The following is a 71749-nucleotide window of genomic DNA, read 5'->3' as shown; positions in this document are numbered from 1 at the left end:
ATATTGACACGTACATTTAGCATTTCTTATATTGTTATTAGTGTATTTTAATAGAAAAATGTTAATAAGAGATAGTATATTACAATTGGTGTAATATTGTGTCTTGTGCATTTTGATTTATTAAATAATACACAACTATTAACCGTGCTCACAACGTGTTATATCGATATAATATTTTACATTTTAAAGTATAATAACAATACTCGAAAATTAGGTCTCATACATTTTGTTTATTTTGATTTAATAAAAATAAAAAAAATTATTAACTAATTATAAAATATAAGTGTATGCATTGTTCCTTTTTAGCTATTAAAGGAAATTTCAAATTGACATTATTATGTCCATATATGTCTTTTCTTGTATTTTAACAACTCTTATAAATTAATAAGCTTCAATTCCTTATCTCCTCCACTAGAAAATTTATTCACTTTGGATTTCTCAAAAGTTTCTAGCTAAAGGATCGCATTCTGTGTGAGCCCTTTTGTCATATAATATCTATATCTATACATAAATATATACTTAGTTTGGCAATTTTATGAGGCTTTTCATTTTATAGTGCATCATTCTACAATTTTGTCATCATAAATTTTTTTCTCAACACAATTTTATCTTTCTTTTTCCACACATAGCAAAGTCTTAAAATGAATGAGATGTTAAGAAGAGCTGCTGAAATGGGAGATATTGAGATGTTATACAGATCAATCCATAACGATCCTTGTATACTTGAAAGAATTGATCAGCAACAGTTTGTTGAAACTCCTCTTCATGTTGCTGTTTCTCATGACCAAATCCTTTTCGCCATGGAAATAATGATGTTGAAACCATCATTTGCCAAGAAGCTAAACTTAGATGGCTTCACCCCTTTGCATCTAGCTCTCCAAAATAGGCCACAAACTACCGAAATGGTTAATCGGCTTGTTCGGGTCGATAGCAATCTCGTTCGAGTTCGAGGTAGAGAGGGTAAAACTCCTCTGCATTGTGTGGCTGAAGAAGGGAACCTTGAATTTTTGAAGATGTTCTTATCACTTTGTCCACTGTCTATTCAAGATGTAACGGTTAACAATGAAACCGCTTTGTTTGTTGCTGTGAGCCATGGCAGACCTGAAGCTTTTGAAATTCTGGTAAAAGGACTTTGCAGTGCACGTCGAAGAGGCTATAAAATCCCATCTAAAATTTTGATGAAATGCAATGATGATGAAACAAACAACGTGCTTCACATTGCTGCCCTCACTAACCAACCACAGGTATATATATGTTTTATCAATACTTTAATACTTTGATTTTCTAATTAACTAGGGAAAAAAGAAGAAAAAACTAATATTTAAGCAATTTTAAGTTGTGTTCACGTATTAATAGATATATAATTTGTTTGGTTTGATGATATATAGGATTAGAAGGATAAGGAGAGAGATTTGAAGTTAGGTTGCAATATTTGGTTGGAGGTAATAAAATAGATTGGAATAGAAATGAATTGATTTTGATTTTATTGGTTTGTTTGGTTGCCACATTTACTATATTTTTTTTTTTTGAAAGAGAACATCATTTCATTAGACCTAACCAAACAACATAGAATTGACATGGGCAATCTTTCCCTTAAACAACACAAGTCCATTACATTTCCAGTTCTAGCACGAGACGCTAGATCATTCACTCCCGTGATAAGATCACGTTTATTATATACTAATCAGAATTGAAATAAATGGAGAAATGTAACAGAATAAATGAGAAAGAATGGAAATTAATATTTGTAATATGTTGTTTATTGAAATTGTTTGGAAATGAAATTATAATCATTTATCTTGTTTACTTTTTTAAAAAATGTAATCAGAATGTTTAAATTGATTAAATTACAAATTTTGGTTAAAATATAATATTTGATAGATATTTTATAAAATATATTTGAAAGGACAAAATTATTGAATATAATTTTAAAAAATAAAATATAAATAAATAAAAATCATTATGGCATTCCTTTGACAAATAATAGGAGAAATATTCTCTTTCTTTTATCTTTTATTTAATTAAAAGTTCTCCTATTCCTAAATTGTTAATTTTGATAAATTAAAGTAAATAAATGTAAATAAAGGACTACTTTATCATTATTTTCTATCATTTTTTTTTTTTGAAAAATGAATGTATTATTAAACGACACTAGGCAAATCTGCTATTAAAGAAGCAGCAGCACAGTTTGGTAACAACTTAGTCCACATCTCGGACTTTTGAGTCAAACGACTCCGCTTAGCTAAGCTATTTGCAACTTTTTTACAATTTCTATGATAAAAAAAGAATTGCAGATTTTGAAACTGGTTTCTCATCTTATTAATCTCTTGCACCTGTTGCCCCCACTCCGTTGGGTTAGTAGCAGCAGAGTGTATAGCTTGGATGATGGATTGACTATCTGATCCCACTTGAGCCTGTTTAATTGACCAACGGATGGCTAGCTTGATGCCTAACTTGATTGCAATAGCTTCAGCTAACATAACCGAAAGACAACCAGTAAGAAACGTAGTTTCTGCCACCACTAGAGCACCATTGTGATCTCTGATAACAGCACTGAGACCACACCCTGCCTGTCCAAGGATTAAGGAAGCATCAGTATTTATAAGAAAAACATTCGGAGGGGGAGATTTCCAGGTATATATTTGATGTTCGGCATTGGTTTTCTTTGTTTGTTGGTGCTGTTCCAAGTGCTGAAAAACCAGATCAAGCGCCCAATTTGTCCAGATTCTATCATCAATGATTTTGTGTTGGAAGACAAAATTATTTCTTCTTTGCCAAACCAACCAAGTGAGGCCCATGAACTTGATAAAATTCTCTTTGGGGAGATGATCCTTGAGCCACCAAAGTACATCAGCGGCTTGTTGAATGTGTGTGGGAATGATTTTATGAAAATCAAAGTATTTCCAGATGTTTTTCACTTTCGGGCAGTGCCATAAAGCATGGCATATGTTTTCATCTTGAAAAGTACAAAGGTTACATTTAGTATCAAGCGCCATACCTCGTTTTGCCAGCTCCATTTTTGTGGGGATCCAATGGTTGAAAACCCGCCAAATGAAGTTCTTCATTTTTGGAGTAAGATGAGATCCCCACAAAAATTTCCACCAAGCTTTAATTCTGGATTTATTGGAGCATTCTGCTATTATTGGGTTTCTGAATCTAAGTTTGTATCCACTTGCCACCGAATACATACCATTGGGAGTCAAACTCCAAGTAAGCCAATCCGAGCGATTCATGGAAGGTTGAATACCAAGAACCCAGGGAACATCCTCAGAATGGAACCAACTTCTAACTTCATTTTCTTTCCAAGAACCATTTGGTTGCAATAGGGAGTTTACAGTAGCCTCAGCCGGGAGTTGGACCTTGCTGCGAAGGGTAAAGGGAATGCTTCGAGGAATCCAATGGTCTTCGTTTATTCGAATCCGACTCCCATCTCCGATACACCACCGAGTACCCTGTATTAAAAGTTCTCTACCCCACAGTATGCTACTCCAAACCGTAGAGCCATAGTGACCTTTTTTAGCTTCAAAGAAGCTCTCAAAAGGGAAGTAAATTGCTTTGAGAATTTTTGCCAGCTGACAGTCCGGTTGGTGAATTAGTTTCCAGCCTTGTTTCGCCAAAAGGGATTGATTAAAATCCTCTAAATCACGAAACCCCATTCCCCCATTTTCTTTTAAATTGCATAGTTTTTTCCAATTACCCCAATGCAACTTATGTTTGTTCTTAGATGATCCCCACCAAAACTGAGCTATCAACCCTTCAATTTCATGGAGAATACCTTTCGTAATTCGAAAGCAGCTCATAACATAGCAAGGTAATGCTTGGATAACGGCTTTAATCAAAATCTCTTTCCCGGCTTGAGAAAAAAGACCCATCTTCCACCCTTGGAGCTTTGCTTCAACTTTTTCTCTTAATTTTCCGAAGACTTGCTGCTTGTTTTTTCCCACAAAGGTGGGCATACCTAAGTACTTGGTATGTTGAGTGACAAGGGTAACGCCCATGTTGGAGGCTAGATTGGTTGCCATAGTATCATCAACTTTGCATCCCACACACATCTCGGTTTTCTCGAAGTTTATACATTGTCCGGACAGCTTCTCATAAGTTCCAAGCACTTCTTTAAGAGCATTGCTGTCCTCAAAGTTTGCATCCAAGAAGACTAAGCTGTCATCTGCAAATAAAAGGTGAGACAATCGTTGTTCCATGTTTCCAAATCTCAGCCCGTGTATACGACCAGCCCTTTCAGCTTCGAATATTAAACAAGAAAGACCTTCAGAACATAAGAGAAAGAGGAATGGAGATAGGGGGTCACCTTGTCTCAAACCACGTTCGGGTCGGAAGAAACCTTTTATACAGCCATTGATTAGAATGGAAAATGACACTGTTGTTACACAATTCATAATCTTTTTAATCCATTGTTCATCGTACCCCAAGTGAACCATCATTGCTTCTAAGAAATTCCATTCAACCCTGTCGTAAGCTTTAGACATATCTAATTTGACGGCCATTTTCTTTCCATTTCCAAATCGACCTTTCTTCAAACAATGGAGGCTTTCAAATCCTATGATCGCATTGTCTTGGATGATTCTACCCCCAATGAAAGCACTTTGGTTGTCGGAGATTACATAGTTTAAGCTTTGTTTCATTCTATTAGCTAAGCATTTAGACACCACCTTGTATATCACGTTGCAAAGACTAATAGGGCGAAATTCTGACATCTTTGTTGGCTGTTTCACCTTCGGAATTAGGCAGATTAGTGTTTCATTTATGTATTGGCAGTCAGCGTTGTTATTCAGGACTTCGAGGCAGGCTTGAGTCACTTCCGTGCATACTATCTCCCAATTTTTTTGGTAAAACAGACCCGGTAAGCCGTCTTTTCCAGGGGCTTTTAAAGGATGAATTTGGAACATTGCCGTCTTTACTTCTTCGCTAGTAAAAGGCTCTAATAAGAGTGCATTTTCGGCTGTAGTCAATCTATAAGGGACACATCTTCTGAGGGTATCATTAATATCAACATCAAAATTTCTCTTAGTGAAAAGTTCCTGGAAGTAGTTAAGAGCAATAGTCTCAATTTCTGATTCTTTAGTTCTCCATTGCTGGTTTTCATCAAAAAGTCCTTCTATAGTATTTTTCTTTCGTCTTGAGGAGGCTTTGAAATGGAAATACTTTGTATTTTTGTCTCCATGTTTTAACCAAAGGGCCCGGCTTCTTTGCTTCCAATAGAGCTCTCGTTTTTCCTCCACACAATTAAGATCATTTTTAAGTCTATTTTTAGTGAGCCAATCTTCCATTAGTACAGAGTTTGCTAGGCTTCCAATTTGCTCTTTTAACTTCTTAGATCGCTCCATTAATTCTGTTTTCTGGACTTGGTTCCATTTTTTAAGCTTTTGTCCACATTCATCCAGCAGCCTTTTGAGTTTAATTACTGGCCGATTTTTATCTTGCTGTCCCCAGATATCCTTGATAATCTTTTGGCACGCTTCATTGTCCGCCCACGCCTGCTCAAAATGAAATCGATTCCCCCATTTTTTTGTGAAAGTTCCTCCTGTATCAGTATGTTGTGCGTGAAGAAGAAGAGGCCTATGGTCTGAATTCCACCAGTTTAGAAGAGACACTTTATTTTTCTTGAAATGTTTGTTCCAGCCCGAATTGCATAGAATTCTGTCAAGTTTTTCGAAAATTAAGTTTGCTGTCCTTCCATTACACCATGTAAAGCCATCACTATCCGCATGAATTTCTTTTAGAAGGCAGTGAGAAATGGCTGAACGGAAGTTACGCATCAAATAAGCCGGTTTAGTTCCCCCTCCTCTCTTTTCATTTTGATTGACAATCTCATTGAAATCTCCTCCACAGACCCACGCACCAGAAAACATATTTTTGAGACGTTTCAGCAATTTCCAACTTTCCATTCTTCCTCCCGGATCCGGACTACCATAAAAGCCAGTAAATCTCCAAGTAAACCCCAAATTATTTTCGACGAGAGCATCGATATGAGAAGTCGTATAAGACTTTATCTGAACTATGTAATCCTTAGACCAAAGAAGAGCCAAACCTCCACTCTTGCCTTTAGCATCCACTGTAAAACAACCTTCAAAGCCTAAATGAATTCGCACATATTCCATTCGGGCATTATTAGAACGAGTTTCGGATAAGAATATCATCCCGGGATGATAATCCTTTACATGGGATTTCAAAGTGTTTAGAGTCCAAGGGTTCCCAAGCCCTTGGACGTTCCAAAATAAGGCCATCATTGCTCTCGGCGACCCAGCCCTGCTGAGTTCGCCGCTTCCAAGTTCATCGTAAAGGTCAAATCAGAGATAGCTGAAATATCCTTTGCATCTTCTTTCATTCTTTCCACAGTTGAATTCATTGCTGTTGTCTCCGTCTCCTTATTCCCCTTCTTTGTCTTGCTGCGTTTAGGGACAATTCTCCTCCTCTTTGATGGTCCTTCAATCTTTTTTACAGATTCGCAACCTGTATCATAAGTAATAGGGACCTCCGAAAGATTTTCAGGATCAAAAAGAGGAGAAAAATTCAAAGATTCCTTTTGAACAATATTGTGTTGGCTGGTACATAAATAATTATTGTCATTTGTATTAGTCAGCTCCTTATCACTCCAAGAACAACTTCTTTTAGCAGCTGTCTTTTTCCCACTTATTCCTGCCATTTCTGATCTATTGTCCATGATGAGTTGCTTCTTATGAACTAGCTGAGCCGATAGAGAAGATTCAGGGCCATCCACACTGCAAGTAGTCTTTCCCTTATCCAAGTTTTTTATTTCTTGAATTGTAGGATTGACTATTATGTTTTTCTCGTTCTGCGAGTGTAAATTGGCCTTTGACATAATAGCAGGTCCTGATGTTGAGAAGTGTTCTCGATCTCCAACCCCAAAATTAACCGAGACAGTATCCTTCTTGGCAAATCCAGGAGGAATAGATGGTGTTCCCCGCCCAATAACCCCTTGAAATGGCCCAGTAGACGAACTTTTCCTCTCTTCCACTTTTAACCAAGCACCATAACCTGGCCTTTGATTCCCCAATCCGTCTTCAATTAGAGTAATTGGTTCTGCACAAATCCGAGTATCATGTCCCATAAAACCACATTTAAAACACATATATGGGAGTCGATCATACCTGTATGGGAGCCAAAGTCTTTGGCCTTCACCTAGAAAGAGGAAGCCTGGGAAGATTGGGGTAGCAATGTTACACCAAACCTTGAGGGTGAAATAGCCTTTAGTCACGATTTTGTGATATCAGCCTTCTGAACTTCAATAATTTCCCCTGCGAATCCTGCCAATCGGTTCAGATTTCCTTGTGTGATTGATCGGGTTGGAAGCTGTAATACTCTTCCACTGAGAGGGAATTTAGTAAGAACTTCTTCCCAATTGCTAGGAATTCCAGCCATTCTTTCCACAATTAGGAGACCATTATTAAGAAACCAAGGATTTTTGGTCAAAATTCTATCTAAATCTTGTGAAGATTTGAAAGAAAATACCAAGAAACTTGCCTCTTTAATGGTATGTTTGATCTCCACTCCCCAGTCTTTCTCATCGATGCCCCAAACCCGTCCTAAAATCGTTCTCAATAGAGAACGATTGATCGGACGATTTGCGCAGAACCTCCCCATCGCACAGAATGAGGCAGCTTCTTTTCCTCCGGCCGTGTTGATTTCCCACCCATCCTCGTCTAGAACCGTTAGGTTATTAGTCTTGGCCAGTAGGTCTTCCATTATAGCATCAGGTGTTTCCATAGTGTCAGGCTTGTTAAGCATTTCAGTGGAAGGCTCTTCTTCGACAGAGAGCATAGAATTCTTGGAGCATTTCAGTGGAAGGCATTTACTGATTAGCTAGTAAACAATAAAGTATTGAATGTCATTCTAATAAAATTACTCTTTTATTATTTTGGTGAGTGACTATTATTTTATTTTAAAATAGAAAGAAATGCCATTTTAATACAAGATGAAAAAAAAAATATTTTTTCTTATTAATTTTTTTGCATTATAAATTTTATTTCATTCTTATTTTATTCTTATTCCTATTAACCTAACACAACCTATAAAGTTTTACATTAACTGAAAGTATAAAGTTTTTATTATAGTTTATAGCTTTTTTATAAGTTATATACAATTTGGAATTTTCGATATATTTTTATAGTAGTTAGCCTTCAAATTCTTGTGGCTATAATTATCCATATAATTTTTGAGTATTGTTGGGTCTAAAGACTCTAAACTAAATCCTTTAGTACAAGGAATTAATTTATCCATATAATTTTCTATATTGCTAGAAAATTTTAGACTAATAAAGTTTTTTTTAGAAATATATCTCATGTTCTATAATAATATTATTCGCATGTTTAGGATATTTTAAAGTATTCAAAACAAATAAGGATTTTTTTGTTTACAAATGTGTAAAAAATTTTACATACATTAAAAATTATAGAAATGTGTAATAATAAATATAACATTGATCAATTTTGTGATTTTTCTGCAGGTACTTAAAATAGTATTTTCCTATTTCTACGGAATAAAGATAAATGCTAAGAACAGAAACGGATTAACAGCATTAGATATTGCAAATGGCCAAATTCATGTAAACAACAGACAAGTCAAGAATTTACTTCAAAACCGATGGAAAGTATTTCCAAGAATTTTGAATGGCTTTAGTGATTACTTTAGAGCTTGTTACTTAACAGAAGAAAGAAGAAATTTACTGCTAGTTGTGGCTGTACTAATTGTAACGGTCACCTATCAGGCTGCCCTAAGTCCTCCAGGGGGTGTTTGGCAAGGTGACATGAATTTCAACATGTCCAAAATCACTGATAATAATTCTGCTCAGATTCCAGGCAAAACAGTTATGAGCAATATGAAGTTCGTGACGTTTTACTGGGTTAATACCTTGATCTTGTTCTTAACTATAATTTGTATTTGTCTTATACTCCCTGGTTATGACTTATTTCTTAACACATATATGTATGTGTTACTTTTTTCTGTTGTTATGTGTTATGTACATGCATTACAGTTTATAGCTCCACCGGATATTGAGAATGCAGTGTACTTAGGTCATGTCTATCTTATTTTCCTATTGGGTTTTCTGTTTAAAATTAAACAGTTGAGAGGAATCTATTAGAGACTTTAACTCTTTGTAACAATTTAACTTCCTATTTTAATTTAGAGTTAAGTTATTACTTACTCCCATTAATATGTCTTATTAATATTGTATATATTAAATCTCATTTGTATGTACAAAACAATATCAATACAAAACAAAGTTTTTTTTCTTTTTTTTCAGTGATTTGGGTTATGATCATGCTCAAGTGCAGCAGAAATAAACTTATTCAGTAACTAAATATATCGTTAATTCATAAATATATCGCAAAATATCGCTAACACATAGGTACAGTGAAGTTTCATTCCAAACTCAAAATTAACAAACAATGTGTAGCATATCTGTAGATTTATTCAATACTAATTAATCCAATAACAATTAGTAAAAAAATTACATATCCATTTTTTTTTTGCAAGAAATGTGTTGCGACATTGGGTGTTTGAGGTAGTCTAATGTACTTGTTGTGGACTACGGTGGTCCAGCTAACTCCGACGATGGATGTTTCGACTGGGCTGACTCGAATGTGTGTGGGTGTAACTTTCTTAGAGAAAGAGAGACGAGAAAGAGTGAAAGGGGGAAATTTAAATGAATAAATATGTTGGATTTTATTATTTGAGGGATAAAATTAGAACTAAATCAATACACTAGTATAGTTATCTTATATTTTAAGGGGACTTTATATTATGAATCAATGCTTCACATTTAAGCATATAACTCAAATTTTGACAATTACACCATCTATCCAATGTAATTGGTAATTGACATTATATTGTAAATTATATTTATAACAAGCTAAAAGAAACAAGTTAATGGAGACTTTAGTGGAATTTGAAGTCTCATTGAATTCTTGATTCTTGATTTTTTTGTTAGTCCTTCACAATTTTGCGTGACATGTCATTTTTTTTTTACAGTAATTAATAATATTCCACTTCTTTACGACATGTAGTTTTCATCATACGACAGGTTTTGCTTTTAACAATTGGTCGTTTTGAGGAAGGCAAAATATTAGTAGCTAATAATTATATTCCCCATGAGAAAAACGACGCGTCGTTTCACGAAAGCATGAAATACATTTCTGCGATTTATCTTCTTCGTTGCTCCATCTAATTCTTTCCCACACAAGTCAAAGGACTGCTAGCTATGGAAGTGGCCACCACAGCTTCGCGTTTCGCGCTCCACACGCGCATGTTAGCACCACCCACCCCTTCCCGAACCTTAACTCCTCTACGTGCTCAGACGACGTCGTCTTCTTCTTCTTCTTCTTCTTCATCCTCTCTTCGAGCTTCTCTCTCTTCTAATTTCCTCTCTCCCCTTGCCGGCGGCAGCCTCTCCGCAGATTTTTCCGGCCAGAAACTTCGCCCCTCAGCTCTCAATCCGGCTTTGTTTCGTAACTCCACCGCTAAACGAGGCGTGGTCACTATGGTATGTTCTTCATTTTCGCTTACAATGTTCATCAATTTTGCCTTTTTAGGGTTTAGTTTCTAGATAATGCGTGTGGATGATAATTATTTTGTTCTTATCTGTTCTTAGAGATTATGAATTGGTAGTGTATTGTGGGAAAATATGCTCATGTTAGTACATCCCATAGGATAAGATGGGTAAATTTTTTGGAGGGACATAGGAATTGGTTCCTGTATTATTCTGTTGTTTTGAAATGTAAGAATTGGTGATAGTTTGACAATGCTTTAGGTGTGCTAATGTAAGGAGTTTCTGAATGGGTTTTAATGTAGTGTTTCATTTGTAGTGTATGGTTTGACTAGTGTGAAGCATCGACCTAGATACCTAATTTTTGGTCAGGTGATAATGTTCTACTGGGACTGCATTGCCATTTTGAAAACAAGCTTGTGGAGTTTCCAACCATACTACCATAAAGTTAGTAGAATCTTATAGTGGTAAAAAAAAGTTGAGTCAAGACACAAGAATGCCCAAAACTTTTATTTGAGATTTATTAGGCTCATTGGCCAATTTCTTTCATTTCTTTTTAAGGAATATGAGGGTGAGCATCAATACCACCACTATATTTTGACATGTTTATTGTATCTGGAGGAGATGATATGCTATTTTTAATTTAAGTAGATTTGTGGTTTGTATCAGAGCAGATTTGACTTCTTCCATTGCGCTTTAAAAAGATTATTTTTTATATATTTGTTTGTTTCTAACAGTGATGCATCTTTCATTATTTCCCTCTTTTTGTACTAAGCTCTACTTAGCTTCACTATCACATGCTGACTGTCTATGGCTAAGATAATCGTTATGTGTCATTGTAGTTTAGACTATGCCACAGCTAAATGCAGTTTTAAGATTTTCTGTGTACGAATCCATTAAAATTTCTGATTCTATCTGATTTTTTTGAGACTAGGAGCAGGTTTGCTCCAGTTCCCATTTTGTTCCCAACCTTCTTTAGCATAAAATTTGCCAAAATTTATTTATGTACTCTGCAGGTTATTCCATTTTCCAGGGGAAGTGCATGGGAGCAACCCCCACCCGACTTGGCATCATACTTGTACAAAAATCGGATTGTGTACTTGGGCATGTCTCTTGTCCCTTCTGTTACAGAGCTGATACTAGCAGAGTTTCTGTACCTTCAGTATGAAGATGCTGACAAGCCTATTTATCTTTACATAAATTCTACTGGAACAACCAAGGTTAGCAGTGTTGTTTACTCTCTTCAAGTAGTTTCTTGACCTTTGTTTACATAGTATTTTGTTTGCTTTATATGTTTTTCACTCTATCATCTGTGAGAGTTTTGAATTATTTAGAAATTTTGTGCCATTGAAAAAATTGCCTGATTGCTTTATGACTTTATCTTTTAAATTCTATTCAGAATAAAATATTCTGCTTTATGTTGGTCTGATGGAATACCATATTAGATTGCGACTTTGGAATTTTGACAAATGGTGAACTTTTGTCCAACCTCAACTCTTTCTTAGCCCTGGCTGGGCAGGCTGAAAGAAACCAACTGCTAGATGATATGGTTGGAAATTACCAGCTTGTATGCATGTCAGCGTGCTTTATAAATGTGCTTGATTTGTAATGCCTTGTTCTAGTTGACTTACAGTGACACTTTTTTCTCTTTCTTTTGTATTAACTAGTCAATTAGCTCCTATAAAAAAGAAAAAAACTAGTTAATTAGCTAAATTTTTAAAACATTTTTCTTGGATTGTTGATTAATATTTTACTTATTTATTATTATTTCATTTTATTTTATTTTCAGGGTGGTGAAAAGTTGGGTTATGAGACTGAAGCTTTTGCTATATATGATGTAATGGGGTGAGTAATCATTATGGTCTTGTTTATAGATCACGTTGTTAGCGATCTTAAATTGATTCTCCTCTCCCTCAGGTATGTGAAGCCCCCAATATTTACACTATGTGTTGGTAATGCGTGGGGAGAAGCAGCCTTACTTTTGGCTGCTGGTGCAAAGGGAAACCGTTCTGCATTGCCCTCATCTACAATTATGATGAAACAGGTTTTTTTTTTTTTTTTCATGACTTCTGTTTTGGCACAAATGTATGTATTTGATAAAATTATGTGTCAGTGCATATTACAATTGAACTTGAAAATTTCACCTTCTTACTTATGCAGCCCATTGCAAGGTTTCAAGGTCAAGCAACAGATGTTGAGCTTGCCAGAAAGGAAGTAAATAATGTGAAGACGGAGTTGGTAAGATTAGCAACGATTAGACTTCCAGCTATGCATTTTATGCTCATTCAAAACGCATCAAAAACTTAGAACTTTAACCTTTTCATAGTCTTCATAATATCTTAAAGCTAAAAGAATTTAGCTAAAGACTTATGTTACTCATACATCTTTAACTTAGCTATAATAGATTTGCACTTCAACAAAATACTTCTCTAAGAGTGAGCTAAAAGTTTTCTTTTGTTATTAATTTTATAGCTAACTTCTTTAATTTTATATAATATATAGTATAATATTTTATTAATTTATATATTATAAATATATTAAAAGTATATTATCTTAATGATGTAGATAAAATATAGAGAAACTGGTGTAAGTGTAATGTAAAAGTGTGAGGAAAAATAGAGAATATGAGGTTTTGAAGAGGGTTTTTTTTGAAGAATAGAGACTTTGATGAGAGTGCTACTTTCTCCCAATTTTATTAGGGAGCCTCACTTGTGGTGTAGAAAAACTGTGGTTACAAGCTAGATAAAATAATGTAAAGCTCAATAATTACGCTCAATACAATCCCTATACAATTAGAAGTTTGTGTGGCTAACAGACAATAGTAATTTGTCAGGCCTATGTCTGTGTATTTTGGCTCTATTATTACAAAGTACCACTCTAGCAAATGGAACCATCTAATTTTTAAATTGTCTGTAGAACTTAATTCATCAAACCATGAAAAGAACTCAATAACGTGTCAAAGTGACAATTGGAAGAAAAATGAAAATGGAAATACATAAGCTTCTGAAAAGATGTTTTGCTAATGATGCTTAGAATACTGCACATATATTTAATTTTATTTAAGGTGATACGTCAATTTACATTTTTTCGTTTTGTCAAGGTTAACCTCTTTGCAAAGCATATTGGCAAATCATCTGAGCAAATTGAAGCTGACATCAGGCGTCCAAAGTATTTTAGTCCCAGTGAGGCAGTTGAATATGGTATCATAGACAAGGTATTCTTATTAGCAGTGAAGTTGTCTTCAAATATAAAGTTTGATATTATGGTTACCTAAATTACCATGTTTTCTAACTTTCTCTAGGTAATCTACAATGAGAGAAGTACTGAAGATAAGGGTGTTGTTTCTGATCTGAAAAGGGCACAGCTTATATGATGAAGAAAGAGTGGAAATCATTAATTTGAGAGGTAAAGAGCAGCCACAACTTATTATCTATTTGTGGTTATGATGTTAATTGCTTCTCTACTTTTGAAAGTTTTACAATGTATATTTATTATTTGTATAAAACATTCTATCTTCAAGGTCAAGCTTCCTTTTCAGATGCCGTTATTATTTACATCTATGATTGTGCATGTATTGCTGCTAGTTATAATTTTTCTTTTTCTTTTTGTACTAGGCTCCCTTTGTTATCCTACAATATCAAATGCTACTTATTATTTTAACTAAGTCAACACCTAATTGTGTTGATTTATCTTTTTCTCCACTTGCCAATGAACTGTAGAGGCTTCCAACTTTCAGCTTTTTGCCTATCTTCTTGTAGATGTTGTTGAGTTTAAACTTGATCTAGTATTGTATGTTTGTAGCCAAAAATGCCACCTTTGCTATTACCATTTAAGTGCTCAAGGGTAGGGTTGGTGGAACAAATAGGTAGTTGTTTTTCATTTTAGGTTTGTTCTCTTTACCATTATTGCTTCCTTTGTCTCCTAGAAGATTCAACAGGGAGACATCTGGAAGCTTAAGGTGTCCGCTTATTATGTGGTTAACTCACTTTGCACCTTATTTTTCTTTTCAGTTCTGTTATGAATGCCCATTTTGGAATTTGATAGTGACTGAATAGGCATTGTTGGTGGTTGGTGATGTCCTTTTTAGGTGAGTAGATATGGCTTCATCCTCATGGCATGACCTTTTGCATACAAGTGTCGAACAGGGATACGAAGAACTAATAGAATTTATGTAGGGGACCATAATACTTTTACTCCATTTTCTATAGTGTCTTCCATTATTTGCTCTCAAGTGCTGTGACATTTATGGAGAGTGATGCCATTGTTTATACCTTTTTATAGTGAAAGTCACTTTCTTTGAGCTGGAACTCTCTCCCAAAATCATCTTATAATCAGAGTGATGGGATAACTGACGAGTTTAAAGATCTTAAATGGTTTTGTTATCTTATGCAGGGTTGATATAAGTCCTTTTCTTTTTCGTTAGAGCTAGTTGAACTAAACCATGGATGATTTAGAAGTTTAGGTTACAATATCAGAACCTTATTACTGAAAACAAATCAAAAAACTCACATACGTTTGCCACATAGTGTTAATATGATGTAGTTGGTATGCAATGGCATGATTCAAAGTTTGTTATTTACTGTTCAGAATAATTTTGTCCTAGATTAATTATTCATTAGCCATTTTGACCTCTCACTGTCTATACCCTGTCCACACAATCTAACTATTTATTTTATTCCAACTTTATCAGATTGAAGTTTATGCAATGATTAGCTTGTAGAATAGCTATGCAATAGTTGTTGCCCCATGCAAGGAAAAAGCTCAAATTCATTGAGACCAATTTGCAGCAATGGAGGATGTTCGCAATACATGCAATTTTGGAGCCCATAAACCACTGGGAATTGGGGTTCAAAACCTGTATCAATGATTCTTTAACTTCAATTTCTTTTTTTATGGCCAGCTTTGTTGGTGTGAATGAAGTTCAGCTCCTTTGACTTGATAATATAGATTAAGCATTAGCTCCTTTGACTTGATTCTATAGATTAAGCATAATTATGATTTAGTGACTCACTGAACCAACTATAACATGGATTAAAAATTAAAAAAAAATCAATAAGGCATACAGAATCAAAGGTTAACATTTGGATTTGTTGTGAGTTGCTGTTGTTTAGCAAGTGATCCTTGGTGATAGTGATTTTAGTCCATGAAATGTGTAGAGTAACAATAAAACTTCACCTAATATGGCTCATTCATTAAAGCTCTTATTAGTGCTCAAGTGCAACCAAATGTAGGACAGGTATCAAGAGTCACCTACTCCCAGTCCCTATTGTGATTCTTTTCTTTTTAATGTTGGAATCTGATTGAACATTGGCTTTCTTTATTGCATCTACTTTTCCATGTCATATAATTCAACACTTGTACTAACATTAACATATGCCGTCACTACCTATGTCGAAAAGAAAATACCCTTTTCATTTTATATAAATAAATTTATTTAAAAGGGTTTGGTTGCAACTTGTTAACCACACTCGTAAAGAAGTTCAAATTGAACTTTTAATGGAATAAACATATGAGTGCTCAAACCCCTAACTCTAATTCGGAATTTGACACGAAAGACCTATATTTACACACGAAATAACCTATAGACATCTCTTGAGTGCGTTACAGCCAAACATGATAATGGGTCTTGGTAGGTGTTAAGTATATCCATTTTTTTAAATGACCAAACCTTTGAGTTTCGAGGTTTTGACTAAACAAACCAATGAGATTTTCTCTGGGTTTTACAGTATACATGTTTATCCTAAAACATAGAGGCGGGTTAATTAGATAACATGTATTTTTATTGGAGATTCACAATCGAAATAGACCAGTACCCATTGATCACAAACAAGTTGGGCGTACATGGTTTTAAATAGTATTATCCAAATTGCAGCCAAAGCCATATAAGGTTTTTCTTTCTTTCTATTTTGGTCAAACAGATTTTGAGATGGTATTCAAAATCAAATCCACACGCCCTAGTTCATAGAATTGAACTGCAAAGTGTTACACTGGCTGGTTTTCACTGTAATATATACAAGATTTAATACGACATTTGCAGTTCCTAGTAAAGAGGAAAATGGAATATGTTGTCTTCAATCAAAATTCAATATTAAATAATTTCAGGGAAAATGTAAGGGTTTTTTTTTTGAGAAAAAAAAATTGCATAAGTACCATGATAATTTTGGCAATAATATATATAAAGTTTCCGTGTTTTTTGAAATCATGATACATCAACATCTCAAATTCATGTATAGTGATTAGTGAATAGTGATTATTGAATATAATACATATATATTTTATTTTGTGTAGAAATAATATATTTTTTTTTATTTGGGATGATCTAAAAAGTACCCATTCTTATCTATTTAGGGTGAAAATCAACATGAAGTCAAGGCTGAGATTTGGGATTGTGCCAAATTTGGGTTAAAAACTGAGGGAGATTTGAGGAGAGCATAAAATAGTGAGAAAAGAGATTGATTATAAATAGTCGTTAGAGAAAGAATAAAAAATTAAAAAAAAAAAAAAGAAAAGTGATGGGGAAGGAAAAGTGATGATAGTAAAAAATATGTGAAAGAAATGTGATGATAATAATAAAAATGATGAGAGAAATATATTGTGATATTAGATAAATGATTTTATATTGATATGACTAAATTATAAGAAGAAATTACATTATATATCTCTTTTAATTTAATATTTTTAATTTTTATTTTTTTTTAAAAAAATTTATTATGTTTACTTCTTATTTCAATTATTCTATCAATTTTATCCTTATTTCACGATAGTTTTTATTTTTCTCTAATTAAAATTTTGTTCAAACTTTCTCACAAACTTACACATCTATCTAAAGAATACAAATCTATTATATTTGAAATTTGTTTTAATTATGTGAGTGTGAGGATATTTTAGATACAATACTAATAAAAAAAAGTATATTTAAATTAAATTTTATTTAGAAGTAAATTTGGTTAATAAATAAAAAAAATATTCTATAACTTTTTCTTATAATGCTGAAAGTAAGGAAAAAAAAATGATGTGACAGAAGCTACCAAGAAATAATAAAATAACTTAAAAGTAAAACAAAAATTGGTCTTTGTAATCTATTTACTTATATTTTTTTTGAGCAATGACATGACAAATTATCATGAATTAACATCTTGAGTAATGTAGTAACATATTTATCAAAAAATAATCCCAAAAAAAGTAAAACATTAATTAATAAAATAAAAAAATTATGACATACCATATGCATTCATGATAAATTTTCATTTTTATGATATATAGCATTTTTCATATCTTTTAGAGTATATATACCAAATATGTATGTGTTCCCGAAAAAAAAAATATGTATGTTAGAAACTTTCATGATATAATAAATAAAAGTAAATATACAAGGGAAATTTGAATTTCTATGCATGCATTAGGGGATAATTTTTTCCCTAAACTAATACTTTTCTACATTGAAAATGTATGATCACTTTTCCAAAACTCCAAAAATACCCCTCTCAAAAACTCAAACCCTTTCTCTCTCCTTCCCTCAAACTCTCTTTGCCTCTTCGCCCGAAACCCCATCGCAGGAAACCGCCCCTAACCCTCAACCATCATCACCCACCCACCCACCGACCGCCCCAACCCTCCACGCAACCCCAACCGACTTACCGACCGACCGCCCCAACCATCTCCTCCTCGTCGAACCACCCACGCACGGCGAGCACCACCCACGCCGAAAGCCAACCCACGCCCATCCATACCCATCTCAACCGAACCACCATCGGCGATCCACCACGCACGCACGCCGGTCGAACACCACCGGAGATCAAAGGCAAACCCAGTCCGATGGATCTGGGTTGAAGGCGGTGGTGAATCTGTGATTTTTGGGTTGAAAATTGCATTTTCTGGGCAGGCCCGATGCATGTCCGATGCAGGCCCGATGCATCATGATGAAAAAATTGAATCTGGGTTAAAGAAAAAGACTTGATATAGGACCCGATGGGGCCCGATGGTCAGTCAATTGTTTTGGAAAAAGAGGAAGAGAGAGGGACGGTTGGGAAAAATGGGAGGGGTTTTTTGGGGTTTAGGAAAAGGTTATCCTATTTTACAAATTATACATAATATTAGTTTAAAAGACCAATTTATGAGTTTATTAAGCATGAAAATTCAAATTTCCCATATACAAATGAGTATGTAAGTAAAAAGGTGACAGAAAATTAGGATGATAAAAAAATCATGAAGTACATATATAATACACTGTTATTGTTAATTTATAAATTTTCTTTGGAAAGATTAAAAATGTAAGAGTATAAGTCTTAACTTTTATCTTCCAAAATATTGTCTAATTGTTTACCAACTATCCCAGTGGTATTTATTTATGATTTAATTATGTTCATGAACCCTCAAAACAAACCTTAACGAACAAATACATGAATGTATATATAATATATCCCTGTACCAAATCAAGTAGATTATTATAAATTAATATTTTGTGGATAATAAACAAATGAAATTTCTAGGTACTCTAGACTTGTAGTCCAAATAAGTAAACTATGGAAGGAATAAAAGGAGAAAATTAGTCCGAACTGTAATGATTAAAAGAGAGAATTCTCTAAACATAGCTAGAGGTAGAAAAAGACCCAACAAAAAGTGAAGGAATATATGAGGCAAAAAAGTTAGGCTGCCACGTATCCAAATATAAATTCTTCTCTAACTAATCCAAAAAATATCTTATGAATATTATATTTAAGATTTGAGGAAAGCTAACAATAAGGTATCAAGTATTATAAAAAATGATAAATTGTTATTGATATAATTTAATATTCGGTCTCATACTTATAATTTAATAAATAATACAAACTATATTATTACTCATAACGTGTCACTCACATCAATATGAAATTGAACATGAAATTTCCAACACCATACTATAATATGTGCACATTATTAGTTACATGACATTGATTTTTAAGACAGTCCTAATAATACTAAATTATTAGATCTAGTAATTATCTAACAATAATTTTCAGTCATCATTTTACTCATTTTAAAATAGTGATCAGTTCTTATTTATTTGATAAGTATGATTGGGTTAAAAATATTGTCATATGACCATATTTCTATTTCACACCTTAGGCTTAGGGTGTTCCAATATTAGATCCACATATTATATTATAATTGGTTAGTAATTCTTTCTATTATTTATCAAATCAATATATATAAAATTCGATATTAAAATACACTAATAACAATATATGACTTGTAACAAAAGTGTCCCTCCTAATATTTATTGTAGTATAATTAAATGTAATTTGTGCTTGCATATATTAAAGGAGCATTGATATTGGATACAAGTACTGTCCAACACTTTTTAGTGACACACCCTATAATTATATGAGATCCAATATTTAATTGTACCAATAACGATATAACAACTAAGAGAGTGCCAATACTATCTTTTAACTTTTATCATATTTAAGGAGAGAGTATGAATAAGAGAATCGCTAAAAAACACTATTAGTGCTTATAACACCCTCCTCAGTGTCATATCACTATTAGTGTAATTAAATATCGGGTTTCATATATATATAACTTAAGAAAATAACTTTTAAAAATACCACTAACCGATCGTAGAACGACATCTATAAAATGTATTGGGCATGGTGCCCAATAGGAAAATGGTCTACGAATAAGTACGTGTACAAGTGGACGTACACATCACCACTCTAATCTAATGTTGAGCCGTCTCTGATCAGCTCTTTTAATTAGTTATGAACTTCTTCTGTATAGCAGCCACCTCACACCATCCCACCAAAGCCTATTATTAATTACTATCTCTTTCTCTCTTTCTACTATAAATACATGTTAATTCTATCTTTTTCTATATCAACAAACTCCAAATTCATAAACTCTTCTACCTATATATATGCTTATTAATCTTTGTGCTACCATTTATCTTATCATCTTCAATTTGTTTTGTATACAAAAACATCACATATATATAAGAAAATAAATGGGGTTGTTTACACTATGCAGTACTACCTTGGTTGGTTTTATTATGGTGGTTTTGTTACCAGCATTTTGTACCTCTCAGTTTACTGACTCTAGAGCTACCTATTATGGTAGCCCTGACTGCTATGGCACTCCAAGTATAGTGTTTTTTTTCCCACTGTTTTTGTCATTTTAATAAAGTATATACTCAACAGAAATGAGCTTATTTTATTAATTATATTAATTTGTGGTGCATTATATTATATTATTAGGGGGAGCTTGTGGGTTTGGTGAATATGGAAGAACTGTTAATGATGGTTACGTCTCCGGAGTTTCTTATAAGCTCTTTATGAATGGATCCGGCTGTGGTGCATGTTATCAGGTACTTATTATTATTACTATGCACAAATTTTTAGCACATGCGCAATGTTAACACCACAATTATTAGGTGTCATATATATAAATATATATATATTTTAAGTATAATTTAATACTGAATTCCATAAATATTTTAATTTATATTAGTAGTGATATTTTTTTTATAGATGGCACTCTATAATAATTAGTTAGAGATATATTTGTTAAAAGCTATTTTAACAATTCTCTTTATATTACTCGTGACAGTGTTAGCACCTTAAAGTATCTCATAAGGATATATATAGTACTCTATATAATATTGTGTCGCTTTCAATATTTTATAATGAAAAAGAGAGAAATGTTACCGCGTGAGACACACAAGTTATTAATTGTCTCCTCTAAACTAAGTTTTTTACCACCGAATTAATAAGTAGTAATAATAGTATTGTTATTATTATTTGATGTAAGCCCAACGTCATGAGACGTGAGTCTAACCCAAATTCTAAAGGTGACATTAATAACTTTTATATTTAATTAATTAATTTATTTAGAAAGCGACACAAGTTTTATTTGTTTAGATTAATTTCACTACACAATAATCATGGGTATGGGGGCGCGTCCAATCCACTAATTGCAATTTAATAATAAAGATCACTAGCTTAACGAATTTCCTTAATTGATTATTAATATTCAGGTTAGGTGCAAAAATCCTCAGTATTGTAACTCAGATGGAGTAAACGTAGTGGTGACTGACCATGGTGAAGGAGACAGAACTGATTTCATCATGAGCCCAAGAGCCTACTCAAAATTGGCAATTGTTCCAAGTGCAGCAAAAGAGTTGTTTGCATGTGGTGTGGTTGAAGTTGAATACAGAAGAATCTCTTGCCAATACTCTGGTTACAATGTTATGTACAAAGTCCATGAGCACAGCAACTACCCTCACTACTTGGCTTTGGTTGTTATCTATGTAGCTGGCCAAAACGATGTTACAGCCCTCGAGATATGGCGGGTCAGTCAATTACTTATTAATTTAATTTCACATTAACATAAATGAAAACATACTTATAATTTTGATTATATATATGTAGGAGGATTGCAAGGAATGGATACCTATGAGGAGAGCTTTTGGGGGAGTTTGGGACATGGCAAATCCACCAAGTGGGTCAGTGACATTAAGGTTCCAAGCAACAGGCAGTGGTGGCTACACTTATTGGGTTCAATCAACTAATGCCATTCCTCAGGATTGGAAAGCTGGGGCTGTTTATGACTCAACCGTTCAGCTCAATTAAATGTTATTATAACTAATTAATTATATACTCTCAATTCACTTCTATAAATATATATGTTACTTTTAAAGTTGTGATGTTGTTGTTTGCTTAGAATGTATTATACTATTATTATTATTGTATGCCTCTCGGTTGGCTATGTAGGTGTTGTTTGTCTTAATTATTAGTGCTTTGTTATTAATAAATAATGGGAATTTTAATACTTTAATTTGGAATATTAATTGGTAAGATATTTACGTTAATAGATCTTGACATAGAGTACTCTATATATCCTCTGATTTGTTAGTAGATATGTTTCATGATATGATATATGTCATATGTGAGTGAGAGAATAATTAAACTATAAATATGACATAAAACATTATATGTACCTTTCCGAGTCAGCAACAACTAAACTAGTTGGTAATTTAAATATAAGTTTGTGTTATATATATTCCACATCTATTTCAAACAACATAAATATAGATATAGGCTATATAAACTATATATATAATGTATGTATGTGACATTATTGGATCGTGTATCCATCCACCTTTTTCTTATATTACAGGATTCATGTATATTGATAGAAAAGTTATAGGATCAAGTATATATCACCAATGTGAAATTCTAATAATTAATGTATATCCATGTTAAAATTTTATTAAAAGATTTCATTAATATTAATGGTAGTACTAAACTCTTCAAAAGATTTTAACATATTCCTTCTTCTTTTCGTAGTATACTTCACTTGGATCTGTGGCATAGTAAAATGCTAATGGAGCAATTATCTTGCAAACTAATTCAACTATTTAATTTGTTTAGATTTAATTTAATTTTGATTTAGAATTAAATATTTATTATTACATATAAATATATATAATTTTTTTTTTGGTAAATCAAACTAGATATTACTCCAAATAACAAATTTACAACTTAATAGTATCTTTAATTTGAAAACCTAAAAATATCGCCATCTATGCATTCACTATCAAAGTAATCTCTCATGATTGTGTTTTTTTTTTGACCAAATACAACTACGTACCTCTTCCTTTAACATCCTCTTTAACCTTACACTACACAACCAAGTATTCCTTACTCACAGTCGAGTTCCATAGAATATCATTTCTGGCACATGCCAGATTTGATAAACTTGAGATGTGATTGTAGCAGATAATACTTGTTTTCTGAACCTCCTAGTCTTAGCCCTTTCCATCCACCTAATGAGCCTACATAATAAACTTGATTCAGCTCCCCAAAGAAGCCAACATTTCACCTGTTAAAGAAAGACTAGATAAAAAGAGCAATTGAAGAACAAATGCTCCATTGTTTCTAGTTTGTAACATGCGCAGAAAAGGTAATGATCCTCATCAATAATGTTGTGTTTCTGTAGCTTCTCCTTTGTTTGTAACCTGCCTTGAATAGCTATCCACAAAGCAAAGCTATGTCTTGAAATATTGAGTCTACCCCACACTTTTTGACTTCTAGTGAAAAGCTAATTGTAACATTTAGAAATCTGATATCTATCACGAGTAAATTGTTGCACTTCAATAAGCTGGCTTTCAAGTTAATTTTTGACAGAAACTAATCTTCTCCAATACCAACTCCCTTGTGCAGGAGCTTGATACCCCCACCAATGTTCTCCTTTGATGTAGACACAATGAACTCACCTAACCCACAAATTGTCTTCTTTGTTTACAGTTGCCCAAACATACTTAATAATAGTTGCAGTATTCCAGTCTACAACTCTCTTAAAATCAATTCTTCCTGCTGCCTTAGATTAACAAACAATTTCTCATGCTATAGGACTTGATCCTTGGAACATATGTTGGCCCTTCCAGAGATAAGCTTGACAAATAGCTTCTATACCCTTAAGTACTTTCTTTAGTAAAATCATGTCTTAGTTCCATTACAAATGAATGGACAACAACACTGAATTGGTTAACACAACCTGCAAATGATAAGTTTTGAGAACTCTGAGCTTTTATTCTAGCTCTCATTTTGTCAGCTAGAATAGTACACTCTTTGCTTGAAATCCACTTGACACAAATAGGAATGCCTAAGTATTTGAATGGCACATCTTTCCTACAAAAACTTGAAATATTGACAATACATTGAAACGTCACTATCCTTTATTCCACAACTATAAGTTGCTAACTTCAAAGGTTTAGGTTGCAATCCAAAAGAGCAAGAAAATAATTTTAGGCCTTGCAAGATATAATGGATACTTTTGAAATCACCATGACCAAATTAAATTACATCATCTACAAAGCTCAGATGATTTAGTTTCAACTCCTCACATCTATGATGGAATTTAAAAATTTGTAAAGTATCATAAGGTGGCTGGAGCATTCTTAGATGCACTACCGGGTTGGCGCGATAGTGTCCATGAGTATTTCAACTCATGGAGACATATGAGTCCCCTCATAGTCCTCATATGTCTGCCCTACTAGTCACACTGACTAGTAGTAGGCTAGTAGCTCACTTAGCACTAAAGTGCCAGGTGTGGTGGAGAGCTAACACTAGGTACTCCCCCTAAAAGAGCATTCTAAGCTTTTAGTCTTCTACTAGGAACATATATGATTTTTATTTGGTAGACATATGGTCATCACCATATACCAAATCACAGAGTTTCTCAAATACAATTGCACTATTGTATTCATAGACCCAAATAAATAGCAAATACCAAGTGCCATCCTCATCTGGACAATAGTAAAAATATTTACGAAAATTCCACTGTCGCACAAACTAAGCATCACCATGTCACCAACATGTCCCACCAGCTCACCACTTGACCACCACTTGCCCACCTTATGGGCATTACCTTGTAACGTGCTATCTTGGCTCGCACTTTACACCAAGCAGTGTATGTTAGTTTCTATATATATCACTCATAAAATATGCAACAACAAAATTCAATTCTATAGATAAACATATTACATATAATTATAAGTGTATAACTATAGATCTAAAGAATACCTTTGTTGATTCAAAGAGAAGAATTCAAATGGCGGAAGCGTACCTTAATTCATAGATAGTGATGATCTTAATCCATCTTGTAGAGATAATCTTTGTGGTGATTTTGGGTAATGATCTTCCAAGAAAACAAGACTTAGGTTTTCTAATTTTCTCTCTTGATGGGGGAAGATGAGAATAGAAATTGGCTCTTGTTTCTTGGGGACCACTACCAATTTATAACCTCATAGCTAGGTTATTAATTTTAAGTATTTCTAATTTAGCCCATCAATAAATTAGAAATATCGCTTAGGGTATCTACACATTTAGCCCATGACACTTTAATACCAAAAGACCCACAATTACTAAAATGATCACTTTATTTTGGGCCAAGCTTCAAATAGCAATACACTAATATACATATGAGCCCATATTGAGGATTTTAATCCAACAATCTCCCACTTGGGCTACATATGTTTTCTGATAGTGTGTAACCTTATAAGCGCTTAACTTTTACTATCATAATTATAGGTATTTCAAAACAATCTCGTCCATTAATTATACTAACATAGGATCAAAGCGGCCTTAGCAACATTTATCGTAGCTAAACCCATCAATGGTCACGTATATCAATATAACCAAATGACATAGATCAATCATGGATGCGTAGCATGGAAATTACATGCAAATGTGATCTTAGCATGTCTATTTCCAACTGGTCCTCCTTAATTGAGATCAATTCTTTATTAATTCTTTCTAACCTTATACTTAAACCTCAATAGAAAGAATACATTCAGAGTACTCAAAACTTAAATCCATACTTTATCTGCAGAATCAAACCATAAATATGTATCAGCTTGATAGAACATCTCAAATACAAACTCCCACTAAACCAGCACAATCTTAAATAATACCACATCCATATATGAGCAATACGCTCCTGAAAAGCCTTAAGTGGTATATTCTTAATGATCCAGATCACACAAAATATGGAGTTTGTCCTTATTATGTTCTATAGACACCTTATTACTCTGAACTTTATTTTAATAACAATTAGCTCAAAGTCAATGTGCCTTTGACCTCATAGAGTTCATGTTGTTATTAAAATGCAACCTGATTGATTTATTGTCACAAAATATATCTTTAATAGCTTTCAATACCATTCTTAATTTTTTTTTGCAGCCATATGTGACAAAAATCTCACAACTAAAAGCTTTATAAGATCAGAATTAGAAATCTTAATGATCTCCAACATTTTCTGTTTTCTAATTTCTGATAAGTGAACATATAGTATTTTGTTCTCCTTAAATTCCTTATAGCTTATTTGGCTGCATACCGAAAGTTCCTTATATGGTTACTTAAATATCTATCCAACATTCTTAATATGTATAAGTACAAATACATACATGCTTGAGCATATATTAGATTCCAATGTAAATTAAAAATCTTCTATATTTCTTGAATTCTAAGGTTGCTTTTAGGGCAATAATTTAGACACCTTATTTTCTTTAGCTACAAGCTTATCACCTGGTATAGTATCTTTCATGCCAAAAATTTTGAATACTTTATTGATATATCTCTTTTGTTATAATTCAAGAATATTTCAAGAACATTCTCAACATATATTGAATTCCTAATACAAAATGAGTATATCATTAATGGCAAGCAATTGTTCACCAATATAATACCAGGATCATATTCTTACTCCCACTGAACCTGTGATATATACACAATCATCAAAAGCTTTTATCTCAAAAACCAAATGAGAATACTTAATGAAAATTGTGTAATTATTCACGAGAAGCTTACTTGAGTATACACATGGATTTTCCTAATTTGCAAACCATATTCTTTGGATCTTTGGACACAAAGTTTTCTCGTTGCACACATAACTTTTGTCATCAATATCATTATTGATAAATGACACATTAGTAATCCATTTGATATAACTCAAGACCATAATGAGCAGTCAGTGTCATGCTTGTCTTGAAATAGTCTTTCAATTAAACCAAAGAAAGTCTATTCAAAAGAATAAATATATGCTTTATAAGTAATTCCTTACATGCAAGACATAATGTGCATCTCTCCACATTGCAATTTGCATCCCTCTTGATTATAAATATTTATTTATAACCAATTAGTTTTACACCTTATAGCAATAGGAAAAATACCAAAAAATTTATTGTCTCACATCAATTTGTACTCTTTATTTATGATATCAGTCCAGTTTCGAGAGTTAGAACCTTCATGGCATGATAAAAGTTGATTGGATCATCGTCTATCATTCCATTATTTCCTTATGTCCTTTCTCTCTTGGATTTCTTTAATGACACTGACCTTTGAGGTTGTTGAGTTTGATTATCTGAAACATTTACCATATCTTGAATGAGAAGTTGTTTGATATTGTCTTATCAAGGTTCTGGATTCACTTATTGATCAATGAAAGTCATGAAAAACTAAACATTGTCAAAAGTGATAGTTGGAATTGAGGTTAACGTTAATTCCTTCTCAAGAACAATATCTATAATAATCTTATTTCTCCCCCAAACTCAACATCCTTAAAATTATTAAAGTTTCTCGTCTCAAAATTGAACCATAATGTGGGATCACAAAAATTGTAGCTTTTTTAATTACTAGAGTATACAGTAAAGTATAGTTCCTTACTATTTTGGAGTCCGTATTGCTTTTATGAGGCTTATAAGACCTCATCTTAATCGAACATCCACAAATAGAATATATCTATATGTTAGACTATGAGTCTAACCACAACCTTAGTTTATAAAGAGTTTTAACTTATATTTTACTTGATACACAGTTCAGAATTTATGTTGCATTCTTAAGTGTTTCTCCCCAAAAACGAGTTTCATGACGAAGAATGAATTATCACACTTCTAGTCATGTCCTTAGATAAATGTTAATTACATCTCTCAAATACCCTTCATGTTAGGTTTCCCTAACATTTTGTATTGGAAGATGAAATTACATTTCTTTAGTATTTGTGCAAAATAATCTTAGACGTTATTCACTTGATTCGTCATACGTCCCATGGTAGTGTTAACCATCATAGTTAGTTTCAACGATTTTAATTTTCTTACCTAGTTGATTTGTCAACTATGGTTTAAAAAATTTAAAAGAAACGTCTAAAGATTAATGTCTTATGAACAAAACAAGTTTCATTAGTCTGAAGACTAGATACTATTATTGATCATTCCATAAAACCATGAGGAAAGATCTACCAAAATATAGCATAAATTCTTAGATAATGAAACTTTTATTTTGTCGCTTGATTTCTTTATGTTTGTTTGTTACCCCTTTATAAAATCTAAAATTTATTAAATCAAGGGATCAAGAATTCTATTAAAAATAAGTCCTTCTATTCTCCTTTTGGGAGATATAATCTTAATACTTATACCAAAGTATAATAGAATTCTCATTATTCAATTTATATTTTGTACCATAAGAGAAATTATAAGGTTTCTTTATATGAGGTAAATTTCAATAAATTCATAAATTAAAGAGCTAGTAGAACCAATATTGGAAAAGACTTTTAAATTCTAAATGAACAATAATGTCCTAACTTATTCAAAATAGAATTCAAAACCAAAACTCATCTAGGTGATGATACTGTATAAGTCTTTTTCAAATCCAAAAAATAACTAGTCTTTAACCATAGTTTGAATATCCTTATAGCCTCATATGTAGATGTTTCACTTTTGCCCCTAAAGATGAATTTTTCATCATCACTTGGCTTTTAGTTTCATAGATAACCTTCCATAGTATACTTACATAAGAAATTTCATAAAAAATTACTTATTAAGTATAGTTAGGTACAATAAATTAAATCATTTACAAAACAAACCATAGTGAGAAACTTATTTTCATTAGATATGTCTAATGACATACTTGGAACACTTTAACCTTATTTTAATTCCTTTTGTAAAAGTCATAGATAATTCCATATCTAAAATCTTTTGCACTTTCTTTAACAGTGTTCCATATGCAACATACTGAATTTTATCTTTGTCCTTATCCTTTCTTTAAACAAGGTAGCTAAAGAAGCATATTTGCATCTTTCCTTTACTTAAAAATTTATCTCATTGGCATGAGAATTAACTTTATGTTGGTAGATATAACTAAAACATGAGCAAAAAAATAGAACAAAATAACCAAGGGTTCACAAAAGAATCAACATAACAAAATAAGTTCAAATAATGGCAAATCCCATCTCAAGATACCAAACACACCATTAATATCAAGTCTTTGGACAATAATATTAACTGTAAGCGGTACTCTTGTTGTAGCAATCAAATATTGACAATAAATCCTGTCAAACAATTTGTCAATCTTTAATTTGTACATATTGTTCACATGGAAACCTTATAATTGTCACATATTTATCACCACAAGTATGTGTGCCCTCAAAATAAGTATAACCTTCCTTTGGGCCGATCAATACTTACATGAGAAACACACACACAAACATCTAACATTCCTCATGAGCAATCTACACAAGAGAGGTTGCTTTGGCGACATCATGTTTCAATCAACTCATTTAGAATGAGAGACAAACTTTAAAATTTTAGTATGCCAAATTTGAACAAAATTGATTCAAATGAGTTTTGACTTTATCTCAATATATAATAACACATCAATCCCAAATAAAAAATAATAAATACAATAAATATATACTAAATAACATTTTACCAAATCCTTAATTTCCATATATATATATATTTAAATAATGAATACAATAAATACATACCAAATAATATCTTACCAAATCCTTAATTCACATATATATATTTACATAATGAATACAATAAATATATACCACATAATATCTTACCAAATCCTTAATTCCCATATATATATATATATTTACATAATGAATACAATAAATATATACCAAATAATATCTTACCAAATCCTTAATTCCCATATATGTATATCCAAAAGCTTAATCCCCTTAATGAAAAAAAAAAAAATACTACGAAATTGATATTAGGATAAAAGATATAACATGTATTTTGAATTTATTGGTAATTGTAGTAATAATTTGGAATGAGTATTGTTGTAATCTCGAGGGTGTGCTACTGTAATTCATAACTTATCTTAAACCATTGATTCAATGGCAATCAAACATCAAGTTATATTTATACGGTAGTCATAAAAAATCAATACATCAATACATCAGAGGAGAACGATATATTATGAAACCAAAACAAATAAATAAAATTTAAACCCAAAAAATAGCATTACTTAATCATCATGATATAAACATATATAAATTTATATCTCAAGCCAAAAAGTGGAAAGACCATAACCCTAATTTTTAAATTTCCCAAATTTCTTTAACATAAACCTTAAATTCTCAAAGAATCAATCAAAAGTGGCTCTTGATACCACTTGTTAGTTTCTATATCACTCATAAAATATGCAACAACAAAATTCAATTCTATAGATAAACATATTACATATAATTATAAGTGTATAACTATAGATCTAAAGAATACCTTTGTTGATTCAAAGAGAAGAATTCAAATGGCGGAAGCGTACCTTAATTCATAGATAGTGATGATCTTAATCCATCTTGTAGAGATAATCTTTGTGGTGATTTTGGGTAATGATCTTCCAAGAAAACAAGACTTAGGTTTTCTAATTTTCTCTCTTGATGGGGGAAGATGAGAATAGAAATTGGCTCTTGTTTCTTGGGGACCACTACCAATTTATAACCTCATAGCTAGGTTATTAATTTTAAGTATTTCTAATTTAGCCCATCAATAAATTAGAAATATCGCTTAGGGTATCTACACATTTAGCCCATGACACTTTAATACCAAATGACCCACAATTACTAAAATGATCACTTTATTTTGGGCCAAGCTTCAAATAGCAATACACTAATATACATATGAGCCCATATTGAGGATTTTAATCCAACAGTGTAGGATTACACAACTTACTGGATATTTCTCCTTATGGATTAGGAACTACTGACTGTCACCCTTCCTTACGAGATCTGACGTCCTCGTCAACCACACTTCCGGTTGGGTCAAAGTTTTGATACCATATTGTAATGCTCCCGCTTGAAGCCTTTATTGGGACTTCCCCCACAAATATATGGATCTTATACATGGGTACATTACTCTGGCTGCTGAATTGAAGACTGACCCTACAGACCAACACGAGTATTTTCAGTGTGCTTTGTCCTCACTCACACACTTCTTAGGAAAACTTCGTAAGAGGTCACCCATCGTGAAAGTACCTTAGGTCAAGCACAATTAACTGTGGAGTTCTTTGGGCTACCAGATGACAAGGTGTATCTTGTTTTCTAAGTAACCCATCACGAAAGAACTCCACAGTTAAGTGTGCTTCACTTGAGGTAATTTCAAGATGGGTGACCTCTAGAAAGTTTTTTCAAAAAGCGTGCGAGTGAAGACAAAGCACGCTGAAAATATTCGTATTGATTTGTAAGGCCAGTCGTCAGTCCAGGTTGCTGCCAGAGTGACGTACTCGTGTATAAGAACCATAAATTCGTGGGGGAAGGCCTGATAGAGGCTTGAAGCGGGAACGTTACAAATAATCTGTTCAAGTACCTTTGTTTTCTTGAGTTCTAAGGAGACAAGAAACCAAACTTGGTGGATGAATCATGACCGTTCGATTAGTGTGTGATTAACGACCAGATCATTTTTCAGATTATCACGACTGTGGAGGATCGTTCTCAGCTAGTCCTCTAGTTGGGGTGGTCAGTCGATTGTTTGACAGGTTTCTTTAAAAATAAATTGTTAAATCACATTTTCATCTAAATTGCTAGTTTATTATCATAAACTAGTCACTACAAGAAATGTCACTTTTGCTTGCACAATTTTGTGCTGGCAAAAGTTGGTACTGCGCTGGTAAAATAAAATTTACTTGTGATGTGTTGGCAAAAGGGGGTTGGCAAATCAATGTTGGTATTAGTACTCTTGTCAGCATAAAATGAAAAGCGCTGGCAAAAATAATTTTTCCCAAAACGTAAATGCACTGGTAAAAGTTAGCTAGATTTTAACCACTGCAAAGTACGCTGGTAAAATTTTGACCTCTTTGCCAGCGCAGTTTGCGAAATGTGCTGGTAAAAGTTACTTTTATCAGCGCAGTAGCGAACTGTGCTGGTAAAAGTGATATTTCTTGTAGTGAGTTTAGAAAAACACACCTGTGGCATCCATAAAGGTTAGAGAATTACAAGGTGAATGTGCCTTTTGACATGCATTTCTCTAAAAACTACGAACAATTAATTAATATGATGTAAAAACATTATTTAGAAGATGACACATCTCATTCAATTAGAAAGATGGTGAGCTAGAAAATTTCCTAAGCAAATCTCGCATACGTGGATTTCATCCTAAACCAAACCATCATCTCTACTAGCCCTTACGTACCATTGTAACACTATAAATACATGACATACCTTCTTTCATTGCTACCAAACAAACTTCTTTTTTCTGATTCTTCTGTTTATATATATATATATATATATATATATATATATATTAGCTCAATAATCTTTTTCTTTATACTGTCTTTCCTTATATTATATCATATATGTTGAAAACTAACTACTTAATTTAATTCTTTAATTCGTGAACAAAAAAATGGAGAAACAATTATGTGCTATGCTAATTAATATTATTCTTGTGCTTTTTCCAGCGTTTTGTAGTAGTGCCTCTAATAATGCTACGTTTACAGCTTCAAGAGCCACCTATTTTAGCAGTCCAGATGGCTATGGGAGTCGAAGTATGTAATATATATTAATATTCCTATATATAATTTGCATAAAACATATATACCTATTTAATTTTTTACTATATATATGTATATAATTTAGGTGGAGCTTGTGGATTTGGCGATTATGGAAGGGCCATCAATAATGGCTATGTCTCAGGAGTTTCTAGGGCACTCTACAAGGACGGAGCTGGCTGTGGTGCATGTTATAAGGTATAAATAATATATATATACAATTGAAGAGTCTTAGGTGTAAAAAGTGTTCAAACATACATCACAAGATTAATTATATATATTCACCACAGAAGTATACATTTGAATTTAGAATGTTTACTTCTCTTGATCCAATTCAAAGTTGCAACTAATTAAATCAAAATGACTAGTACCAATACCCAATCACCTAAGGCACTTTTGCACAATTTTTTTCACTGTACCAGTGTTTAAAAACAAATGTATTGGGATTAACAAACAATCTCAGCTAGCATGAAAATACAATTAACAGACCAAAAATCAAAATGGATAGAATTGAATTGAAACCAAAATTAACAGAAATGAAAGAACGCACACAAAATTATAGAGGTTCGAACTTCCTTCACAATAGTGAAGAGCCTAATCCCCATTAAATATTCCTCTTTCATTATGAAAATAGCAAGAATTAATTTTGATATTATACCCTTGGAATCACCCTGAGATAGATCTACTTCTTTCCTTGGCTTTTCGATTTTGTTCTTCAAAGCTCTCAGATTTTCCTTCTCTCAACAAGTGCTCTCACCTCACCATACAATGAACTCCCTTCTCTATCTATCTATGTTTCTGTTTGTTACAAAATATAATGAAAACTAAGATCTATATACATATATATATATAAGATAAACCACAACTGGTTAAGCCTTTACAATAACATAAAAAAGGAACTAATAACATAACTAACTTAACTTATTCTTGGGTAAGGTCTTGATGATGTAGCATGATCCAACTTGTTATGTCATTAAACTGAGTTGATTTTATTTAACAAACAACAAAAATTGATGAGTCTTTGAATTCCAGTTACAAAACGGGCACTATTATCACTTATAAATCTATATTAACTAGCCTTTCTCTGATTTTGTAATTTTTCTCACATAATAATCCAATTCATAAATTTGTATTTATAGGATTGCTCGGTCTGGACCAAATAATTGAATTCTACTTTCTAGTTTGATCTCTCGTCCAAAGCTTTGAACATAGTGCCTTAATACTGAATTGTATTTTCTGAAATTTCTGCAGCCCTATTTTACTCATGCTTATATTCTTTACCTACACTACTTGACTCCAACACCAATTGCACCCCATGTGGAGCTTCATAAGACTAGTCTGTTAAGACAGTTAGAGTTTGTTACAATATTAGTTACTGTTGGTTAGTTGTTAGTTGGGTTTAACAGCTTTCCATTCTTTGTAATGACTTGTATATATACATTGTCTCTCTCTCATAATAAACACAAGGCCTTTCTTTTTTTCTGTCTTGATCTTTCTCTCTCTTTCTTCTTCTTCTTCTTTCTTTCTCTCTATCTTTCACCATGGCTAGATACAGCATAAGATCAAACATGGTACTAGAGCATTTCCCTTCATTAGTGGCGAATCTAGTTGTTAATGGTGCTGGCACTTCCTCCTCCAATCCTCAAGCAGCTCAAACAATTCACAATCCTTCAGCGACTCCATGGAATAGAACTCGTGAAATAGAGCATACTCTCTCAGTGAAGCTCAATGATCACAATTTTCTTCTCTAGAAGCAACAAGTTCTGGCTGCTATTCGAGGACATCAACTCCAGAAGTTTATCCAAGATGTTCCTCCTTAATCTCAGTTTCTTTCAGATGCGAATCATGCAACTCAAAAATATAATCCAGAATTCTTGAACTAGCTAGGAGATTCAAGATCAATTACTCATGACATGGCTTCTGTCGTCCATGAATGAGAGTATTCTCATTTGAATAGTTGGGTGTAATACTGCTAGGCAGATCTGGAAAGCCTTGGAAAAACACTATACTCTTCAAGTTTCATCTAAGATCCTTGAATTTTGAACTAAGCTTTAGAATGTCAAAAAGGCACCCTGTCTTTGGACAAGTACTTACTCAAAGTGAAGCAACATGTTGATTTACTAGCCTTTGTTGGTGAATCTCTGTCAGCTCGAGATCACATCACATCAATCTTTAAGAGATTACCAAGCAAGTATGACACCTTCATTATCTCCTCCAACACATGAATATTAGAGTATTCTGTAGCAAAAATTGAAGCTCTACTTTTAGCTTTGGAGTCAAGGGTTGAGAAGTTTGACAAAGAGGTTGATCAGAGTGTAAATCTTGCTATTGCTGATTCAGTGCCAAGATCTAAATTTCTGCTGCAACTTGAAGCAAATCTTGCTCAATTTAACAGAAATTTCAAACATCATGGTGCACAGAGAGGTCAGTACTACCCTTCCTATCAAAATTTTCCTCCTCCTAACTCCACTAATTTTCATTCTAAATCGAATCTCTTATCCTGGAATTTTCTCTCGAGGAGCATCTTCATCTTACAATCTTGGGAGAGGTTCAAATACTAGAACCAGAGTAGGAAAATTACCTCAACATCATAATAGACCTCAATGCTAGCTTTGCCACAAGCTTGGTCACACTGTCATCGATTGCTTTTATCAATTTGACAAAAGTTTCACATGAGCTATTCCACTTGTAAATTCTCCCTCAATGTAGGCTAATTTGGCTCAAAACACTCCTATTGATAATGGCAGTTGGTATCCTGATTCTGGTGCCACAAATCATTTTACACCAGATTCACAAAACTTGATGACTACTGTTTATTACAATGGTTGAGATCAGATATATTTTGGGAATGGTACAGGTCTATCAATCAAACACTATGGTCAAACTTTTTTTGCTTTAAATGACCCTGCTAAACCTATAATTCTCAATAACCTACTACATGTTCCTGAGATCACAGAAAATCTATTAAGTGTCTCCAAATTCGCTCTTGACAATAATGTCTTCTTTGAATTTCATGCTAATGTTTGTTATGTCAAGGACCAGGTTACCAGGGACACTCTTCTGACTGGGACTCTCCACAATGGCATGTATACTTTTGATCTAGGTCAGTTCAAGATGTTTCCCCTTTCTCAATCTTCTCTCAGAAAAGATGTTCAATCCTCAAGCTTAAAGTCTGTCTTTACTGTCACCAATTATTCAGATGCTTTAAAGTCCAACTCAATTTCATGTCCTCACTGTTCTAAGTCTCCTATTTTAGACTTTGAATTGTGGCATAACAGACTTGTTCACTCTCTCTTCCTAAATCCTTTATTCCCAACTGAACTACCTGCTCTTGTTGTTTCTTGTATGAGCATTCCTGGTTTGCCTATTGGTGAGTGTTCCACTAATACTCAAAATGCTCCCATCCCATCACTGTCTTTTATGATTCCCCTTGACAATCTGTCACAAACTGGTATATATGCCTTAACCTGATCAATCCATTCATGCTAATCTTCATAATCTTGATCAACTTCACATTCCCATGTCATCCCCACCCACATATTTTGCAAACCAGTCAGGTCCCAATTCAACAAATTCTCAGACTGTTGTTCTATCCCTGCCATTTAACACTATTGCACTCTAATATCTCATATTTGCTTATGAGGGAGATCATGTTCCTAATCAATAACTATATCGATCTATTGTTGGAACACACTAATATCTCAATATTACACGCCATGAAATTTCTTACAGCGTGAATAAAGTGTGCCAGTGACCCTGATGATAAACAGTCTACATAAACTTTAGTGATGCTCATTGGGCCAGTATCACATGGATTTTTAAACCACTCCTAGAATTCAAAGTCACTACCTTTAGTGATGCTCATTGGGCCAGTGACCCTGATGATAAACAGTCTACATCTAACATTTTCTTATTTTTTGGCTCCAATTTGATTGCCTGATAGTGTAAGAAACAACACAAAGTCTCACGATCGAGTATTGAAGCTAAATATCACAGTGTTGCTCAAGTAGTGTCAGAACTTACATGGCTCCATCCTCTGCTTTTAGAATTGCAAATTTGACTTGCTAGACCTCCAGTTCTATGGTATGACAACCTTAGTACTATTTTATTAACAGCTAACCTAGTGCTACATGCTAGAACAAAGCATATTGAGTTGAATCTGTACTTTGTTTGAGAAAAGATCTATCAGCAGTTGGTTCTTGTTCATCATGTCCCTGCTTCTGACCAGGTTGTCTATGGCTTGACCAAGACTCTCTCTAGTTCTCGTTTTGATGTGTTTTTTTAAAAAAACTTGGAGTTGATGTATGCACCAATTCCATACATTAACTCCAAGTTTGGGGGAAGTGAGAATGAGACTAGTCTGTTAAGACAGTTAGAGTTTGTTACAATGTTAGTTACTGTTGGTTAGTTGTTAGTTGAGTTTTACAGCTATCCATTCTTTGTAACAACTTGTATATATACATTGTCTTTCTCTCGTAATAAACATGAGGTTTTTCTTTCTGTTTTGATCTTTCTCTCTCTTTCTTCCTCTTCTTCTTTCTTTCTCTTTGTCTTTCACCATGGCTAGATACCACACAAGATCAAACACATATATACAAATTAATACATGGATTAGATGAGTAGCATGACCACCTCTTTCTACATATAATATAATATAGAAGCGTTGCTTAAAACTACTGCAAGGTGGCATTTCATGTGGGATCTAATGTATGCACCAATAGTAATATGACATCATCTGTAATGCTAATCTTTTAGCATTGTCATAATATAAGGTTACTGTCAAATATAATATAACACGTGGCTTGTATTTTATAGTGAATTCAAGTATTGTATATATTTTTTTTTACGTATAACCTAGTTAATAATTAATTTAATCAAAAATGTATATTTCAGGTTAGGTGCAAAAACCCTCAACTTTGCAACTATGATGGGGTCAATATAGTAGTGAGTGATTATGGAGAAGGAGATAGAACTGACTTCATTATGAGCCCACGAGCTTTTTCAAAGTTAGCTATTCCAAAGTCAGAGAAGAAGTTGACGAGCTATGGTGTTGTTGAAGTTGAATACAAAAGGATCTCTTGCAAGTACCAAGGCCGCATTATTAATAATAATATTAGTGTCATAACCTACAAGATAAATGAACACAGCAATTATCCTTACTACTTAGCTTTAACTCTTTTATATGTTACTGGCCAAAACGACATCGCAAGAGTTGAATTGTGGCATAAGGACACCAAAAAATGGAAGGCCATGCGTAGAGCATTTGGAGCAGTTTGGGATATGGCAAATCCACCAAGTGGGCCCATTACATTGAGGTTTCAAGCTACAACCAATTTAGGCTATACTTATTGGATTCATTCTACCAATGCTATACCAAAGCTTTGGAAGGCTGGGGCTGCTTATCACGCCAATGTTAAGCTCATCATCACTAATTAATAAAATTAAAATCACATTAGATTAATGCATATTAAAGTCATATAAAAAAATGCATATATATTAAATTGTGTTTAATTATTTATTGTGTGTTGTTAGCTCCTTCCATTTTATCGCTTAAAAATGAATATCGGTTGGCCTGGCTTTTATTTTTGTACAATAAAGATACATCATCAATAAATATTTATTCCTTTTATTTATTGTTGTATTTTTCATAAGAATTTAATACAATATAAACTGTACATTACATAAGAAATGGTTGTTAGGATTTATGTCCTAAAAAGATTGTAAAAACATTATTAATTATAAATATTAGTTGAGCAATTGGATATATGCTTGAATGTTATTAATATTTTAAGTTGAATAATTTATATATAAATATAAGAAAATTTCTTATTCATATATGAGATTGTAACTTGTATTGTATGGAGAATTAAGATCACTTAGTCATGAATAAAATAGCTACCAACATATAGAAATTATAGAATCCTTAATCAATGATTGTTAGTACGGTTCACTGATGCTCGTTATTCGGTGCAAGCAATCTTAATTTGAATTATTGATGTAGTATGACATCGTTATTCGGTGAAGGTGCTATATATAATAGATATTATATAGGACATGGACCAATATCAAACATGTCGTTTACTATAAAGACCTAATTCATATCACAGTGATGATCAATAGTAGATCGGTCTGAATCTTAAGTAATCATGATTTCTTGTTCATGCTATTAGTTTCTTTGATTCATTCATTAAAGTTTCTCAGAGAAGATAATTCTTACGTACAACTTCTATTTATGGGAAGTTAATAATGTGGATGGCTGGGAACTTGATTTACAATTATGGAATCTTGACTTCCCTAATGGGTCGAATATTGGTTCCCTTTAAGTGTAAATTCTGAAACTATAAAAGTTATGCACAAATTTAGAATGGATATAAATTATACTTTCACTAGTGAGTTAACAACACTAAAGGATAAAGAAATAATTAGAAGGGTAAAACGTAATTTGACCAGAATTAATTACAAATTGACACAATGAGGGCTAATCACTGGAACTGATTATATCAATGGACACTACAATTAAACTCAATAAGTATAATTCTATAATTACTTAGAGTTCAATTCTACTGAGAAAAATGTTAGAAGGCTTAACCCTCGTTCTAGCTATTATTTTTTAGGATACATAGAATTCAAGTCAAAGAAGTCATGTGGGATTTGGTGCTTCAAGTTCTCAAAAACCAAAGGAATCTATCTTTGTCTCAGATAGAATTTTTCCTTCTCATGTTCATGTGTCATTTTCCCTCAAGTTTGTTGCCTCTTGTGGTCGTTCTGTTTCAACAGATAAGTTACAAGAAGTAGGTAAATCCAAGGGTAAGCTTGAAAAATTCATTTTGATTTTTCATATTTGTGGAAGAAAATATCATATTTGACATAGATTTTTACTCTAATGATTTTAACTAAAAATGAATATGTTGAGAGATTCAATTATTTTGATAATTCAAAAAGAGTGAAAAAAAAATGACAAAATTCAAGCAAAGAAAATACAGGTCAAAAAGAATAAATATTTTGATGGTTTTAGTAGTGAATATGATAGACCAGGCTCTTCATATTTTTGGTATTTTGATAGTGGGTGTTCATATCAAGACATATGACAGGTGATGGGTCAATACTCACAGACATAATTAACCAATGCATTGTGGATTTGTAACTTTTGGAAATAAAATTGAAGGTAATGTTCTTGGAATGCGTACTCTTAACTTAATTTAAAGGGTTACCTAAAATCAAATAAAGAGTGTTACTCGTGGAAGGACTTAAAGCTAACGTGCTTAGCATAAGTCTAATCTGTGATCAAGGTTATAATGTTAACTTTGATAAAAATAATTATCTTGTTTTGAACAAGAATGGTGAGAATGTTCTTGAAGGATTTAGATCAAATGATAATTTTTATACTCTTTCACCTTCAATTATTTGTCAATATGTTGTGAGTAACAATACTGATATATGGCATGCTAAACTTTGTCATGTTAATTTCAAAACTTTGATAAAATTATCACATTCAGGATTGTTCGTGGTTTACCTATAGGTAAGAATCTAATGGTAAGTGCAAATCTTGTCAGCTAGGTAAGCAATTAAAATTCACACATAAATTTTTTTCTAATATAAACACTTCGAAAGTTTTAGAATTGCTTCATATGGATATTATAGGTCTAATTCAAATTGAGAGTATAAATTAATGGAAAAAGGTACATTTTTATTTGTGTGGATGATTTTTCAAGATTTACTAAGGTAGATTTCTTGAGAGAAAAATTAGATACGTTTAATGCATTTAAAACTCTTTGTTTGAAATAGAAAGTTGACAATGATTCTAATATTGGAAAAATTGTTCACATTAGAAGTGATTATGGTAAAGAATTTGAGAATTCCATGATGATTTTTGGAAGTCTATAGGTATCTCTCATGAGTTTTCATCCCCCAAACTCCTCCACGGAATGGAGTAGTTGAAAGGAAAAATCGTACCCTTCAAGAAATGGCTAGGGTGATGGTAATTAGCAAAACACTAACCAAACGGTTATGAGTTGAAGCAATTAATACTGCTTGTTATATCATAAACCGTGTTTTCTCCGTCTAGGTACATCAAAAACATCTTATAAAATTTGAAAAGGTAAAAAACCAAGTGTGATTTATTTTCATTTTTTTTTATGTGTTTGTTACATTTTAAGAGATAGAGGATATCTTTGTAAGTTTTATGCTAAAAGTGATGAAGGTAATTTTATTGGATACTCCACTAACAGTAGGGCTTATCGTGTGTATAACATGAGAACCCAAACTATAATGGAGTTTTCTAATGTTGTTATTGATGATATCAGGTTCTGAGTTTTCTACTGAGGAAGAAATTGATAGGTTTATTGATGAACCTACTAAAATTCAAGAAAATATCATTGTCAATGATTATCCTATTGCAACAACTAATTCATATATGCCAACGGATCATGAATCTGATGAGACAGATACTGGGCAAAAAATTTCGAATATCATTTCAAATGAAGTCCAGAATGAGCCTTGTAGCAAAGTTAAATTGATTCATCTGGCAGATTCAATTCTTGGAAATCCAAACGATGGCATGGCTACAAGAAGAAGGTTTTATAATGTTGTCCACTTTGTTTGTTTCTTATCTATATTTGAACTTAAAAATGTGAAAGAAGCTTTAACTAATGAAAATTGGATTAAAGCTATGTAGGAAGAGTTAGAAATTTTTTTTAGAAACAAAATGTGGATCCTTGTGCCTAGACCATTCTACATCAATATTATTGGTACAAAATAGATTTTCAAGAATAAAACTAATGAGGTTGGCACAATTGTGCGAAATAAAGCAAGATTAGCAGCACAAGACTTGAATCAATTAGATTATTATTTTCTATTGCTTGTTTAATTGGTTTCAGGTTGTTCAAATGGATGTTAAATTTGCTTTTCTCAATGGGATCTTGAATGAAGAGGTATATGTTGAGCAACCCAAAGAGTTTGAATGAAGAGGTATATGTTTGATTAGGGTTTATGCCCTAAAAAGCCTATAAAGATATTTCTGTTTATAAATAAGAGTTGAATATTTTCATATATGCTTGAATGTTAAAATTATAAATGTTTAATATTGAATAATTTATACATAAATATCAAAAAAATTTGTATTCATATATGAGGTTGTGACTTGTATTGTACGAAGAATTAATATCACTTAACCACGAATAAGACAAATAGTAACACATTAAATTTATGGAATCTTTAATCAACGATTGCTAGTAGAGTTTAATAATGCCCGTTATTCGGAGCAAGCAATCTCGATTCAGATTGCTGATGTAGTATGGCATTGTTAGGCTATTTTTAGCCTATGTTTTGGATCTAATTTATGTGCGTTTTTAGCTGTGTTGGGACGGAATTACGCTTGTTTTCTATGTTTTCAGGTTCTTTGGAATAAAAGAGGTCTCGGGTGCAGAAATTCGTTAAAAGATGTGCTGAGCCGAAGAAAACACAATTTCTGAGTAATTGTGCACATCTGGCCGCGGCTAAACACAACCTGGCCGCGGCTAGGTTTCGAAAGTCTAGAGGCTTCAGTCGCCGCGGCGATGAAGAGGCTCGCCGCGGCCATTTAAAAGATACAGAGAGACCCTTTTTTTTTCAATTATCTCGCCGCGGCGAGAGGAAGCTTAGCCGCGGCGAGATCCCGTACGGACCAGGGGCATTTTCGTCCATCGAACCCTAAATTTTAGTTATAAATAGAAAACTGCGATTGGAAGTCTGGGAGAGCGATCAGAAACCCTAAAATACAGCTGAGAGCGGCAGGAAGAGCACAGAGATTGAAGTGAAGATCCAGAATTCATCCACCAACAGTTCTTTTCTTTATTCCTCTTTAATTTATTTATGTTGAATATTGCTATAGGAATGGTTATGGATTTGTTTCTGAACTAAATTTCCCATTTAGGGAGGATGATGATTGTTGTTTAATGTTTTGCCTAGTTAATGTTTAATTACCATTCCTCAATTCTTGTGTGTGAAATTATCTTAATTTGTTCTTAATTTCATGTTTAAGATTGATCACCTTGTGCATGCTCTATGATCTCAATTCGAAATCTGAAAAGTGAGAATTGAGAATGCTAAAATTAAGATAATCAATGTTCTATGTGAAACGAAAGTATTTGCATGACTTATGTGACGAGTAGATTATTACTTAATGCTGATTTCATGTTAGTTTAATTAAGGAATTAATTAGATAACATGTGATTTAGAATCTAGAAGATCTGAAAGGAGCTAGGTTATTTCATAATCTGTCATTCACTCCAAGAATAGGATAGTAATTAAGCATTAACGATTTGGGTAAACAACAACAGGATTCTCCTCCCTATTGTCTCATCTTGCTCAACTTTCAATTGTGTTATTAAGTTTTCTGAATTTCTTTCATATTTTACTGTTTTTAAATCATAATTGCTTTCGATTTGCCGAATAGAATCATAAGTATAATTTAGTGGTACTTAATCCAATTCCCTGTGGGATCGACCTCACCTGTGTGAGATTTACTACTTGATTGCGTATACTTGCGTAGCGTTTATAAATATAGCAACAAGTTTTTGGCGCCGCTGCCGGGGAATTGTTAAAGATTAATATTACATAAAATTATACTAACTTCTACTTTGGTATATTTTCTCTTGCTGATTTTTCTAACCTTTTTCTTGCAATAATTTCTTGATATATTTCAGGAATCCTAAGTGCATGCGCCGTCAAGGACAAACAGTCATATTACCAGTTGATCCTGAAATCGAGAAAACTTGCAGGAGGAATCGAAAGAACAAGAGGCAAGAAAGAGTTTCAAAGAATCGCCGAAACATCAGAGATCATGGCTGCCAATGTGAACAATAATGCTGGAAACAATGGGGGTAATAACGGTAATAATGGAGGTGCCGTGGAAGATCAAGCTAATGGCCGTAGCTTGAGAGATTACATTCTCCTTACTCTGACGGGAGTGCAGTCATGTATCAGGCCACCGGCAGTGGATGCAAACAACTTCGAGATTAAGCCTGCCATTCTTCAAATGGTGCAGTCTTCAGTTCAGTTTGGTGGCCTCCCTTCTGAAGATCCTAATCTGCATCTCTCTAACTTCATGGAACTTTGTGAAACTTTTAAGGTTAATGGAGTTAGCGATGATGCCATTCGACTGAGATTGTTTCCATTCTCGCTCAGAGAACGAGCCAAGAGTTGGTTGAATTCCTTGCCACCTAATTCTATTGCCACATGGAATGATCTGGCAACAAAATTCTTGTCAAAGTTCTTTCCTCCAGCCAAGTCTGCAAAGCTGAGAGGAGAAATCAATAATTTCTGCCAACAAGATAATGAATCTCTCCATGAGGCTTGGGAGAGGTTTAAAGATCTGATCAGGAGGTGTCCTCATCATGGTATAGAGAAGTGGATGCTGGTTCACAACTTCTACAACGGGCTGGTTGGTAATACTAGAACTTTAATAGATGCAGCAGCGGGCGGAGCTTTTATGAGAAAGAGTGCTAATGAGGCGTATGATCTATTGGAGGAGATGGCTCTAAACAATCAGCAGTGGCCAACTGAAAGGAGTCAATCTAAGAAGGTAGCTGGTGTGTTAGAAGTTGATGCCATCACAAAGTTAACAGCTCAGGTTGAGGCATTGACTAAAATAATTGCAGGGCAAGCTAAACAAGCCCAAATTGTTTGTGAGTTATGTGGAGGAAGTCATCACTTTTCGGAGTGTCAAGCAGATGTGGATGATTTGCCAATGGATGAAGCTAAAGCCATTGGGAATTTTTCACAGAACAACAACAACAACAATTATGGGTTCAACCAGGGTAACAACCGAAGAAATAGTGGGTTCTATCAGCAAAGAAATCAGAACCAACAGTTTAATCAGCAACAAGCCTCTGGTGGAAGTTCTAGTTTGCAGACAGATTTACTGCTCCAATTTATGACTGAAACTAGATCTTCAATTAAAGACCTGCAGACTCAGATGGGCCAGCTAGCAACTCAGGTAGCAACCCGCCCTCAAGGAAATTTTCCTAGCACAACTGAAGTCAATCCCAAAGAAAATTGCAAGGCAATTACCCTGAGGAGCGGTAAGAAGTATGATGGGCCCGAGTTACCACAACCAGTTGAGGTAGACGAAGAAATAAATGCTCAACCAGTGCAAACACCAACACCAACAGCAGAGAAGGCTACTGACAGCCCAGCACCACCACCACAGTCTCCACCGATTAGTATTGATCATCATGTAAAAATACCCTATCCTCAGAGGCTCAGAAAGTCAAGCTTAGACAAGCAGTTCACCAAGTTTCTAGAAGTCTTCAAAAGACTTCACATTAACATTCCTTTTGCTGAAGCTCTAGAGCAGATGCCAAGTTATGTGAAGTTTATGAAGGAAATTTTGTCAAAGAAGAGGAAGATGGAAGACTATGAGACAGTGGCTCTAACTGAAGACTGTAGCGCTATTCTACAGAAGAAACTCCCTCCAAAACTCAGAGATCCAGGGAGCTTCACTATTCCTTGTACTATTGGTAAAATTGAAGGAATAAATGCACTATGTGATTTGGGAGCCAGTATAAACTTAATGCCTTTGTCAGTGTTTAAAAGATTGCAGCTGGGTGAAGCAAAGCCAACTACTGTAACTCTTCAATTGGCAGATCGATCGCTAGCTCACCCTAGAGGAGTCATTGAGGATGTGTTAGTAAAGGTGGACAAGTTCATCTTTCCAACTGATTTCATTGTTCTGGATATGGAAGAAGATAGTAATGTTCCTGTCATCCTGGGGAGACCTTTCTTGGCAACAGGGAAAGCACTAATTGATGTTCAGAAAGGAGAGTTAAAGCTGAGGGTACAAGGAGATGAAGTTGTATTTAATGTGCTCAAAGCAATGACCTATCCTACGGCTAGTGACAACTGTTTTGCAATTGATGTGGTGGACCAGTTGGTGGAGACAAAGACGCATGCTGAAGACCCTCTTAATCTGACTTTGGTACAAGAAGAGGTGGTGGAACAAGACGGTAAGGAAGCTTATGAGTATGCTTTGTGGCTCGATTCTTATGGACCGCTGAATAGAAAATATTATGAAGAGTTAGGAGTCATACCAACAAAGCCTACCCCATCTACTGAAAAGCCTCCTCAACTAGAGTTAAAAGTCCTACCAGAGCATCTCAGGTATGAATATTTGGGAGAAAATAAGACACTTCCTGTTATTGTGGCTTCTTCCCTATCTTCTGTAGAGACAGATAAGCTATTACGGGTTCTAAGAAAGCATACAAAAGCCATTGGATGGACTTTAGCAGATATTAAAGGGATCAGCCCTTCAACTGTAATGCATAGAATCTTAATGGAGGAAGGAGTGAAGCCAACCATTGATGCACAACGTAGATTAAATCCACCAATGAAGGAGGTTGTCAGAAAAGAAGTTTTGAAGTGGTTAGATGCCGGGGTAGCGTATCCTATTTCGCATGCGCAAATGGGTGAGTCCAGTCCAAGTTGTTCCAAAGAAAGGAGGGATGACGGTGGTAAAGAATGAGAAGAATGAACTCATCCCAACCAGAACTGTCACGGGATGGAGAATTTGCATTGACTACCGAAAACTCAACAAGGCCACAAGAAAAGATCACTTTCCACTCCCATTCATTGATCAGATGTTAGACAAGTTGGCAGGTCAAGAGTACTATTGTTTCCTTGATGGGTACTCAGGGTATCACCAAATAGCTATAGCACCGGAGGATCAAGAGAAAACAACATTCACATGTCCATATGGTACTTTTGCTTTTCGACGAATGCCATTTGGGCTGTGTAATGCTCCAGCAACATTTCAGAGGTGTATGATGGCCATATTTTCAGATTTAATAGAAAAGTGCATCGAGGTGTTCATGGATGATTTTTCAGTGTTTGGCTCATCGTTTGACCAATGTTTGAGTAACTTGGAATTGGTTTTAACAAGATGTGAAGACTCTAATTTGGTGTTGAACTGGGAAAAGTGCCATTTCATGGTTACAGAAGGAATAGTGCTGGGACATAAAATCTCAAAAGAAGGTATTGAGGTTGACAGAGCCAAAGTATCTACAATTGAGAACTTGCCTCCTCCAGTTTCAGTTAAGGGAGTTCGAAGCTTCTTGGGTCATGCCGGGTTTTATAGAAGATTCATCAAAGACTTCTCCAAGGTGGCCAAACCGCTGTCCAATCTTCTTGCTAGTGGAGTACCTTTTGAATTTGGGAAAGATTGTCTTGAAGCATTCCAGATTCTCAAGGAGAAGTTAATCTCAGCACCGATCGTGACTACACCAAACTGGGAATTACCTTTTGAAATCATGTGCGATGCAAGTGATTATGCTATTGGAGCAGTTTTGGGACAACGGGTTGACAAGGTATTCAGAACCATTTACTATGCAAGCAAAACCTTGAATGATGCCCAACTGAACTACGCCACTACAGAAAAAGAGATGCTGGCTATAGTGTTTGCATGTGACAAATTTCGACCCTACTTGATTGGCAACAAAGTGATAGTGTATACAGATCATTCAGCAATCAAATACTTGATGACTAAGAAGGATGCCAAACCACGACTGATTCGATGGGTTCTTCTCTTGCAAGAATTTGATCTAGACATAAAAGACAAGAAGGGTACTGAAAATTTGGTGGCAGATCACTTGTCAAGATTAGAGCTGGAAGAAAGTCAGAATACAAAAGAGGTACAAATAAATGAACAATTTCCCGATGAATAACTCTTTAGTGTGAGGGAAAGTCTTATGGTACCATGGTATGCTGATTATGTTAACTACTTAGCTGCCAATATCACTCCTCCTGAGCTATCTCGCCAACAATTAAAGAAATTCTTTTCCGAGGTGAAACATTACTACTGGGAAGAGCCAATCCTCTACAAGCACTGTGCAGATCAGATAATAAGAAGGTGTGTGCCTGAAGAGGAGATGTACTCTATTCTTAATCACTGTCATGCTCTACCATGTGGGGGACACTTCAGTGGAACTAGAACAGCTGCCAAAGTATTGCAAAGCGGGTTCTTTTGGCCAACGCTTTTCAAAGATGCTAGTACTTTTGTGAAGGCATGTGATCGTTGTCAGCGTACAGGAAACATCTCAAGGAGAAACGAAATGCCTTTGACAGGAATCTTGGAAGTAGAGTTGTTTGATGTATGGGGGATAGACTTCATGGGTCCTTTTCCTTCATCGTTTAGCAATCTATACATTTTACTAGCTGTGGATTACGTATCAAAATGGGTAGAAGCTGCAGCAACACCAGCTAATGATGGAAAAATAGTTCTTCGGTTCCTTCAGAAGAATATATTCACACGGTTTGGTACTCCCCGAGCGATCATAAGCGATGAAGGGAGTCATTTCTGCAACAAACAGTTCGAAGCACTTCTTTCAAAGTATGGTGTTCGTCATAGAACTGCCCTCCCCTATCATCCGCAAAGTAATGGCCAAGCTGAGATTTCTAACCGGGAAATAAAGATGATTCTGGAGAAAACGGTGCAGAGATCAAGGAAAGATTGGTCGAGAAAGTTGGATGACGCATTGTGGGCCTACAGAACAGCGTTCAAAACGCCAATCGGGATGTCACCATATCGGTTGGTGTTTGGAAAGGCGTGTCATTTACCGGTGGAGTTAGAACACAAAGCTTATTGGGCAATGAGAACTCTAAACATGGACTTAAAAGCTGCTGGGCAGAAAAGACTACTACAGTTGGATGAGTTGGAAGAATTTCGAAATGAAGCTTATGAAAACGCCAAGATTTACAAGGAAAGAACTAAGAGATGGCATGACCGAAATCTAGTCAGAAAGGAGTTTCAACCTGGTCAACAAGTTCTACTCTTCAACTCAAGACTAAAGTTGTTTCCTGGTAAATTAAAGTCAAGGTGGTCAGGGCCATTTACGGTGATCAAAGTATTTCCCTACGGAGCAGTGGAACTAAAAGGTGAAAGTCCTAATACTTTCAAAGTGAATGGACAGCGATTAAAGCTCTACTTGGGAGGTCAATTTGATCAAACCAAGTCCGCCATGATTCTGGCGCCACTGTGAAGATCTCGATCAACGTCTAGCTGAGCGACGATAAAGTTAGCGCTACTTGGGAGGCAACCCAAGTGTTCTTTTGATTTAGTTGAACTCTTTTTAAGTTTACTGTTATTTTTTTTCTTTTTGTTCATTCTTTTCCGTTACTGAAAAAAAAAAAAAAAAATTTGTCAGTGGCCGCGGCCATGGGATGTATGGCCGCGGCCAGATTGGCCTTACAGAGAGAGGCTGTTTTTGGCGATTTCTAGCCGCGGCGAGGGGACATACCGCCGCGGCTAGATTGGCCTTACAGAAAGTACCTTATTTTCACGAATTCTCGCCACGGCGAGGCTACAGGTCGCCGCGGCGAGAGTGGCCAGTTTCCCTTTTTAAATCCCAAATCCCTAACATTTCAAATCAAACACCACATTCAAACCCTCTCTTCTCCACGCCGAAAACACTCCTTCTCACCATTTTTTCTTCATCTAATCCCATTCAAAACTCCTTTTCACCAAATCTAACCATAAACTTTCATCAACAATCATCCTAAACCCTTATTTCTCTCATTAAACACTAAATCCCACTCAAAATCAACCCCAAATCCCTAAAACCTCACCCAAAAATTAAAAAACCTTATTCATTGTTTTCTTTCTCAAAAGCTTCAAGATGTCAACAATGGAGGATGATTAAAGGAAAGATTGTCATTGAGGTATTGATTCTAAGACTTCCAATCCAATTTTTATTGAAGAATTTGTGAATTTGTTGGATAGTTTTGGATTATTTGTGGATATTTGGGATTTTTGCTATATACATTGTTGAAATTGATTGTGTGAATAGAATTGAGTTAAATTGAAAGGGATTTAAATCCTGGGAAGTCAATTTTTAAGGGGAAGTGCTGTCGAAATTTTGAAAAATCTTGGGAGTTAGGATATAATTTTTTGGTGAGATGGGTCCAAAGAGGTCAAGAGTTAATGAGGAGGGAGCTTCATCATTCAACCCACCTAGAGGACGCTCTAATCTTGATAGAGTTAGGTTTACCAACATGGATGCTCAAGAGCGGTTTTTGAAATTGAAAGATAGGGCATTCATTGAGGATAGAGGGATAGACATTGTGAACCTAAGCCAAACTGTCAACATTCCCCCTGCTTTTGCATCTATTAGGGATCAAATCCTACATAGGCAGTGGACTAAGTTCGTAGATGTCACTGAGCGTGGTAATCAAACTCTAGCTTTGGAATTTTTAGCCAACTGGCCTGAAAGAGAAGATGGCAAAGTCAGAGTTAGGGGGGTTAGAGTGCCTGCTACCACAGCCGATATTCATGCCCTTTATGACCTCCCAACTTTTACTGTGGAGGAACAACCCTTGAAACGGCAATTTCGAGAGAGAAGTTTGAATTATGTGGATATTGCTGAGACTCTAGGGTATCCTGGCCTTAGGTTCCATGAGCTTAATGGAGAACCATACCAATTGTACCGATGTGAACTCAACCCAGTGGCCAAGGCTTGGCTTTACTTTGTTAGTGCAAGGATGCTCCCCAACAAGCATTTTTCTGATGCTCAAATAGACAGAATTAAATGGGTTTACGGCATTATGAAAGGGTATAATTTGAATGTGGGGGATATTGTTCGAGTGACCTTTGACATTATGGTTGAGGGATCTTCCGGTGGAGGACTTGGGTTGGCTGGAATAATCAGTGATCTGTGTGAGAAACATGGGGTACCGCAGTACTCATATGATACAAAGGCACCGCCACAGCGCCCTATTAACTTGGCGACTGTTCTTCGCTTCAAACCTCCTCATCCTCATGGTCAACCGCCAATTCAAAGAGGTCCTCCGGCAAGAGAAGAAGAGGAACGTGAGGACATCGAACCACCACGTCTTGTCGGGCCTCTTGACCCTGCCATGCAGTACACTCACGATCAGCTGAATTATCTGATTCAGCAAAACATGCATATGCAAAATTACATGGCCCAGAGGAGTATCTTCGATGAGCAGCAGGTGGCTCAATTGAATACACTTGTCACGAGGATGAATATCGGTGTGGACGAACCGAACTATTTTGCCATGCCACCCCGTTTCAACCCTTATGACCAGCCACCGCCGCCAAACCCCTTCTAAGGGGCTTAGGTAAGTTTCTCTCACCCTGGTTTATTTTCACACATTGGGGACAATGTGCATTTTAGTTTGGGGGGGGGGAAACTTGATTTTTTCTTCGCGTTTATTTGTTCTAGTTTAGTTTGTTTTAGTTTTTTTTTTTAGTCTTGCGTGATAGCTAAATTGAAAGATTGATTGAATTGTTGTTATTCACTTGTGCAATGGATTAAAACATAACTGTGTGCTTGACTTGCAACTGTTTGAATTAAGATGGATGTGTGCTAGGAAGTAATTCATGTAGATTTAAAACATTTGCTATTCTCACATATCACCTCTGTTCTATTTGGTTTGTGGAATGATTGATTGTACATGAAATAGAATTTGTTTGACATACTCTCTTGAAGCGAAATCCTTGATGATTTCTGTTTGGAAAGTGATTTAGGCAAGTTTTCTTTGGAACGATTGAGCCTTTCAAGCCTACCTAGAAATTTTTACCATAGTATACCCAAAGTTGAGCCTTAGCCTGTTTTAAAAATTTTTTCACCACTTAACTGAGCTGAATTTGTATCTTAAACTCTTTTCACCCTGAACATACCTTATTATGCCATGAGCCTTGAAGCAAGTTTGGGGGGATAAGTGATGTAAGTGGAAAAATAAAGTGTAGGAATGAGAGATTGAAAAAAAAAAAGAATAATATTGTGTGTTGTGCCTATGAAAAAGAAAAAAAAAATGTCTTCTTGAAAAAAAAAAGTTAAGGAAATTATGAGGTACACACATAAGAAAAATTGCAATCTCTTATTTCTGTTTTTGGGATATATGGAAAGAAAGCAAAATAAATGTCTAAGCTTGTTTGGTTAATAGTGCTTATGGTATAGTATAGCCTAAATGACTTCTCACCTACCCATGTACCTAAGCCATGCGATGTTAACCGAAAAAAGACCTATTGATTCCAAATAGAAAATTTTTCAACATTAGTGGAGAGAGGTATGTCGTTCAAAATTATTGATCATGTGTTAGTGGGATGTTGGAAAGTTTAGAACAGTTGTGATATTGATGGCAATTGCGATGTTTTATGTTTGTATGAATTACTTACTTGTAAATTGCACATTCAACTTAGTTCTTAGAGTTGGCAAGTTGAAATTCTGGTTATTGATGGATTGAAGTTGTGCAGGTGGCGGTAACAATTAAATTGTTGGAAAGTTTAGCTATCATTGTCAGTTTGTTTTTAGTTTAGTCCTAGTTTACTCGGGGACGAGTAAAGAGTCAGTTTGGGGGAGTTTGTTAGGCTATTTTTAGCCTATGTTTTGGATCTAATTTATGTGCGTTTTTAGCTGTGTTGGGACAGAATTACGCTTGTTTTCTATGTTTTCAGGTTCTTTGGAATAAAAGAGGTCTCGGGTGCAGAAATTCGTTAAAAGATGTGCTGAGCCGAAGAAAACACAATTTCTGAGTAATTGTGCACATCTGGCCGCAGCTAAACACAACCTGGCCGCGGCTAGGTTTCGAAAGTCTAGAGGCTTCAGTCGCCGCGGCGATGAAGAGGCTCGCCGCGGCCATTTAAAAGATACAGAGAGACCCTTTTTTTTCAATTATCTCGCCGCGGCGAGAGGAAGCTTAGCCGCGGCGAGATCCCGTACGGACCAGGGGCATTTTCGTCCATCGAACCCTAAATTTTAGTTATAAATAGAAAACTGCGATTGGAAGTCCAGGAGAGCGATTAGAAACCCTAAAATACAGCTGAGAGCGGCAGGAAGAGCACAGAGATTGAAGTGAAGATCCAGAATTCATCCACCAACAGTTCTTTTCTTTATTCCTCTTTAATTTATTTATGTTGAATATTGCTATAGGAATGGTTATGGATTTGTTTCTGAACTAAATTTCCCATTTAGGGAGGATGATGATTGTTGTTTAATGTTTTGCCTAGTTAATGTTTAATTACCATTCCTCAATTCTTGTGTGTGAAATTATCTTAATTTGTTCTTAATTTCATGTTTAAGATTGATCACCTTGTGCATGCTCTATGATCTCAATTCGAAATCTGAAAAGTGAGAATTGAGAATGCTAAAATTAAGATAATCAATGTTCTATGTGAAACGAAAGTATTTGCATGACTTATGTGACGAGTAGATTATTACTTAATGCTGATTTCATGTTAGTTTAATTAAGGAATTAATTAGATAACATGTGATTTAGAATCTAGAAGATCTGAAAGGAGCTAGGTTATTTCATAATCTGTCATTCACTCCAAGAATAGGATAGTAATTAAGCATTAACGATTTGGGTAAACAACAACAGGATTCTCCTCCCTATTGTCTCATCTTGCTCAACTTTCAATTGTGTTATTAAGTTTTCTGAATTTCTTTCATATTTTACTGTTTTTAAATCATAATTGCTTTCGATTTGCCGAATAGAATCATAAGTATAATTTAGTGGTACTTAATCCAATTCCCTGTGGGATCGACCTCACCTGTGTGAGATTTACTACTTGATTGCGTATGCTTGCGTAGCGTTTATAAATATAGCAACAGGCATCTAAGTGAAGATGTTGTATACAATAAAGATTATATATGACTTGGATCGATATGTAATGACCTAACTCATATCAAGTATGTTATTTACTATAATGACCTAACTCATATCACAAAGATAATCAATATAAGATCAGCCTGAATCCTGAGTAATCATGAACTATGTATCATATTATCAGTTTCTTTGATTCACTCGTTAAAGTTTCTCAAAGAAGATGACTCTTACAACTCTCTATTGGGAATCTAGTAATATGGATGGCTGGGAACATGATCTACAATTATAGAATCTTGACTTTTCTAATAGATTGAATGTTGGTTCCCTTTAAGTGTTAATTTTGGAACTAAAAAGTTGTGCGCAAGTTCAGATTGGATCTAAATTACACTTTCACTAGTGAATTAAAGGTACTAAAGGATAAAGAAGTAATTAGAAGGGTAAATAGTAATTTGACCAAAACTAATTACGAACTAACATAAGGAGATCTAATCACTAGAATTGATTATATCAATAGACACTACAGTAAAACTCAATATATATAATTCTATAATTACTAAGAGTTCAATTTAATATTTATAATGGAGTAATCATGGAATTAATAAAAAATATTATTTGGTTCATGAGATTCAATTAATGATCTAGTTTATTGAATGTAACACCCTAACCTGTAAGGCGCCACATGTGTGCTTTCATAAATTAGTTTATAATAATAAACTAACAGTTTAAGACAAAAGTGGATTAACTAAAACTTTGAAAAAAAATAATTAAAGTATAACTTAAATTCTTTTCTAAAATATTACTGGATTCGGGGATCCCCTTGGTTACAAACTTATTACTAAAATACCACTGTAATTGTTTGTTATAAAATATTACAAAAGATAGATCCCGTTAACCAAGCACAAAATGACAGACAGAGGAAAGCAATAGAAAGTGGCATGAGAAAGTGGATAAGCTCATTCGTCTAGTTAGTTCCCAGCATAGCAGAGTTGTGGGCACATCCCATGCACCTGGTTTTGGTGTTGGAGGAGCATCAAATGAACAAGCCCATGTTGACCTTGCCTTCGATCTTGTAGCACAACCATCGGGTCCTAACAATGTCTCTACTCCACCAAATTCTATAGCACAACCATCGTGTGCTACCAATGTCTCTATTCCATTACCACCGCGTTTCAAAAAGGTTTCTACTCCAGAACCAGCACCGCCACCTACTGGTGGTAGTTCAGAAAAGGTAATCTTAATGTTATTTTACGAACTGATCTAATGCTAAATTATAAATATGGTCAATTTATAAACTGAATTGTTGCTTGTTTGATTTGGATATGCAGACCTGACCGTGTTGGATGCACTCTCGGTTGGAACCCAGTGGGATGGTACTAAAGGTTGCTTTGGGACACATTGTGAAGGGGAAATATTTGAAAGATGGAAAGTTCTTGATTCACAATGATGAATAGCTATACAAAGATTATCGTTGGGTATTCATCGAAAAAGTCAATGTGGAGAATGCATTGCTTTTGTGTCCCATAGCCCAGGATGCATTCACAACTCTAGGTCAAGCTATAAAAAGTTACGTAGCATGGCTGAAAGACTATCTTACACCTGTTGAAAAATACTTAGTATGTTTTAATTTGCTTACTTAACTTATTATGTTTATTGATTAATGACATTCTAACTTTATTGTTCTTTTTCATATATATATAGACATAACCACCTACCAAGTAACTTCAGAAGCAACCCGTGAGGAGAAGCAGACAATCCAATGAAGATTTACTCGGTCCTTAAACACATCCTCCAAAATACCCTAAGAGGGCAAGTAAGCCAACAGGCCATGGTCTTTATATCCAACCATGACAAACTAGCTAAATCATTACCTTCTGGAACTCCAACAAAAGGTGGCTGAAGTCGTCCATAATCTAATTCTAGGTTTCTTATGATATATTTGGGGTCAAAGATGACTCCATTTGGCTTGTATGACATTCATGAATTGTGCACCATGCAATACTTGGGAGCCCAACCGATAGGAGTTTGGTGCAAGTATAATTTCTACCTCTTAATAATAAACTTGATAAAATTCTTTTGACACAGCAATAGTTATTAATTATGACTTTTTATCAAGAACTTGAAAGAAAGATTATTAGACATCAATGGGCTGAGCAAAGTATATAAATTTTTAAATCTGGGTGCAATTGCCACCAAAGCAGGGGTTGACGGTAACCGTTGTCAAGCACTAGTCACTCGTATGACTAGGATGACCAATCAAGATAAATGGGTTATTATACCCCTAAAATAATCGGTATGTAGATTTAACATGAATAATTTTAGTATTTATAACTCTTCATAATATTTATTATTATGTATTAACAGTTTTACACATATTTGTTCGTGCAGGAAAATATTTCACTAGATGCTTGTACTTATCCAACCGAGTACGCAGACTGTGGCGTACTTGGATTAAGGCAATGGCGATGTACCGGATGATTTGAAATTTATCATTTCCACGTAAGTTCTATATTGAACATCCCAACATGTAAGAGTGTTTTATATTTATAAATTTATACATACTAACTATACTTTTTATGTAGATCGTTCACCATATAAAATCAAATGACAAGTTGGCTGGATAGACCTATCTAGTGGATAACTCCTATATATCCTGAACAACCTGACGGTAAACAATGTGGATACTACGTCATGAAATTCATTGAAAGTTTCATGACCGTAGAAGATCCAATACACGTTTTGACACAACCGGTAAAACAATTAATATATATTATAATAAATATTATTCTTTATTCAATAGCATATTATAGTAGTATTTACTAATTAATATATAACTTTATTTTACAGGGTAGGTTCTCCACTTCGTACACAAATGACGAGATAAATGTTATGTGTGATCGGTGGATTCTTTACGTGAAAGCGGAAGTAGAGCGACAACGGTTGCCTTGTCGATTAGTGTGTATATATCTCAATTTATTGTTACTATATAGATTTGTAAATATATTTAGACAATTATCAGCGTTAGTTTAATTATTGTTACTATATAAATTTTTAAATATATTTAGATGATATTAACCTTAGTTTAATTATTGTGACTATATAGATTTTTAAATATATTTAGATGATATTAGCGTTTGTTTAATTCTTATGACTATATCGATTTGTAAAAAATTTAAAAACTAATGCAAAGGAAAGAATGGTAGAAAATCTGTATTTTTTTCTTATTTTTCTAATGTAACGATTAAAAAAAATCATTGCTGAAAAAAACTTTTTAAAATAAAAAATGTAACATATATACTATATGATACGATTTAAAATTGTCGCCTATAATAGGCTATAGGTGACAGTTTTAAACCGTCGAGAATTTAAAATTACCATCTGTTTCAAATCATTGCCTATTTTGTCCGTTTTGCGATGGTTGTATAGAATATGGTTATAGAAATTGACGGGAATACTTACTCGACTGTTTAAAAACATCAGGAAAAACTATTTTTAGTAGTGGTAATTTCATCTTATGAGTACTCTTCGTCATTTTTTTTATTCTTTATTTATTCTTCTTCTACCACCATCATTACCAACACCACTGTCACTAAAACTAACGAACAAAAAGAACTTTGAGGTTGGCGACAAATTCAAGTGAAAATATAGAGGGAATCGAGGTTGATTATGGTAAACGTGCACGTTACCTCTCATTGCGCAAATGTGCACCTGTCTGTTAATTTAAATAGTTAAATTATTTAGATCAATGTAAATATACCACGTGTATAAACTAGATAGCCTATGTTAGCATTTAACAATGAAAATGAACTAATAACACCTTAAATTTGTAACTGAAGTAAACATTGAGAGATACTGCCACCAAAATTTTTGATTAGGAGTTATTGTGTTAAAGTGTGTAAATATTAGAATGTTTAGCCAGAACTAGCCAATAATAATTTAATTCCAATGTTATAATGTTATAAATTTCTAGAATATGCATGCATTATGTAGAAACTTAATATCATTTACAAGATCATGGATGCTACTCCATTTATCTATTAATTGGCTTTAAAGAAATGTTACCGAAAGAGGTGACATAATATCCGGTCACACAAATTTAGTTAAAAAAATTTGGTTTTCCACCTCACATACTTTTAAAATTTAACCAATTAGAATTTTTTTTAATCAAATTTTATTTATATACTTACATTTCTCTTCTCTCTCTCCTGCCATCTCATATATCTGGCACACCTTTTTTTTTTTGCAACAACATTGGGCGATTCTCATTGAAGATGATTAATCATAAAGTGACACATCAATATAGTACATTGGGCACCTTAAGACTTTTTTTTTAAAACGAACTTCAGTTCAACTAAGGCAAAGAGCCAAAATTGGGGATCACAGGGGGATCACCCTCCCCATAATACAAACTAGGAGCAATACAAGAACTTCTAATGTTCCTGGCCAGACCATCCGCAACTGTTCTGGCTTCTACTAATATAAAAGAAACTACAATCTAGAACCGTATTAAGTAATTCATGAACTTCTAAAGAAAGGTTAAAAAAATTCCAATCCAAGTGGCAATTCTTCAAGGAACATACTCTCATAACATTCCTGCAATTCGAAAGGATATGAACCTTACCCGAACCCGATACCCGAATTATGCTTCTTCGGGTCATACCCGACCCGACAATACGGGTTTTGGTTTTTCGGCTTTTTTGGCATCGGGTCGGGGCGGGTGGTTGGATTTTAGGGTTGCTGGGTCCTAATGTTCAGCCCTAATCTGTTGATCTGCTGATAGAGTTTTCTCATGGAGGGGAGCCCGGCCGTGTACTGCCATCAAAATACTCAGAGCAGAGATTTTTTATCTCCACCAAGACTGAGTTAATATTGGGCATCCCACCCTTGAATTTCACCTTATTCCTGCACTTCTAAATCTATTGAAAAACACAGCCAACATAAGTCATTACCTCCAATCTCGAAATACCAACTAATATAGGTACCAAGATTTCCAAAAATTGGGCCAAGTTGCTGCATGGAATTAGATCCACTGCCACAGGATAAAGGCTTGCAAACCATAAAGCTTTTGCAAATGCACATTCCTTAAACAGGTGTAGGCTGTCTTCGTAGTCGTTCCCACATAGGCACCTTAAGACTTAAAAGCGCCAAATAATAATGTTTATTGGTTTACAGTGGTACCTTATTCTATTCTACCATACCATGTACGACTTCAAACTAGAAGTCATTTTAATTAGAGCATTGCTATTAGGTACTACTAGTGCCTAGCACCTTCTCAACATGTCGTATTGCGATTGGCTAGCGATACTTTCTAAAAATTATATATTTATATTAAATTATATAGTTGACCGCTTGACCAGACCAAGAACAATAATCCTCAAGACATTAGTGGAATCCTTTTGCTTCCTTGGTGGTAGCTTTGCCAAAGAGAATGATGTCATCTACAAACATTAGATGAGTAATTATCGGCCCATTCCTAGTTATCTTGAATCTGGTAATTGCCCCTTCTCAGATTTTGCCATTATCAGTCTCGATAGGACATTAGCTGACAATATAAACAAAGCTGGAGACAGCGGGTCTCCTTGTCGTAGACCACACGACGGCTTTATGTATCCATGAACCGCTCCATTGATGAGCAAGCCCATCTTATCAATTTCAATGCATTTCCTAACCCAGTTTATGAATGGATTACTGAATGCCAAACTGCCAAGGACTGAAGAGATGAACCCCCAATCCATTTCGCCATATGCTTTTTCCATATCCAATTTTATCAACATATAACCTTTCTTCCCTTTCTTTTTTATCATTTAGTGAACAATCTCCCTTGCCACAGCAGTGTTCTCGGTAATGAGCCGACCCTTGACAAACACTGATTGGGCATGGAATATGATGGAAGGTAGAAGTGGCTTCAACCACATAGCAAGAATCTTAGAGATACATTTGTATGCTACATTGCATAGGGCAATAGGTCTATAGTCATTCACACCACTAGGACAATCCTTTTTCGGAAGTAGCACAATATGTATTATTAATGTAGCATGGCAGTTCCAGATCGGAGAAGAAATATCTTACCATATTAATAAGATGCCTTTTAGTTGCATCCCAGTGTTGAGTATAGAACCCCATTGGCATCCCATCAGACCCGATGGCCTTGTCGTTTCCCATGGATCGCAAGCTACCTTCAATTTGTTCATTAGAGGGGATGGAGCTTAAGAATGTATTGTCAGTTTCTGTCACACTAACCCCTTGTGGCCAGTTAAGGTCCGTTATAGAGAAAGTTACAAGAGAAAGTGCTATTGAATTTGTCCACAAATAGATTGGCAATGGAAGTTGGGTCCCTTACCCATTCATTCTTTTCATTTTTTATGGCTTGAATAAAATTCTTTCTCCTTCAGACTACAGTGGAGGCCATAAAAAATTTGGTGCATCTATCCCCCTCCTTGAACAGGTGTAGGTTGTCTTCGTAGTCGTTCCCACGTAGGCACCTTAAGACTTAAAAGCACCAAATAATAATGTTTATTGGTTTATATATAAAACCTTATACCAGTGGTACCTTATCCTATTCTACCATACTACGTACGACTTCAAACTAGAATTCATTTTAATTAGAGCATTGCTATTAGGCACCAGTAGTGTCTAGTACATTCTCAACATGTCGTGTTGTAATTGGCTAGCGATACTATCTAAAAGCTATTATATTAAATTATATGGGACTCGATACTTACCAATAGCGATATTGATACATAGTGATACCCTTTAGCATTTCTCTATTAATTAAAACAACGAAATGACCTTATAATAAGGTTTTATAATCAATCAATGTACGTAGTAATAATTAAGGTTTGAATTGTTGTATTCTATAACAATTAACGGGACACATCGATTCCCATCCCCATCTACTAATTTATTTGTTTTTCCAATATCTTCTTGTATTAGAATCCTACGTACGTGACAATTAAATAACAATATTATTGTGAGAAAAGCAAGAGAGGGCAAAGGTCTTGGGCTGCACAAAAGTCAAATGTTCTTCTAGCTAATAGTGTATTGCTATTCTTTAAAAATTATTACATTAAATTATTTATCTTACACTTAAAATGTTAAAAGGTGGTTAGACAAGTAGCATTTTAGTAATTCTCTTAATAATATAATATTTCTAATTATGATATATATATATGTAAAAGTCAAAGAAGTCAACAAAGTTCACCTATACACATATATATAATGGCCCGTGGATTTCATATTAAACCATCATATATTAATATATATCTATTCCCTTGGATTGGAATGGTCTAATTCAGAATTAATTAGCTACGTACCCACCTCATGAATATCCATATGGACACTATAAATACATGACATACCTTCTTTTCTTTGCTACAACACAAATTAATAACACTTCCTTTCTTAATCATTTGTGTTTATCTCTCTCAACCATATATATCTTTTTTATATATTCTGTGTGTTCAAAGTAAAAAAGAAAATGGAGTTTAATAAGCATGAGAAACAACTATATACTGTAGTTATTGGTTTTCTGGTGCTCTTTCCTGTATTATGTGCATCAACGTTTACAGCCTCAAGAGCCACCTATTATGGCACCCCGGATGGCTATGGAACTCCAAGTATGTATATTATATATAGTCATATTGTAACACATGTATATGTATTTTTATTACCTATGTATATAATAACATATAGTAATGATTCTTCTGTATCTTTAATTTATTAGGTGGAGCTTGTGGATTTGGCGAATATGGAAGGACTGTCAATAATGGCTATGTATCAGCTGTTTCTAGGGCACTCTACAAGGATGGTGCTGGTTGTGGTGCATGTTATCAGGTGAATATTGTATCTGTTCATATATAGTTGGTCTATTTGGTATAATATCATATATAACATAATTTAATATAATATATAAAACATCAAACTGGCTTTGTCAACAAATAATAATTTATATATGTGTACTCAAATATTAATACACACAATAATTTATTAATAAGTAGGTTAACATTTCAGGTTAGGTGCAAGAACCCTCATCTTTGTACCTATGATGGGGTGAATATAGTAGTGACTGACTACGGGGAAGGAGATAGAACTGACTTCATTCTTAGCCCAAGAGCTTTCTCAAAGCTAGCTCTTCCAAAGGCAGATAAAAAGTTGATGAGTTATGGTGTTGTTGAAGTTGAATACAAAAGGATCTCTTGCAATTATTACCCAACTCATCATATTAATAATAGTGTCATCACCTACAAGATCAGTGAACACAGCAATTATCCATACTATTTGGCTTTAACCATTTTACATGTAAGCGGCAAAAACGACATCACAGCAGTTGAACTGTGGCAAAAGGAGACAAACCAATGGAAGGCCATGCGTAGAGTGTATGGAGCAGTTTGGGACATGGCAAATCCACCAAGGGGACCCATCACATTGAGGTTTCAAGCTACAACTAATTTAGGGTACACTTATTGGGTTTACTCTACCAATGCCATACCCAAACTTTGGAAGGCCGGGGCTGCTTATCAAGCCAAAGTTAAGCTCATTATCGCTAAATAAAATTAATATCCATACAAGAATTAATTGCTTATTAGATTGATGTATCTCTTCACTACGTACGTACTAATTAAGTTCTAGTTAATATATAGATGTGTAGAGAATAAGTAATTGTGAAATTTGTGTGTTTCGTTTACGTATGTTTTATTATTAGGTGTTGTTTTCCTTTTCAATGCTTTAAAAGATAATAATGGGTCTATTGGACTTTTTGTACGTACTTTAATTGGAATAATAGAGATTGTATCATCAATAAAGCTTGTGTATTTTGTTATTATATTGTTTTGCTATCATATTATATAGCATTACTAGGGAAATTTGAACTTCTATCCATGTTTTATACCCAAATTAATTCTCTAAACTAATACTTATAACTATTGAACAAATAAGATTACTTTTTCCTAAACCCTAAAGTACCCCTCTCATTATTCTCAACCATCTCTCTCTCTTCCTCCTTTCTCTCTCAAATCAAACCCAAAACCAACCTATCAATCCAAGCCGATCCACCGGCGTTCCACCGAAAACCACGATCGAGCATCGGTGTTCCACCCTCGGTTAACCAACCTCTCATCTCATCTTGCTCCGGTGGACCGAGCAAACGTGGCTCCCACTTCACACCATCGCACGAACTGAACGACCAACGCCACCTCCGACAGAGACGCCAACGGAGAGCCAACCGAACCCACAGCAGCCCACTCCGACGGAGACGCAGACGGAGACCCACACCCAACCGAACCCACTCGGACCCAACTTCAAAACCCGCAATGAAAAATCCCATCGGACCCATGCATCGGGCCCATCGGACCCGACTTCAAAAACTCCCAAAAAATTCCCATCGGGGACCCATCGGATGGGGCATCGGGCCCATCGGACCCGACTTCAAAAACCCAAAAAAGTTCCCCCATCGAACGGGCATCTGGCCCCATCGGACCCGACCCCTTAAAATCCCAGAAAAATTGAAAAAAAAAAAAAGAGTTTTTGAGAGGGGTATTTTTGGGGTTTTAGAAAAGTGGTCATATATTTTCAATGTAGAAAAGTATTAGTTTAGGGAAAAAAATATTAAGTATATGTAAGTATAGAATTTCAAATTTCCCCATGACTATTATGTATGGGTGTTTTTTATTTATAAAGGGGAGGGTGCCCAAGCACCCCAATTCATTACTAAAAAAACAACCAATACAACAAAGTCAAACACAGAACAAACAACTAGCAATCCAACAACTGAAAAACTAAAGGAAACTAAAAACTAAAACAGTAAAAGAACATAGCGACAAACGAACAGCAGCACCCTGCGAAAACGTCCTAGCATCACCGATTATCGTGGCTCCACTCCACATAGTCGTCTAGAATTTTTGTCCCCAGGTTCAGACGATTGATGTTCCCAACAATGTTTGTGAATTTTGCCCATTTAGCAACATTATGAGCAATGAAATTGTAGGTTCTTGGAGTGTGAATGAGATCCCAGCTCCTGAGCTTGCTGCAACGCTTGAGGAATCGATTCCTTGCTGCATCCAATTTGAAGAGAGATCTTGCTTTCGCCCGTGGTTTCAACTCATTAATGACAATCAAGTTATCGCAGTGCAATAAGGCCTGGTCATATCCCATTGAGTCCACAAGTTCTACCGCCATACAAAGAGCCAAGGCTTCTCCAATTTCAGGGCCAGTAACTTCTGTGTGTTTTAATGGCACAAACCTCACCCTTATCCCTTATCGTTTTGGATCACAGCCGTTAAGATGGAGCTATCATGAGTGACTGCTACATCCGAATTGCAGCATACCCAGCCAATAAGGGAAGGTTTCCAAGGGGTCAGCTCCTTTAGACAATTGGTGGCAACCATAGTATGATCCACCACTCTTCTACGGGTCTGCTCAATGAGCTGCTCTAGTGGTGTTGTAGGAGCTCCATGCACCTTTTTATTTCTTTCCCTCCAAACAGTTTCCACTATACATAGAGTTGTTGTCATGAATTCATCAAAAAGGTGGTCTATTCCCATCCATTAGAAACCAGAGTGCCCAATCATTCCAATTATCCAACGTAACACACTCAGTCCTTATTCCTCATCTGGTATGGAACCAGATTTCTTTGTCTAAGTTGCACTTCCAAAATAAGTGTAAGGTGGTCTCCTTTTGTTGATCACACGCAGGGAAAAAGTTAGAGGGAAGATTCATAAAGGATGACAGCTCACCCCTCGTTAGAAAGGAGTCTCGAGCGAGTTGCCACCATAGGAACTTCAAACGTTGATGTGAGTTGGAGTTCTAAATTGTTTTCCAGGTTGGAGTAAGCCCACTTGTCTCTGTACTCCCTGTGATTAATCGGCAAGCCGATTTTATGGAAAAGTTTCCACTTGCTTCCCCTATCCATAACCAATTGTCATTCATATCATCTTCAGGAAGATCAATGTTGAGAATTGCATTAGCATCGTTCTTATCAAACCACTCCCGCACCATGTGAACATTCCATTGATTGTTTGCGCCTATGAATTGTTTCACCCATGCCACACCCAGAGTTGCATTCTTTAATGGTGTCGGGCGTGTGTTACCATACGGAACCCATGGATCAAACCATATAGATGTCTTGTCCCCATTCCCTATTTTCTTGGAAATGCTATTGTTGAGTAGTGTTCTGCTATTTAGGATTGCTTTCCACATACCCGAGTCGCCAAGATTCTGCTCAAGGTCAAGAAAATTCATGTTTTTCAAGTATTTGGCTTTGATCACCTTACTCCAGAGACTAGTGTCGTCCGTTAATGCCTTCCAAGCCCATTTGAGAAGGAAAGCCTTTTTAACTGTTTCCACACATCTGAACCCAAGACCTCCTCTAAGCTTTGATTGGCACAGGGAGTGCCATGCGATAGTATGCAATGTCTTCTTTTCCTCTGTATCTCCCCACCAGAAATCCCTTAAGCATTTGTCCACTTTTCGTGCAATTGACAGGGGGATAACATCAGATGCAGCCACATAGGTGGCCATGGATGACCCCACTAACTGAACAAGGCAAGCACGTCCGGCCTTAGATAGCATTCTTGTTTTCCAGCTTTTTGCCCTTTGAAGCACACGGTCGACAAAAATGTAGATCAGTTGTTTTCTTTAGGGAGCGAAATAGGGGTAGTCCCAAATAAACCGCATCACATTTCATTCATTTTATTCCAAGAAGTTGGGATATTTCGGAGGTTGTATTTGGTGGAACACCTTTGGAGAAGAACACTGTTGATTTGTTGTAGTTGACCGCTTGACCAGACCAAGAACAATAATCCTCAAGACATTAGTGGAATCCTTTTGCTTCCTTGGTGGTAGCTTTGCCAAAGAGAATGATGTCATCTACAAGCATTAGATGAGTAATTATTGGCCCATTCCTAGGTATCTTGAATCTGGTAATTGCCCCTTCTCAGATTTCGCCATTTTCAGTCTCGATAGGACATTAATTGCCAATATAAACAAAGTTGGAGACAGCGGGTCTCCTTGTCGTAGACCACACGACGGCTTTATGTATCCATGAACCGCTCCATTGATGAGCAAGCCCATCTTATCAATTTCAATGCATTTCCTAACCCAGTTTATGAATGGATTACTGAATGCCAAACTGCCAAGGACTGAAGAGATGAACCCCCAATCCATTTCGCCATATGCTTTTTCCATATCCAATTTTATCAACATATAACCCTTCTTCCCTTTCTTTTTTATCATTTAGTGAACAATCTCCCTTGCCACAGCAGTGTTCTCGGTAATGAGCCGACCCTTGACAAACGCTGATTGGGCATGGAATATGATGGAAGGTAGAAGTGGCTTCAACCACATAGCAAGAATCTTAGAGATACATTTGTATGCTACATTGCATAGGGCAATAGGTCTATAGTCATTCACACCACTAGGACAATCCTTTTTCGGAATTAGCACAATATGTATTATTAATGTAGCATGGCAGTTCCAGATCGGAGAAGAAATATCTTACCATATTAATAAGATGCCTTTTAGTTGCATCCCAGTGTTGAGTATAGAACCCCATTGGCATCCCATCAGACCCGATGGCCTTGTCGTTTCCCATGGATCGCAAGCTACCTTCAATTTGTTCATTAGAGGGGATGGAGCTTAAGAATGTATTGTCAGTTTCTGTCACACTAACCCCTTGTGGCCAGTTAAGGTCCGTTATAGAGGAAGACCGATTACAAGAGAAAGTGCTATTGAATTTGTCCACAAATAGATTGGCAATGGAAGTTGGGTCCCTTACCCATTCATTCTTTTCATTTTTTATGGCTTGAATAAAATTCTTTCTCCTTCAGACTACAGTGGAGGCCATAAAAAATTTGGTGCATCTATCCCCCTCCTTGAACAGGTGTAGGCTGTCTTCGCAGTCGTTCCCACGTAGGCACCTTAAGACTTAAAAGCACCAAATAATAATGTTTATTGGTTTATATATAAAACCTTATACCAGTGGTACCTTATCCTATTCTACCACACTACGTACGACTTCAAACTAGAATTCATTTTAATTAGGGCATTGCTATTAGGCACCAGTAGTGTCTAGCACTTTCTCAACATGTCGTGTTATAATTGGCTAGCGATACTTTCTAAAAGCTACTATATTAAATTATATGGGACTCGATACTTACCAATAGCGATATTGATACATAATGATACCCTTTAGCATTTCTCTTTTAATTAAAACAACGAAATGACCTTATAATAAGGTTTTATAATCAATCAATGTACGTAGTAATAATTAAGGTTTGAATTGTTGTATTTTATAACAATTAACGGGACACATCGATTCCCATCCCCATCTACTAATTTATTTGTTTTTCCAATATCTTCTTGTATTAGAATCCTACGTACGTGACAATTAAATAACAATATTATTGTGGGAAAAGCAAGAGAGAGAGGGCAAAGGTATTGGGCTGCACAAAAGTCAAATGTTCTTCTAGCTAATAGTGTATTGCTATTCTTTAAAAATTATTACATTAAATTATTTATCTTACACTTAAAAAGGTTAAAAGGTAGTTAGACAAGTAGCATTTTAGTAATTCTCTTAATAATATAATATTTCTAATTATGATATATATACGTAAAAGTCAAAGAAGTCAACAAAGTTCACCTATACACATATATAATGGCCCGTGGATTTCATATTAAACCATCATATATTAATTTATATCTATTCCCTTGGATTGGAATGGTCTAATTCAGAATTAATTAGCTACGTACCCACCTCATGAAATATCCATATGGACACTATAAATACATGACATACCTTCTTTTCTTTGCTAGAACACCAATTAATAACACTTCCTTTCATAATCATTTGTGTTTATCTCTCTCAACCATATATATCTTTTTTATATATTTTTCTGTGTCCAAAGTAAAAAAGAAAATGGAGTTTAATAAGCATGAGAAACAACTATATACTGTAGTTGGTTTTCTGGTGCTCTTTCCTGTATTATGTGCATCAACGTTTACAGCCTCAAGAGCCACCTATTATGGCACCCCGGATGGCTATGGAACTCCAAGTATGTATATTATATATAGTCATATTGTAACACATGTATATGTATTTTTATTACCTATGTATATAATAACATATAGTAATGATTCTTCTGTATCTTTAATTTATTAGGTGGAGCTTGTGGATTTGGCGAATATGGAAGGACTGTCAATAATGGCTATGTATCAGCTGTTTCTAGGGCACTCTACAAGGATGGTGCTGGTTGTGGTGCATGTTATCAGGTGAATATTGTATCTGTTTCATATATAGTTGGTATTTGGTATAATATCATATATAACATAATTTAATATAATATATATAACATCAAAGTGACTCGGTCAACAAATAATAATTTATATATGTGTAGTCAAATATTAATACACACAATAATTTATTAATAAGTAGGTTAACATTTCAGGTTAGGTGCAAGAACCCTCATCTTTGTACCTATGATGGGGTGAATATAGTAGTGACTGACTACGGGGAAGGAGATAGAACTGACTTCATTCTTAGCCCAAGAGCTTTCTCAAAGCTAGCTCTTCCAAAGGCAGATAAAAAGTTGATGAGTTATGGTGTTGTTGAAGTTGAATACAAAAGGATCTCTTGCAATTATTACCCAACTCATCATATTAATAATAGTGTCATCACCTACAAGATCAGTGAACATAGCAATTATCCATACTATTTGGCTTTAACCATTTTACATGTAAGCGGCAAAAACGACATCACAGCAGTTGAACTGTGGCAAAAGGAGACAAACCAATGGAAGGCCATGCGTAGAGTGTATGGAGCAGTTTGGGACATGGCAAATCCACCAAGGGGACCCATCACATTGAGGTTTCAAGCTACAACTAATTTAGGGTACACTTATTGGGTTTACTCTACCAATGCCATACCCAAACTTTGGAAGGCCGGGGCTGCTTATCAAGCCAAAGTTAAGCTCATTATCGCTAAATAAAATTAATATCCATACAAGAATTAATTGCTTATTAGATTGATGTATCTCTTCACTACGTACGTACTAATTAAGTTTTAGTTAATATATAGATGTGTAGAGAATAAGTAATTGTGAAATTTGTGTGTTTCGTTTACGTATGTTTTATTATTAGATGTTGTTTTCCTTTTCAATGCTTTAAAAGATAATAATGGGTCCATTGGACTTTGTACGTACTTTAATTGGAATAATAGAGATTGCATCATCAATAAAGCTTGTGTATTTTGTTATTATATTATATAAGTTTTTGGTATCATTATTATATAGCATTACTATTAGCTATATCCTTGATCTAGCGAGTAATGCCTTCTTATGAAAAAGTGTTGAAGTTTATAATGTTAAATGTCACCAAGTTTGTCAAAGCAAAAATTATGATAATCATGTCTTTAGGGATGTTGGGAATTGGAATATGGTTTCGAAATTATTGGGTAAAGTGAGTGCATCAAGTGTATATTTAATAGTATAATTAGTTTAATTAGGAAGTTCCTCCTTTAAATTCTATTTCCTATATTGGAGGAAGTTAGTGGAGGTAAAAAAACGTATACATTTAAACTTTTTTTCTCTAAATCTGAGTTTCTAGCAGTGGACTATAAAATTGTTGAGGTTATTAACAAGAAAATAAATGCATTGGAAAGGCTATAGACCAAAGAAAGGCTATTTCGATTTGGTGTTTTACGAGATAATAATAGACATTATTTTAGTTTTCTAATTAAACAATTAATCCTAAAAAAAAATATTGAACCGATCAATTTTTTTTAATCTCCCTATTACAATTAATCAAGGTGGAGCGGTGTTAGTATAGATATCACTTAACGACTTTTTTGTTAAATCTGTTTTCAAAGTTGTTATTCTGTTTGTTGTAGTTTCTTGCTTTTGTACAATAACTGGGATATAAATAAAGCCTTTTCTCAGTTAGTTCAGTTGGTTCTTTAACGCCTCTGTTCTAGCTTGAGATTGATTTCAGATACTCTCTGTTTCATCTCCTTTCTCTTTGTTACATGGTATCAGATTGCCTCTGACTTGCGTCAATGGAGTCCTCCTCAGTTGATCCCACCACCAACTCGGCTTCTACTACTCCGTCTGCCCCTCGGGCATCTACGATTCCGTCTGCCCCTTCACCATCAACGATTCCTTCTAGGAATCCTTTTTCGCATTCTCTTTCTTCTTCCCTCACGATCAAATTGGATCGTCTCAACTTCTTGGCTTGGAAATCACAGGTGGTGCCCACTGTGATAGGCCATGATCTAGATGAAATTTTGTTCTCTGGAGTTCCCCCTCCCTCCACCCTGGTTAATGGAAATCCTAATCCATTGTTTCCTCAATGGCGAAAGAAAGATCAATTACTGCTCTCTTGGCTTCGCTCATCTATGTCCGAAGGTGTGCTTGCCTCTGTTGCAAATTTCTCCTCTTCTTACAAGGTGTGGCAGGCTCTCGAGCAACGCTTCAACAGCCAATCTCGTGCCAGGCTTCTCCAACTAAAGAATCAATTCTCTACGATCCGCAAAGGTAATCTCTCGATTTCGAATTATGCTGACAAAGTTCAGAATCTTGCAGATTCTTTAGCTGTTGCTGGTTCTACCGTAAATGATCAAGACATCATTTTGCAAATCTTGAATGGATTGGGACCGGAATATGATTCCGTGGTGTCCGGCATCACTGCGAGAAGTGATCTTCTCTCTATCGAAGAGGTTCATGCTCTCCTACTCTCTCATGAAAGCAGGTTGGAAAATCACAGTGTTGTTTCTGAAATTGCCATGAAAATGCAAGCCAATTTGACGTATGGAAACCCAAGATCTAATGCCTATCGCCCACCTCAAGGCAACAGAACCGTGGGTCGTGGATATCCCAAACCTGGCAATCCAGCTACACGGCCTCAATGTCAAGTGTGTCTTCGGTTCGGCCATACAGCACCAACATGTCATTATCGATTCGATAAAACATGGGTTACTCCCAAACCAGACACCGTTCCCCCCCGTGCCTTTGTTGCTGAACAAGAATGGGACTATGATCCTCAAGTTTTCTCGACTTCGTTTGTCCCAGATTTTGGAGATGATGATGGCTGGTTTGTGGACACAGGGGCCACGCATCACATCACCAACAATCCTCAGCATCTTGAAACCTCCACCAGTTATCATGGTTCTGAGTCTGTAGCTGTTGGAGATGGTAAGAAGATGGTCATCTCTCACATTGGTACCACTTCTCTACCTTCTTCTTCTAATTCTCCTATAAAATTACATTCTGTTCTTCAAGTACCTGCTATCACCAAAAACTTAGTTAGTGTGTCTCAACTAACCAATGATAATAATGTTTTCCTTGAATTTCATAAAACTTGTTGTTTTGTCAAGGACAAGCAAACGGGGAAGGTCCTTCTCAAAGGGAAACTTAAAAACAAGTTGTACCAGTTAGGAGACACAACTCCAAGCCTCAGCTCCCAAGAACCATCTCACTGTCATCTTACCTCTGTTGAGTCTGATTGTTGTCTTTTGAATTCATGTCAATGTAATACTTTGCCATCTTTCTCTTGTAATGAACTTGAGATTAATAAAATGGATAACTACTCATTTGATTCCTATCCCTCTGTCTTTCATACTTTTAAATAAAATGACATAAATTCTTGGCACTTAAAACTTGGTCATCCTAATCCTACTGTTTTGTCTAAAATCTTGCCTTTGGTTCCTCACACAGGAACTCTAAACCAGCTGCAATTTTGCACAGCATGTCAATTAGGAAAGAACCACAAACAACCCTTTCCTTTATCCCTTAGCCGTGCCTCTCAGCCACTAGAGATCATTCATACTGATCTCTGGGGGCCCTCTCATATTACAGCAAAGGATGGTTATAGATATTATGTCCATTTTCTTGATGACTATAGCAGGTACACATGGATTTTTCCTTTGGTACAGAAAAACCATGCTTTTGACACCTTTATTAAGTTCAAAAGCATGGTTGAGAAGCAATTTAATTTGCCCATCAAGAATGTTCAGGCAGATTGGGGGGGGGGGGAGTATAGGACGTTTGCTCGGTTTTTGAGTGATCAAGGGATTCTTTTCACTCATTCATGTCCTCATACTCATGAACAGAATGGCCGTGCTGAGAGAAAGCACAGGCATATTACTGAAACAGGTTTAACCATTCTTGCACAATCGGGTTTAGACTTCACTTATTGGTGGTTTGCATTTCAGTGTGCTGTTTATACTATCAACAGGTTGCCTACACCTGTTCTTGGTCATAAATCTCCTATTGAATGTTTGTTTGGCAATGTTCCTGATTACACTATATTGAAACCGTTTGGTTGTGCCTGTTTT

General features: G+C 34.9%; 7 protein-coding genes, 1 non-coding gene and 1 pseudogene across 11 annotated transcripts; 8 read left to right on the top strand and 1 right to left on the bottom strand.

Moving 5' to 3' along the window:
- The first annotated feature begins 641 nt into the window (after positions 1–641).
- Positions 642–1394, top strand: LOC115718035 (ankyrin repeat-containing protein BDA1-like). The gene is made up of 2 exons (XM_030647000.2): positions 642–1244; positions 1389–1394. Exons 1-2 carry the CDS (start codon positions 642–644, stop codon positions 1392–1394), a joined length of 609 nt encoding a protein of 202 aa, XP_030502860.2.
- An 8564-nt stretch (positions 1395–9958) lies between these two features.
- On the top strand, positions 9959–15485 carry LOC115716512 (ATP-dependent Clp protease proteolytic subunit-related protein 4, chloroplastic). Of its 4 annotated transcripts, XR_004011586.2 has the most exons (9): positions 10164–10519; positions 11539–11742; positions 12312–12367; positions 12440–12566; positions 12683–12760; positions 13623–13736; positions 13824–13927; positions 14533–14609; positions 15213–15485. XR_004011586.2 is itself a non-coding variant. In XM_030645321.2 (8 exons), exons 1-7 carry the CDS (start codon positions 10238–10240, stop codon positions 13893–13895), a joined length of 933 nt encoding a protein of 310 aa, XP_030501181.1. In that variant the 5' UTR covers positions 9959–10237; the 3' UTR covers positions 13896–13927; positions 15213–15485. The 4 variants fall into 4 exon arrangements, 3 of the variants coding, with proteins under 3 accessions (XP_030501181.1, XP_030501183.1, XP_030501182.1); XM_030645321.2 differs by lacking the exon at positions 14533–14609 and having other exon boundaries at positions 9959–10519; XM_030645323.2 differs by lacking the exon at positions 15213–15485 and having other exon boundaries at positions 10145–10519; positions 14533–15152.
- Positions 15486–20365: 4880 nt separating this feature from the next.
- LOC115715888 (expansin-like B1) lies at positions 20366–22342 on the top strand. The gene is made up of 4 exons (XM_030644565.2): positions 20366–20640; positions 20755–20864; positions 21534–21848; positions 21928–22342. The coding sequence occupies exons 1-4, from the start codon at positions 20505–20507 to the stop codon at positions 22126–22128; spliced, it is 762 nt and encodes a 253-aa protein (XP_030500425.2). The 5' UTR covers positions 20366–20504; the 3' UTR covers positions 22129–22342.
- A 9292-nt stretch (positions 22343–31634) lies between these two features.
- Positions 31635–31827, top strand: LOC115718297 (small nucleolar RNA U3; annotated as a pseudogene).
- A 763-nt stretch (positions 31828–32590) lies between these two features.
- LOC133038005 (expansin-like B1) lies at positions 32591–38462 on the top strand. The gene is made up of 3 exons (XM_061115909.1): positions 32591–32832; positions 32924–33033; positions 37729–38462. The coding sequence occupies exons 1-3, from the start codon at positions 32691–32693 to the stop codon at positions 38269–38271; spliced, it is 795 nt and encodes a 264-aa protein (XP_060971892.1). The 5' UTR covers positions 32591–32690; the 3' UTR covers positions 38272–38462.
- Positions 34300–38462, top strand: LOC133038006 (uncharacterized). Its single transcript, XM_061115910.1, has 2 exons — positions 34300–34530; positions 35792–38462. Exons 1-2 carry the CDS (start codon positions 34377–34379, stop codon positions 36304–36306), a joined length of 669 nt encoding a protein of 222 aa, XP_060971893.1. The 5' UTR covers positions 34300–34376; the 3' UTR covers positions 36307–38462.
- A 5645-nt stretch (positions 38463–44107) lies between these two features.
- Positions 44108–44214, bottom strand: LOC115724396 (small nucleolar RNA R71). Its single transcript, XR_004013189.2, has one exon. It is a non-coding gene; the product is annotated as a small nucleolar RNA R71 (small nucleolar RNA).
- A 16596-nt stretch (positions 44215–60810) lies between these two features.
- LOC115716977 (expansin-like B1) lies at positions 60811–62255 on the top strand. Its single transcript, XM_030645903.2, has 3 exons — positions 60811–61046; positions 61154–61263; positions 61441–62255. Exons 1-3 carry the CDS (start codon positions 60908–60910, stop codon positions 61978–61980), a joined length of 789 nt encoding a protein of 262 aa, XP_030501763.2. The 5' UTR covers positions 60811–60907; the 3' UTR covers positions 61981–62255.
- A 4971-nt stretch (positions 62256–67226) lies between these two features.
- On the top strand, positions 67227–68677 carry LOC133038004 (expansin-like B1). Its single transcript, XM_061115908.1, has 3 exons — positions 67227–67475; positions 67583–67692; positions 67869–68677. Exons 1-3 carry the CDS (start codon positions 67340–67342, stop codon positions 68406–68408), a joined length of 786 nt encoding a protein of 261 aa, XP_060971891.1. The 5' UTR covers positions 67227–67339; the 3' UTR covers positions 68409–68677.
- Positions 68678–71749: the final 3072 nt, after the last annotated feature.

The sequence above is a fragment of the Cannabis sativa genome, chromosome 5 (genome assembly GCF_029168945.1).
Source record: "Cannabis sativa cultivar Pink pepper isolate KNU-18-1 chromosome 5, ASM2916894v1, whole genome shotgun sequence".
In the NCBI taxonomy this organism is placed as follows: domain Eukaryota; kingdom Viridiplantae; phylum Streptophyta; class Magnoliopsida; order Rosales; family Cannabaceae; genus Cannabis; species Cannabis sativa.
The sequence above is the reverse complement of the archived record's forward strand: the minus strand, read 5'-3'. Positions and strand labels throughout refer to the sequence as shown.

Coding starts and splice junctions, on each gene's coding strand:
- LOC115718035 (XM_030647000.2), top strand. CDS start 642: ATGAATGAGATGTTAAGAAGAGCTGCTGAAATGGGAGATATTGAGATG.
- LOC115716512 (XM_030645321.2), top strand. CDS start 10,238: ATGGAAGTGGCCACCACAGCTTCGCGTTTCGCGCTCCACACGCGCATG. Junction 10,520..11,538: donor AACGAGGCGTGGTCACTATG/GTATGTTCTTCA, acceptor TGTACTCTGCAG/GTTATTCCATTTTCCAGGGG. Junction 12,368..12,439: donor GCTATATATGATGTAATGGG/GTGAGTAATCAT, acceptor CCTCTCCCTCAG/GTATGTGAAGCCCCCAATAT.
- LOC115715888 (XM_030644565.2), top strand. CDS start 20,505: ATGGGGTTGTTTACACTATGCAGTACTACCTTGGTTGGTTTTATTATG. Junction 20,865..21,533: donor GCTGTGGTGCATGTTATCAG/GTACTTATTATT, acceptor ATTAATATTCAG/GTTAGGTGCAAAAATCCTCA. Junction 21,849..21,927: donor CAGCCCTCGAGATATGGCGG/GTCAGTCAATTA, acceptor ATATATATGTAG/GAGGATTGCAAGGAATGGAT.
- LOC133038005 (XM_061115909.1), top strand. CDS start 32,691: ATGGAGAAACAATTATGTGCTATGCTAATTAATATTATTCTTGTGCTT. Junction 32,833..32,923: donor AGATGGCTATGGGAGTCGAA/GTATGTAATATA, acceptor TATATAATTTAG/GTGGAGCTTGTGGATTTGGC. Junction 33,034..37,728: donor GCTGTGGTGCATGTTATAAG/GTATAAATAATA, acceptor TGTATATTTCAG/GTTAGGTGCAAAAACCCTCA.
- LOC133038006 (XM_061115910.1), top strand. CDS start 34,377: ATGGCTAGATACAGCATAAGATCAAACATGGTACTAGAGCATTTCCCT. Junction 34,531..35,791: donor GACTCCATGGAATAGAACTC/GTGAAATAGAGC, acceptor CTGAGATCACAG/AAAATCTATTAAGTGTCTCC.
- LOC115716977 (XM_030645903.2), top strand. CDS start 60,908: ATGGAGTTTAATAAGCATGAGAAACAACTATATACTGTAGTTATTGGT. Junction 61,047..61,153: donor GGATGGCTATGGAACTCCAA/GTATGTATATTA, acceptor TTAATTTATTAG/GTGGAGCTTGTGGATTTGGC. Junction 61,264..61,440: donor GTTGTGGTGCATGTTATCAG/GTGAATATTGTA, acceptor TTAACATTTCAG/GTTAGGTGCAAGAACCCTCA.
- LOC133038004 (XM_061115908.1), top strand. CDS start 67,340: ATGGAGTTTAATAAGCATGAGAAACAACTATATACTGTAGTTGGTTTT. Junction 67,476..67,582: donor GGATGGCTATGGAACTCCAA/GTATGTATATTA, acceptor TTAATTTATTAG/GTGGAGCTTGTGGATTTGGC. Junction 67,693..67,868: donor GTTGTGGTGCATGTTATCAG/GTGAATATTGTA, acceptor TTAACATTTCAG/GTTAGGTGCAAGAACCCTCA.